The sequence below is a fragment of the Adiantum capillus-veneris genome, chromosome 21, assembly GCF_014529385.1.
Source record: "Adiantum capillus-veneris isolate H3 chromosome 21, ASM1452938v2, whole genome shotgun sequence".
Lineage (NCBI taxonomy): Eukaryota > Viridiplantae > Streptophyta > Polypodiopsida > Polypodiales > Pteridaceae > Adiantum > Adiantum capillus-veneris.
The window spans coordinates 29,739,889-29,811,977 of record NC_140951.1 but is presented as its reverse complement, the minus strand read 5'-3'; the positions used below and the strand labels follow the sequence as shown (position 1 = coordinate 29,811,977).

Genomic DNA, 72,089 nt, shown 5'->3' with positions numbered 1-72,089 from the left:
AAGAGGATAAGAAGAAAAGCATACAGATACTTCTTGAAGGATGGTTACTTATGGAAGAATCCTACACAAAGAAATGGGACACCGTTGTGGGTAGTGTGCGATAAGGCTACTCAACAAGAGATTGTCAAGGAGTTCCATGAAAGTTTATGGATAGGACATCGAGATTTATGGGCAACATTTGCCAATGTAGAAGAAACGTATTGGTGGAAAGAGATGTATAAGGACGTGTCTGAGTTTGTGGATTCTTGTGTGATGTGCCAAATGTATTCAAATGTAGGGCATCGTGATGGACTACATCCTACTTATCCATGGGCCATACATTACAAATGGGTAATTGTCGACTTGGTCACAATGCCTTTGGGACTTTGGCAAATGAGGCATTTGGTGCTTGCAAGAGAAGATTTATCTAATCAAGTTGAAGGGCATGCATTAATGACAAAGAATACACAAGCTGTATGTAAATTCATTATTGAAGATGTGATGTGTCTCTATGGATGTGTGGAGAAGATAACTACATATAGAGGAGAATTGAATGTTGATGAAGCAAGGTAATTCTTCTCTAGGATGGGCATCAAACTGGCTTTAACATGTACTTATAACCCAGAGGAAAATGGAAAAAGTGAACGAGGACATCCTCCAATAATCAAAGCTTTAGCGAAGTCTTGTGAAAGTAAGCTTGGAGAGTGTCCAAGGTTACTGTCATTTGCATTGTGGGTTGACCGTAATCACTAGCTATATGCCTATTGAATTGATGTATGGTCAAAAACTTGTGATGCCAATGGAAGATGTAGTTCTTACATGAATGTGTTGCCAAAGGAAGATGGAATGAGTAGAGAAGGCCTTCTTGCATTGCACATACAAAAATTAGAAAGAAGGCCTGAAGACATTGACCTTGCAAAAGCTCACCTAAAGGATGCAAGGTTGAAAAACAAAGACAGATTTGACAAGAGACACAGGCTCAGACCAAAAGCCATTTAAGAGAGGGCGATTGGGTGTTGGTGTATGACAGTAGCCTTAATAACCAGCACTCTACAATAAGGAAGCTTGCAAAGAGATGGTTTGGTTCTTACATTTTCAAACATGTGGATGGAAATGCGACTTATACCTTGCGTGAATTGGATGGGACAAAAATGAAAATTCCCATTGTAGGAAAAAGATTTAAATTATTCAAAGAAGAGGGGATATTGCTCCATTTGATGCACAACCAAGTGAAGAGGATGATGGATCAGGCTATATGAAAACTGAGGATGAATGTGAAGATATGTTGTTTGACCATAAATTGATGCTTAACAAATGCTATTGTGGCACATACCGGGGGTGTGCAGGTACAAAGGGGGTGGATGTCGTGTTGTCTCAGGTACATAGTGTGAAATAAAAACATCCACCTCACTTTTCACACTTCCAGATGCATGGAATGAAAAGCTATAATGTACATATTGTGATATATGTTGAAGTAGCTGCGATCGCTATCATGTACATACCTATCCGGGGAGTCGTGGTCCTCGATGTGATGCCTTTGTGTGCTTTTCCACTTGACAATATGCTTAATTTGATTTGATAATGTACATACTCCATGCGTTTGATAGTGGCACACTCATCTTGCCTACAAAGGTTGATGCGGGTAAAAAGTGCCGAAAATAGCAGCTCACAAGTGCTGTCATAAAATTGCATTAAAAGTGGCCCAAAATAGAAAAGTGATAAAAAGTGATTCATATCTATTCTTTATATGCGTATGTGAGAAATCCCACAAATTTAAGGATTTGTTTTACACTATTTGGGAATTTTCACATTAAAAATGACCTTTTTTGGGTTAAAAATGAGCTAAAAATGACCTAGTTTTGGTCCAAAGTGAAAAAATGACCCTAAAATTGACACATTAGCTGCAAATTCCATGGTGAGGAGAGAGAGGTTTTTTTTTTCTAAAAAAACCTGCATTTTTCTCCAATTGTGCAATTGCTTCCATGGTTGCTCAATCTATGTGCAGTCCCGCCTCTTCGCAATCTTGTATCTGAGATTGTGAGGGAGTGAATTGGAATTTCCCCTTATATAAATGGTGTGTAGGCTTCAACTTAGAAGATCTTAAATATCTTCAAAATTAGAAAATGTTCTTCGTTAAGGTGGAAGCTCGTGTATTCCTTTCAACTGTTTGAAGTTACGACTATGTAATTGGGGGCGAGGCTACATGTTTCCATGAAAGAGGTTTGGGTTTTGAATGAAAGTTGTGCTTGTATGAGAATTTAAGTTTCATGGCTGAAAGTTTAGTGTTGGTAATTGCTCTTTTTAAGTAAAATTGGATGTGAATTGGTAATCCTTTCATCACGAACTCGTCTACTAAATTAAGCAATTTTCAAGCATAATAGGGGAGAGGGTTTGTGACTGTCTTGTCATGAATGCTCTTAGTTTTTCAGTCATCTTTAGAAAGAGAGTTGATAATTTTCCATAAACTCTTCTTCTTAAAGTGTTTGTGACTCTCATCACGAACTCTCATAGCCAAAGGTTTTGCACCCTTCTAGCTAGACCGCACACATTCCAACAACGTTTTGCACCTTTTTTTAAAAAACTAGCAATGCCAAACAAAGACTAATCAAGATGAGACCCACCAACCTTATAAACATTCTCAAATCTCAAATAATCAAACAACACTGGTTTATGATCATAAAGTAAAATGGATGACTTAATCTTGCACTTTACCAGTCAATGATCCTGGAACAGATTCGTAGACATATACATCATGTCTAGTCTAGCTAGCAAATCTGTAGCATGAACCTACTCGTATATTATTCCAAGTGAAACCAGAATCTTTAGATACATCAATCAATTTTAAGGTTTCAACCGTGGCAGTCCAATGATCTTTTTTATTACCTAGGAGTTTTCTCTGTCTACAATATGTTCAACCATACTGAAGTCTCTTGTTAGAACAATGTTTCTAGGAGGATTGATTAGTTCTTGCCAACAGAAAGCTCCATTTATAATGGAATTAGGAGCTTACAAAGCGACCAGAGAATAGATAATGGGATCTAAGAAGGCGGTCAATACTACCCAAAATCCTTTTTCTAGATTGTTGTATTTTGGTGATCGGGTTAGACCATTTGCAAGCAATCCCAATACAAGTACCTCCTCTTCCTCCATTATAACTAGTGATATACCATTGATAGCCAGAACCAAGCCTTTTGAGATTATTAGCAAGGTCATTACCTTTAACAAATGAAGGAGTAGTGACAATTCATGCATCCACTTTTTGATTATTAGGGGTCTAGAAGGGTCTATGAGGCCCTTACAATTGAAAGATATACTTGACAAATTAGGGAATTTCATTTTTTACTGCTTTTTTGAGGTTTGGCCATAGACACACAAGCTCTGTTAGGGTCAGGATATTTTTCTACCTTATTTTTATACCTTTCTTTTAGCTTTCCGTACTTGCATGTTAGGTAGAGATTCCTCTTTAGCTTAGGTCATTAAAATATCCATTGATGGAGCTGGGGAGGAAGTCAGTGCACCTTTGGTATGTGCATCCTGAGCTTCCAATTCTTGTGTAAACTGCATGATATCTTTATTTAAGCCTTTCTGTTTATTCACCTGGGTACTTTTAATACATTCACTCTCACTATCAAAGTTTGATAGGCCTCGAGCTTTCTCATTGGGGCTCTCTTGAAGGACCTGAGTACCTTATTGATTTGAGTTGGGGGCCATAGTAGGAGCCTTCTCTGTCTCCATAGGCTCTGTGGTGTCAAATTCCAAATTGGCATGGCCTGTGAAAGGGGTAAATTGGGTTCAGGATTAGCTCTAAGGTTAGGATTATTTCTAGGAGAGAGAGACCTATTGGGCACCATAGAGCAGGTGTATTGAGAACCTTTAGAGGTTTGAAAATGTTGGCTAGCTCCATCTTGCACGCTCGAAACATTTTGTTGAAAGACAGAAGGTAGTGTCAGGACAATGGTAGGACCAATCCGGGCCAAGGGCCAGGGCTAAGGGCCAGGACGGACATGCAGTAAAGGGGGTCCCTATATTTAGAAGTCCAAGGGTCTATATAGGGCTGGGTGGTGATGAGCATGTTCAGTTCCCCTGCCCTTTCACTCATATCAGAGCAAGGTGGAGAGGAGGAAGGAGGGTGGAGCCATGGCGGGGAAGATGGATGTCTCAAGGCATGGTTTTCTCTCTCTCTCTCTCTCTCTCTCTCTCTCTCTCTCTCTCTCTCTCTCTCTCTCTCTCTCTCTCTCTCTCTCTCTCTCTCTCTCTCTCTCTCTCTAGATCGACTTCAGCTGAGGCATGGCCTCTCAAGGGCACTCTCTCTCTCTCACGATTATGGAGGGGCGTGGTCCTCAAGATTCGGGAGGCGTTTTGCATGTTGCATGGTGGAGAAGAAGAAGCTCAGGCTTGGCTGTGCGGGCATGACTGCTTAGTAGAGCTGGAAGCACAAGCCGCTAACGGGCCGCGGGCATAGTCCCTAACGAGGGGAGGAGCAACTGGTGCACCCACGCTGATTCAGTGGCTGAGGAGCTTGTTGGGAGCTATGGAAAATCAAGTTCGTCACGAGCTTGCACCGGTACCAAATATTGTACCCATCGTGAGCTTTGTCATCATCTTCTTCGGTGCAGTCGGAAATGGCGGCAACATAGGTTTTTTTTTTTTTTCTTTAACTTACTTTTGCCCTACCCTACTAAGGGTAGGGCCATGGCGGCAACATAGTTTTTTTTTTTTTTTTAAACTTACTTTTGCCCTACCCTAACGAGGGGAGGAGCAACTGGCGCACCCACGCTGATTTGGTGGCTGAGGAGCTTGTTGGGAGCGCTATGGAAAATCAGGTTCGTCACGAGCTTGCACCGGTGCCAAATACTGTACCCATCGTGAGCTCTGTCATCATCTTCTTCGGCGCAGTCAGCCATGGCGGCAACATAGTTTTTTTGTTTTTTAATTTACTTACTTTTGCCCTACCCTACTAAGGGTTCTAGCCCACGGTCCCGTTATCCGGGCACAACCAAACCATGTCACAGGTCATCGACGTCACCATTACACGACATCGACGGGCACCACCATCTCCGAAGTCGAGTAGCGCTCATGCAACATCCCATGGGCAGTCCGCCATCGCCACACCTTTTGAAGTTCCAAGGACATGGGGGTAGTCGGGTACAAAATTTTCAATACGAAAAAGCTTTGAAAACTCAAGTCTTCAATAAAGTTCAAGGTAACCTTTCTATATTTGTTTTTTCTCAGTTGATTACCCTTGTAGCTTATGCAGGGTGGCTTAGTTGCCGAGTCTAGCTGTGATTGGTATTGCAAGCATCTTGTATCCGTACACAAGAACCATTCAACATCATGTGATTGCCAACACTTTGATTCCGGAGCTCAGACAGAGGATCAGCCTCGAGGGGTTCACTATGTGTAAAACTACCATATCACGTGCATTCAAGACATGTTCGTAAAACCCCTTATCTGTGAATTTTTTTCGGAATACTTTTAAAATCTATAAGTTTTTTCTGTATATATATTTTTGTAAGTTTCAAGAACTTTAAATACCCACCTCTACGGGGGGATCAGCACAACGGTTGGGTGGTTTCCATCCCAAACCACAACCTCTAGGGTAACTAACCTTGTGTCAGGCAAGGCCTATGCTTTGTCCACTCAAGGTACTCGGCAAGGAAAGCTTTAGTTATTATTTCACGATGTTGGTTAGCACAACTCGGATCGAAGTTGACGGCAGGATGTCAGCCATCAATGTAATCAACCAGGTTTATGATCCTCCGCAAGCATCTTTAGACGCAACAACTAGATGTGTCGCTTGAATTGGGTCTTCTGCGACATAGGAGCGGCTCTCCTTCGGAAAGGCCCTTAATAGCATGAAGTAGAGTAGTTATTGAGCATGTGCTTGATCAACGCTCTTGTGCAATGGAATGGATAATCACGGCTATCATTCATAGCACCAGGCAGGTCGGAGATGCATCACTTGTGCGTGTTATACTAATTTTCACTTACATTTTTACATTTCAACACGGTCAATTTTTTGTCCATGAACAACAAGGTCATCTCTCTTTGCTATGACAGGTGTCGTCAATAGCATTTGTTGGCAACGAGGCCAAATAGAGTTCTATGAAGCAAGGCTTCAATTTCTACATCTTTTATTGAAGTTGGACACATTTGGCATATGCTATGAGCATACACATTGGGGAAGGAATAGGCAAGGTGTTTGCAGGTGGATTCAATTTTGCAGGTTATGGCCTTATGTACCAGACGGGTGTATAGGACATACGAGGACGTCCGTGCAGATATGGCTATGGGCCGTTTTGGAATGGTTTTTTCTCCCAACTTTCATGACAACTGGTTGCAGCAGCAATGACCAGGTTAGCCAAGTTTAAGTTTTTCCTGTTTCTTCCTGTTTACACTTTACTTGGCAATTACTGTCATTGTGCAAAGCAAAGTGCTTTGGCAATTTTATAGGAATCCCGGCTTCAGGGAATAGGCAAAATAGGGGATATCAGGTCATAGAATCCCTATCAGTCTAAATTGTGCAAGGTACTTACATTTTTGGTTCTCACGGTTGAGGCCATCACTCTACGCAAGGGCTTACGATTCTTTATGCCACGCATGCTAGTGACTTGAATTTAATTCTGTCGCTTCATGCATTACACTTCCGCTAACACACTCGCAACTCTATCAAGGACAGAGTACGGATGGATTGTTAGTTGCTATCGACACTCAACAATACTAAAAAGAGCCTAAAATTCCGACTAGATTCACCGGCAAGGTGCCCCTTTCAAGTCCTCCTCATACAGTCACGAGCCTACACGGTAGATGGTCAAGATTTAACTTGTGTTTTCTGTCCCCTCTCTCGATGAAAGCATTATATAGACCAATTATTGCATGCTTATAGGATAAGCTGCCAGTCAGGCATAACATGTCTAAGAGCACACATTCTGGGCACACACACTAGAAATTTACGAAAAGTTCCTCAGTCTGGCATAAGCTTTTGATACATATTCTGCTCGTGAGTCATCTTGCTCTAACTCACAGCTAGCACGTGGCTATGATGCTACTCAAATTAGTCTTCATCGGTTCGACGATTGAACACTATTTTGCATAAGGGCTATGAGCCAAAAAGGCTAAGAGCCGTTGTCAGGCCAAGGGCAAGGCCCAACTATTGGCATTCTTTCGGTGATTGTTTTCAAGATATACTCACAGCAGCTGATCTCTACAAGAAATTATAGATGCAGCAATGAGTTGCGACAGCATGGCTGTCCATAAGAGCTTGGAAGTTCAATTGTGTGGGTCTCCTGCTCTCTCTATAGCACTATGGAGTGTCTATGGACATATTGGTTTGGGGTAAGACCCGGCGGGTTATTGTTTCATCACCCCATGGCTAAAAGCATGCTTTGGTGGTACAAAAAGGAGTGTCCTTGACAGCACCTTTGACAAATCTTTGAGCTACAATTTCTACATGTCACATGAAAAACTACCTATCATATTATATATCAATGGATAGATCTTCAAAAGAAGAATCTAAAAACACAAGGTCTGAAAAGTTTTGACCTAACCTACAAAAATTTTACCAGTCCCCACCTTTTCATTGGTAGAAGTAAAATAGGTCCTTTTTTTGTACCACCAAACCACGCTTTCACCCCCATAGGTATTAAGGATCACAGTTTGATCAGCATTGAGGATCACAGTTGATCTCTCCCAGTTATACTTTCAAGGAAAGAATTCTGCAAACTACCACACGCGGTAGCGGACGGAGACACTTTTCAAGTTGATTCCAATCATTCTGTACACGGTTGACTATGTTGGTTACCGTTATCTGCTAGTTAAGCAATTTATACAAAGAGTCTTCCCAAGGGGTTTGACTACATAGATTCTAATCCAAGGGCTTGGATTGCACAGGCAACACCCAGTGTTTCCAGTGCAATGTTGTTTGTTTTTTCAGGTAGGGGAGGTGCTCCTCTCCATTCGAATATAGGTAAGTGTACATTACGTTCAAATCTCCAGGTACGCATCTATTGATTTGGTGTTATTCCATTTTTAGTATTCTTTGCTTGGTTTTTCAAGACGTTTAAGTACGCTTGAATGTTACAGATCCATGCACAGGGCAGGTCGGCACAAAGTATTTTGGGCCAAGTGTCCAATCTATCTTTCGGTCTTATGTTGTTACGAACCTCCTTGTAGGGTTCAATTTGGCACATGTTGTCACATGGGATACAACATGGTCTAGGAAATCAAGGAGTTCGGTTTAGCCAGTGTGAAGGAAGATAATGAGGGTCCCTCTCACTCTTGTCGTAGAGTATTTAGCGTTACCTCCACACACAAGTACATCTTGTACTTGAAGGATGTTCTTTTTTACACATCCTTACATGAGACATATTCCACATGTGGAGAATATGAGTCTCTGGACTGACACTAGGGCCATTATTTCAATTATGTGTCACGAAAAAGTCTCTAGGTGCTGGTTATATCTGTTTTCTAGAACATTTTTAGCACGACGTATCAGGAGCAATTTCGTGGCAAAAAATTTTCGGATACTTAGAATGACTTGTTAAGGTACAAGTACTACTAAAAAACATTACAGATGGTTGTTTATACATATAGCAAGGCTATAAGTTGTTAATGAAAAAGTTTCATTGTCTATACCTAGAAGTGATCAATGTTTCACCTTCTATTGTGATTCAGAGGTTTCAGCAAGGCTTGCAAAAGATTGCAACTAAAAGTATTTAGTTTCTTTTCAGAACTATTTACATTCCTTTTAATGTGTGCTAGGCACATCACATTTGCCATAAGTATTGGCAAGGATCATTACGGATATACAGGTTCGGGTTCGTTTTTTCTAAATGCATGCACACTAGGTGTTATGGGCCGTAGTGTTTAGCAAAGGCTGATTTGGAACGGCATGCATATTCCTCAGGTTGTTGCTTATGAAGCATTTTTGCACTCTATGTGCACTATCTATATGAGATTACTTTTGAGTCTACTAATCACCAATAGAGGTCATGGCTCGATTTTGGGTGTCTGTGGATTTCTCAACTTAACCACAATGGTTATTCCGAACATTGTTGATTCCTCAACAATGTTATACGCTATTGTGATTCCCCATTTACCAGTCATCTGGGAAGACTGTCTGTAAACCGTGGGGGAAACACACCTCAGTACTGTCAGTATCCAAGGGGATTGACAGATTACAAAGTGTAATCTTGGGCTACAGGATATGCAAAGTGCGTACATTAGCACCAAGCAATCAAAATCATAAACATTTATTGCTCTATTTTGGAGTTTACTTACTATCAGTTAACGCATGTTGCGACTAGGTAGTCTCTTCATGTATAACTCAGGTTCTCAATCTTGAACACTTGTTAGGGTGAGGTTGTTTACTGATGATGAAAATTGGGACCAAGTCAAGGACTGAAAATTGGCTGATGAGTTATGTCAGCAACTTACTTTCATGGAAAGTGACAAGAGGTACTCTTTTTGGTACACCTGTATTGTGATAAACTCGTTTACCATGCTCATGAGCGTTCTAAATGGAGTCTACACACTATGTTTGGATAGGAACCGGTACCATCAGATGGTTACAAATGGACAACAATGTAGAAAATCAAGATGTTACTCTTCATTTCATTGAACCTCCTTCTGACCCGGGTTCCTCTCAAATGAACCGTTGGATCCATGTGGGATGTTACGGTAGAAAACATTAGTGTTCTTATAAACATACCATCACTTGCGTTTTCACAGACGAAAACGCTTCTCCAAGGGGGGAGTAATGTCAGGAGAATGGTAGGACGAGTCCGGGCCAAGGGCCAGGACGGACATGCAGTCAAGGGGGTCCCTATATATATTTAGAAGGACAAGGGCCTATATAGGGCATGGTTGGGTGGTGATGAGCATGTTCAGTTCCCCTGCCCTTTCAGGTAGAGGACCCATACCTTGTTCCACATGAAGTTGAGGTCTAAAGAGGGGGTTGAGAAATCTGTTAGAGCCACAGATAGCTTCCATGGAGGATAATGGGGGGAAGAAAACTTGATTGACGCTAGGCATCTAAGGGTGCATCTGCATCTTCTTCTGCATGTTGACTTGAGCCATGGGTCGAACAACTTCACCATTGATTGTTCGAAGCTAAGAATGTCCACGGCTATGAAAAAGTTGTGTATGGGACAGGCCACCGCCTACAAGGGGGAAAGCTAGAGGGGAAAATGGAGCACTTTCTGAGGGCATTTGATTTTGGGTGCCCGGAGAAGAAGTACCCTGGTTTTCCTTTGTAGGCGAAGCGGCCAAGGCAGAAAGCCCGTTTAGCTGAGCTTCGTGGAGGACCATTAGCCCCCCCCCCGGGTGCCCCCCTCAAGGGGAAGAGTTGGCATGGTGGTGGTTAGAAGAGGGTACATGGAGATAAGGCACGATGGAAAAGAATGCACACACACATGCATAAACAAAGAATGCACACACACATTGAGAGAGGAAAAGAGAGAGAGAAAGCATGCATAAACCAAAAACACACACACACATGCATAAACAAAGAATGCACACACACATTGAGAGAGAAAAAGAGAGAGAGAGAGAGAGAGAGAGAGAGAGAGAGAGAGAGAGAGAGAGAGAGAGAGAGAGAGAGAGAGAAAGAAAGAAAAAGATATAAAACAAAGAGAGAGAGAGAGAGAGAGAGAGAGAGAGAGAGAGAGAGAAAGAAAAAGATATAAAACAAAGAGAGAGAGAGAGAGAGAGAGAGAGAAGAAGAAGAAGAAGAAGAAGAAGAAGAAGAGAGTCTTAACATCGTAGGAAACTATCCCAAGAGACCTTAAAGATCTAGTCGATAGGAGTTGAACTCAAGACCTGTTATTCATGAGGAAAATGGCATAATTAACCAATCTATCACACTTCGGTGATAGAAAAGTTATACCATTTTTCTCCTTTTTTTTATTGGCGTGCACACACACCCACACCCACACACCCGAGAAGAAGAGAGTTTAATTTAACGTCGTAGGAAACTAATTAAAGAGACCTAAAGATCTAGCCGACGAGGAGTTGAACTCAAGACCAGTTATTCAAGAGGGAAATGGCATAAGGAATCTACCACACTTGGGTGATAGAAAGGTTATACCATTTTCCTCTTTTTATTGGCACACACACACTCCCACACAGACACACACACACACACACACACACACACACACAAGAAGAAGAGATTTTTAATGTTGTAGGAAACTATCCCAAAAGACGTTAAAGATTAGGTTAGAAGTAGACATATGTTAAATAAGATTTAGGTTTATTTAAGTTAAATTAGATTAGATTTAGGTTTATTTTTAGTTAGATTTACGTTTGATTAGATTTAGGTTTATTTACGCTAGATTTAGATTTACGTTATATTAGATTAGATTTAGGTTTATTTACGCTATTTACCTGTTATTGAAGAGGGAAATGGTATAACCAATCTACCACACTTGGGTGATAGAAAGGTTATACCATTTTCTTCCTTCTATCGTTTAAGATAAGGTTAGATTTAGATTTTCATGTACGCGCAACTCCGAGAGCCGACTACACTTGGCAAAAATGGCGAGAAAATTTCTTGCGCTCACAACCTCTATAATCCATGCGGACCAGCAATTCCATCTGCATGTTCGACTGCTGCTACCATACAATAAGCCGTCATGATCAGCTAATGGAAGAGCAAATTGAGCCTACACAGAAATTAGTGATGCAAGATGACAATTCCAAGGGTCACACACACACACCACATCCCGTCAAATCTAGAGTAAGAATTAAGTGCCTTGAGCAGACATCAGCTACATTGCAAGAATGGCGTGCTTGCATGCTACAAACAAAGATCTACTGTGAAAAGATGTTAAGATGCTGTGAAATGCTATAGCTAGAGAAGAGAAAAAGGGGTTTTTCCCACTACATGCAGTATCATGTAGACGTGGGTGTGTAGATTTCTTGTACCCACAAATATAGGCATTGACCAATAAAAACGATATTATAACCCGGTGGTTCTGATCTCCGTGCACCTCTAGACCGAGGTGTGTGGAGATTGGACATGACTAGAGAATGTGAGGTAGTTTACAGTGTGAACAAAGAGAGAGAGAGAGAGAGAGAGAGAGAGAGAGAGAGAGAGAGAGAGAGAGAGAGAGAGAGATAAAAGACGAAGAATGCCAATAGAAGATTAAATTTTTTGTTCAGGTTATAAGATTTTTGCCCTCATTATGAATAGTGACGAGGATGTGGGGCCATCCAACCGAACATCTATCTCTCAATGAGGATCTTATGTCCTTGTAATCAATGCAAGCATGATGTGCGACGAACAAGACGCGTTTCTTTGGAACACGTTCGCGAATTTGGCGAGTTCAATCCATCTATTATAGATCGAGTTGTTGCCAATTATAACTCATCGAACTCTGAGGCTGGCCAACAGGCAGCAATATGACAACCCAATAGACGTGTTCGCTGGTGCTTTGGTCAAGCAGCATATGTGAGGCTACAAGATGTAGCCTCTGCCAGCTCGAGGGATGATCATGCAGACCACATTCCCAACGAGGCAATGCTTGAGCCCGAGATTGATGAAATGATCGAGACGATGATGGATTCAGAAAGGCTTATCTATGATGATATGAAAACTAAAGCCGATACACCATTGTATAATGGAGCACGTGTGTTTAGATTGAAAGCGCTCTTGGTTCTTCTCAACATGCAGGCAAAGTTTGGATGGAGTGACACTAGCGTCATAGCACTTTTCAGGTGATCTATTACAATTAGTTTACTTTAATAAAACTCTAAATGTATAATGATCTGATAGATTTTTACACAATTGTACCGTATTTTTATGTTGTGTAGATTTCTCAAAGAGCACATACTACCAGCTGATAATGTGATGCCAGATTCCCGAGAGGAAGCAAGAAAGATTTTGCGAAACTTGGGGATGGATTACAATTCGATCCACGCTTGTCCTAATGACAGCATTCTTTTCAGAGGGGAATACATAGACATGGAGAAGTGTCCGAAATGTGATTCCGAGAGATATCGAGTAGATCTCCACGGAACGAAAATTCCGCAAAAGGTTTTGCGACATTTTCCTCTACTTCCTCGCATCAAGCATTTCTTCAAATGTAAGTCCATGGCCGCCCTAGCATCATGGCATGAGGAGAATAAATCTTCGGATGGTGTGCTACGGATTCCTGCAAATTGTGCAACCTGGAAACATATAGATGGAACATGGTCGGATTTTTTCGGGAAGCTCGAAATTTGCGCTTAGGCCTGGCTATGGATGGCGTAAATCCATTTGGTCAAAGATCAACATTTTGCAGTGTATGGCCCGTTGTCATCGTCAACTACAACATTCCCCCGTGGTTGACTACGAATAAGGGGCACCTATGGCTAAGCTTGATTGTGCCAGGGTGATATAAATTGAAGAATATGGATGTGTATCTTTGTCCACTATTGGAAGAGCTACAATAATTGTGGACTGGCATAGAAGTGGTCGATATGAGCCGACACACAGGTCAACAGAATGATTTGATCAGAGGCATTCGAATGTGGACCATGCATGACTATGCCGGACTAACAAAATGGTCACATGATCTATTTACACTCCTCACTCAGAAACTGTAAATCTTGGTATACATGCAGGGCTTCAAACAAACGGATACAGAGCATGTGTCACATGTGGACCTAGACTGAATGCACGTAGGGTGCCCTCATTGATGAAGCAAATCTACGAAGGTCATCAAGTGTATCTTCCAGAGAATCATGTGTTATGTGAAGGCTTTTTGGGAAGAGAGCCACTGAGGATGTATGCACAAGCATGGTTAGAGCAGAAGGAAATGGGTGATGATGGATTGCCCCCAGGGATGAAGAGACTATCTCTATGGTACGAGTTACCATACTAGCCCCAACTCATGATCAATCCCTTGCTCAATCCAATGCACATATTCAAGAATGTGGGTAATCTACTATGGGACCATCTGACCGGCAAGAAAGATACTTTGGGAGCCATAGTTGACCTTAGAAATGTGGATCTTATGGAGCAATATTGGCCGCAAATAGCGTTCAATGGATCGATAAAACTCCCTAAAGCACCATGGATTTTCAGAAGAGCCCAAGAACACAAAGTAAAAGAGACCATTCGATCTTTGCCGACCCGCACTGGCGTAATGCACTCGCTCCGAACGTGTTTTACTAGAAAAGGAAAGCTTACCAGTTTGAAGTCACACGACTGGCATAAAATGTGTCAGGTATGTTCATAGTGGGAATTGTGTAAAAAATTCGTGTGTGGACTTTAATATTATTGTTGCACGTGTTTTGCAATTTATTTTACCGGTTGCCACTGAGGAATGTTTGTCTTTTGACGTCCGTAACACAGTCTACAAACTTACGAAGTTGGTGCAATGGATCTCACAAAAGGAGATCAACGTAGACTCCATACCATTCGCCAAACTAAACGCTCCGGAGGTTGTGTGCATGTTTGAGAAACATTTTCCTACTACCATGCTAACCATTCAGGTGCATCTTCTTGTTCACATAGTTGATGAGGTGGAAATAGCTGGCACAAGGGATATGTGTGTCAGAAGGCACGTATGGAGGGTAGCATGGCAGAAGGTTGGCTAGTATCAGAGTCCCTAGTGTACATTGGAGAGTGGCTAGACGGATTCGATAAAGCCCAGGACTCTCTATGGCAAACCATAGATGATGAGCGCATATCTGGGATTGTCATGTGCAATCTCAGTGTTGAGAAGAAGATAACAGAAGATCTAGAGGCTAAAATCAACCCATTTTGCATGCTTCACAATCCAGTCATGCAGAAGTGGATTTCACAATATGAGGATGCAAAGCAAGAGCGACAAAAGGTACGAATCGAGTGGAGACGGGGAAGACGACCACCGATGCACTATCCAACGGGTCTTGAGAGTCTACCAACATTCATGAGCTTAAGATGGTTGCACAACCAATTGAAAAATGCACAACAGTGCGGTGAAGAAGTGACTGAGGAAGAGTGGGAGTACTCTCGGGGTTGCGCGACCAAGGTAAGTCTGCAATGTACGACTAGTTATTTTCTAGATGTTTGAACGGCCACTCATAATCTTTGTTTGTTGTAGTATAAGTCATACACAGCAACATGGTGTAAAGGTCGACATTTTAGGGTGGAACGGATTGACAAAAAGCGGTTAACTCAAGATTGTGGAATCATGGCCAAATTTGAGCAGTCTAGTCACGATGGTCCTTTGATGTAGATCCTGTGGTGGCGGAACTCACTTACTTCGGCACGCTACAAGAGATTTTGAGCATCAATTATAGAGGATTTTTTGTCGACTTGTTCGACGTGCAATGGTTCAAGATAATCATGGAGGGTCGCAACGCCACTGTGCGTAGAGGAGAGTCTGGTTTTCTTGAGGTGGATTCAACTAAGAAATAGACTGACCTAAAAGACACTTTCGTACTACCCGAGCATTGTGAACAAGTATGTATGTAAATAGTTAACATCCCATTTTAGAATGTATGTGCTTAGAAGCTCTCATGTAAGTTATGTGGCTCTGAAAGGTGATATTTCATCCTACAAAGTCTGCATCAAACTGGTGGTATGTCATAGAGGTAGCCCCTCGTAGTGCACGGACGTATGAAGGCTACCATGTGCCAATCACAGCGGCATCAATGGAGGAGATCGGAGAAGATGCAAGGTCAGAAGCCGTGGAGGTGGTGCTAGACGAACATCAAGCTGCTACTCTCTATGGGGTGCATGCAAAGGATCTACAAAATGAAACAGAGAACATCTCTTTAAATGAAGAGCTCTATATAGATATAGGAAGTTATGATGAGCTATGCGAGGATGAGAGAGCTAGAGATCTCTCAAAGCCATAAATATTGTATCTAAATAATTTTGCTCTGTTTTGTAAAAACTCTGGCTCTCTCTCTCTCTCTCTCTCTCTCTCTCTCTCTCTCTCTTTCGATTGAAAATTCCAAGTTATGCACTTGCCTCTTCCATCACTCAAGTTGAATAGAAGAAGAACGCTTTCTGTTGCTGCTAGCCTTTAAACATTCCAAAGCTACAAGCACCTTCAAGTTCTTGTACGATTCTCCATTTTGAACAATTTTCTTGTGTTTTGTAAAAACTCTGGCTCTCTAAGAACCTTCCATGTTGTATAACGCTCTTTTGATTTTGCGCACACATCTTGGGCAATCCATGGCCACATGCAGCTCCACCACTTGGTTTTTTGACTGCAAGATTTGATTGTGTGCGCTCTCTCTCTCTCTCTCTCTCTCTCTCTTTCGATTGAAAATTCTGAGTTATGCACTTGCCTCTTCCATCACTCAAGTTGAATAGAAGAAGAACGCTTTCTGTTGCTGCTAGCCTTTGAACATTCCAAAGCTACAAGCACCTTCAAGTTCTTGTACGATTCTCCGTTTTGAACAATTTTGCTCCGTTTTGTAAAAACTCTGGCTCTCTAAGTATTTGCGTCATTGCGTCATTGTATTTATATGCGTCATTGCATCATTGTATTTAATGGTCTTTGAATCCACTTCGAGTATGTATGCTCTAGGTATGTTCTCACAAGCAGAGACGAATAGCACCTACTCCTCTCTCTCTCTCTCTCTATCTACTTCTCCATGTTTTCTACTCCATTCATTCAATATTAAGTTTAAATGTTCGTGTGTTTAATGCAGGTATGGATGATGAGGAGTTTCTTTCTTCTTTGTCACCCTAGAAGAGACAGTGGTACGTGGAGCGTCATCGCTCTGGTGAACCATCACGCATTCCTACTCCATCCGCATCTCCCTCTGTTTCGGAGCATTCAGCGCACTCCGAAGCTTCGGTGTCGACGAGACGATCTTCACACTCGTCTAGGCGCCGGGGCTCTAGTGGTGGCAGTGGCGGTTGTTGTGGGGATTCCGCCATCGATGCTTCGACACCGCCTCGCGTTGGACAAGGCTCTTTACCCTCCTTTACACCAGCCACGACATCGCCATCGACACCAGGTTTTGCGCGGCTGACTGCCCTTCCCCGCAGCTACACACCAGTAGCTACTCCTCTAGGAGTCACTCCAGTGGACACTCCTTGCTTCGGGGCTCAGACTCCAGTGGAGACACCAGACGTCCGTACCCCCGTTGACAGGCCGCTAGAGACCCCTGTCGGGACACTCACGCTCATGCCTCAGCGGCGAGAGGGCTTGCCTTACTCCGTCGACTTCAGTGACGGCATCATCTTGGATGATGAAGACAAGAAGGTGATTTTGCGCATGCACGGTCTTTGCTCCCATGTGTTTAGACACTACATACTAAACACCTGGAGTGAAGTACAGAATGATTTAAAAGACAGAGTCATTAGCATGCTTCATGACGAGTTTCCCGTTCCAACACGGGAAGACCGCTTCAATGAAGACGTGATGAAGGTTCGAATGCACGAATACTATAAGCACAAGCATTCAGAAGTGCAAAAAGCAATCAAGAATGGGTGGAACATACCAGATTGGCTGGCCAAAGAAGATTGGAAGAATGCGAAGTAAGCAGCGCGTGAGAATCCCGACAAGTGGAAGCAAATAAAGGAGGCAGCCAGAGAGCGCGAGTAGAGGCAGGGATCAGCTCGCACCACTTGGGGAGCGGTGGGGGTGGGCATCATTTGAGGCCGATTTTGTACGTGTTTTCACATTGCTCTCTATGTTTGATAGTTTAGGGTTTATGGGTTTTTAAATTCTAACATAATGGATTCTTTGTATGTTTTGACAGTGGTCATTCACAGGACGTGATCCCACACCGGAGGAATGTGAGTACGCAGGCAGGAAGGGCTTAAATGCCCTTATAGACATCCTGATTTCTCGCAACGGCATGGTTAGTATTAGGGTTTATTGTTTTCTATTTGTTATATTATTTTATACTCGTCGCTATATGTTTATACTTACAAAAATCTATCTTATTGTTTTTTTTACAGAATCCAACAGATATGCCGCTTGGGCACGATGAGACGTCTGATTAGACGACGTTAGTTTAGCCATAGCTAGATAGCATTAGTTTCTTCTTGTCATAGCTTATGTATCATGAGACGACTTTTATACGTCTTTTTGAAAACCATGTATATTTTTTAAATAATGACAATGGTTTGTAACTATTACATTTGCAAAGTTTAACAATCAAGTGATTTTTCCTATGTGTACAATTGTCATTGATTTACTTTCATCAATTCACTCTTGTCAATTTTGTATCTTTATTTTGCAAACAATAAGTACTATGGATGATGGATTTAATGGTTATATTGTCTTGTGGGTGACTAATTTGGGTCTATATTTACCTTTGCACTTTTTTTCAAAAGTGAATCAATTAATGAAACATTCAATATGGTTGATGGGTGAATGCCCTGCCACCAAAACAATTTCCTCTCGGGCGTCGCTATGAATGTCGCTATGTAAGACTCTACAGTGTCGTTATAGATGGCTCTACATCGTGGCTATAATCATCACTATACAGCGTCGCATATAGCGATGCTATATGCGACTAGCATAGCAACGCTATATAGCGACTAGCATAGCGACTCTATATAGCGACTGGCATAGCGATGCTTATAGCGACATCCCCGTAGCGATGCTCTTAGCGACGCCGGAGGTTATAAAAACCCAATGTATTTCCGTCGCTAAAAGCGTCACAACAGCACACAGCCTCTTGTAGGGTTTTGGGTGTTGGCATGAAAATTGTAGAGAGAAAATTGCTTCCGAACAAACAGTTGGTTGTTCCAAGTGGAGGGAAACACCCTCAGAAAGGTGATGTTCAAGAGCTTGCTCATGAGGTCCGCAAGCCTTTGGTCCACACAATCATCATAGAAGTCAAACTCCTTTTGAAGATTCTCAATAAGGAGGGTTTGGGCTTGAATGTAAACATCGGTGCAATCTAATTGATATTGAATGTTAAGGGCTACAAGCTTGGATTGGAGAAAGGCTTGTGTATCATTGTCATCCAACACAAGCCGGGGTGGTTTCATATATAGACTTAATGGAGCTTTTTGATTAGCCCAAAGACTTTGGAGGCGCAAAAGGAGGGATTTGGCTTTGCTAAGATTCAAATTAAGAGTTTTAAACTCTTCTAAAGAGTGGCCAATAATGTTTTCAAACTCGAGTGGTTTCTCTATGGTAGGCATAATAGAGGGAAAGGAAGGAGGGGTAGAAAGGCTTAAGGACAAAGGATCGTACAGGATGGTTGGGGGACAAGGGTAGAGAGTGCTAAAGGAAGATGAAGAGAAGGATCCAAAGGGGGAAGGGAAGGTGAGGGGTGGTTGCAACAAGATTCCTCCTTGAGTAGCAAGCGCCGATGGGCCTTGGTTTTTGAAAGATTTGGCAAGGTTTGTAGGGAATTTAAGGTCTTCCAAGGGAAGATTCACAGTGAGACCTTGTAGATCTTCCAAGATGAAGATGACCACATCTTCATCTTTGTTAGAAGCAAACGCTTAGCAGCTGTGATAGGAAAACCCGGTAAGGTGTAGGTAGAGGCAGAGGGGTTGAAAATCATTGATGCAGAGGAAAAACCATGACGACGGCTACTGGAGGTAGAAGTTGGCACAAATGGTGAGCTGGAAAGAGTGTCAAGCCGACAAGGAGGTCATTGGGCAACCCAAAAGCTAAGGAAGATGGTCTAGCTCCGAGCAGCGGTTCGATACTCAATGCACCTTTGGTATGTGCATCCTGAGCTTCCAATTCTTGTGTAAACTGCATGATATCTTTATTTAAGCCTTTCTGGTTATTCACCTGGGTGCTTTTAATACATTCACTCTCACTATCAAAGTCTGATAGGCCTCGAGCTATCCAATTGGGGCTCTCTGGAAGGACCTCAGTGCCTTATTGATTTGAGTTGGGGGCCATAGTAGGAGCCTTCTCTGTCTCCATAGGCTCTGTGGTGTCAGATTCCAAGTTGCATGGCCTGTGAAAGGGGTAAATTGGGTTCAGGATTAGCTCTAAGGTAAGGATTATTTCTAGGAGAGGGAGACCTATTGGGCACCATAGAGCTAGTGTATTGAGAACCATCTTGCACGCTCCATACATTTTGTTGAAAGACAGAAGGTAGAGAACCCATACCTTGTTCCACATGAAGTTGATGTCTGAAGAGGGGGTTGAGAAATCGCTCAGAGCCACAGATAGCTTCCACGTAGGATAATAGGGGGAAGGAAACTTGATTGAAGCTAGGCATCTAAGGGTGCATCTGCATATTCTGCTGCATGTTGACTTGAGCCATGGGTCGAACGACTTCATCATTGATTGTTCAAAGCTGAGAAAGTCCAGGGCTATGAACAAGTTGTGTATGGGACAGGCCGCGCCTAAAAGGGGGAAAGCTAGAGGGGCAAATGGAGCACTTTGGGAGGGCATTTGATTTTGGGTTCCCGAAGAAGAAGTACCCTGGTTTTCCTTTCTAGGCGAAGCGGCCAAGGCAAAAAGCCCGTTTAGCTGAGCTTCGTGGAGGCCCATTAACCCCCCCCGGTCGCCCCCTCAAGGGGAAGAGTTGGCATGGTGGTGGTTAGAAGAGGGTACATGGACGTAAGGCATGATGGAAAAGGAGGATGTTGCAGAAATCATGGCTAGCTATCATCTCAGAGTAGCTCAAAGCCTAGCCTCGCCCCATGAGTTTCATCACAACGAGAATCCGTCGAATGGGATAAGGCCCTAAGGGGCCGAGCTAATTTTTGGCATCACATTGGGGGGAGAGAGAGAGAGAGAGAGAGAGAGAGAGAGAGAGAGAGAAGCAACATATTAATTAGGCCTTAGCTGTAAAGTCCAAATCTACCTTTCCATTTTCATTTTCCTTTGAACCTCTCTCAGGTGTATAAATGTATGCATTCAGGCTATGGTCACGCGAGGCTTAGTTATCCGTAAGCCTGGCGGACTTCTGACTGCAGCGCAGAATGGAGACCGGGAGCCAACGCAGGCAAGAGAGAGAAACTCAGGCGAGGCTGTGGCGACCGGGCAACGTTTTGCATAGTAAGCCTACAAAGCCAGTGTACGCATGTAAAAAACTGTTGAACGCATGTAAAAAGCTGCCTCACGTCTGACAGCTTACGGAAAACTAAGGTGCGCGCGACCATAGCCTTATACATACGCACATACACTGGGGACTGAAGAGTGTACTAGCTGCCTGAGGATGGATGCTTCCCAACCACGTCCTCACGTTATCCCTGGCAGCCCAGCTTACGTAATTAACCCTTGCAGCCAAGATGCCGGCAACAACATGCAGCTGCTCATTTCACTTATAATGCCGAAGAGGCTCACAGCAGCTGCTCTCATCATCAACCTCGCCTCTATACGCTGCAATCGAGGAGAGAGAAGATGAGAAAGGATGCTTCTGCACCTGCAGATGGTCATGTTGCCATATCAATCAACCCAGCAGGCATTGCCAATCATGATATTACTTTCATTATTCTTCACCCTAGTGCTGCAACTTCCCTCCAATGTTGTAGTACTGATGCTGCTCAAGAGAACCTGCTCAAGGCAGGTGTCTCCGATCACCCACCACCACCTCATCTACACTGCCCATTTGTGCACACACGATGTCTTCCGGATCAAACCCCGCCTCTCCCAATCGTAAAACCCTGCAAGGACTTGTTTCAATTTCCCGTTGCATGCTTTGCAGCTTCAATCGGCGTTATGTTTCAAAAATCAGTCCCCCAGCATACCTTCAATTGTTTGTGGGTCGCATCCATTGCACCCTCCTTCACATAGCACTATCTCTATCTCTAGGACATAATCATCTACCATACGTGGACAGCAGATCGAGAGTGGCTATGCTCTGCACCCTCTTTCCAATCATGGTTTCCACATTATCCATTCTCCTTGCACTATTCTTCCTTTCGTAAGGGTACGTACTTCTCAAACACGCTGCACCCATTTGGTATGGTTTTCATCAGAGTTTGGCTGTATTTCAGATCTGTACCATTAGTCTATACCATAAGTTTATCTTGAATTCATATATATTTTCTTTTAAGGGTGATTCTGGGCTTATCTTGAATTCATCAGTCCAACTGCACCTCAATGGACTGCTCGTCCACGACGTTCATATACATCCATCAGGTACCCCTATGTACCGCTGAATCGCCCAACAAAAGCTCTGAACGGCCACTTATAAACCCCAAGCACTTGTTCCAGGCTGCCCTTGTTCCGGGGATTTGCACACGGGGGGATAGTGTCTGTATTCTTTGGATCACTCGATTTTGAGCTTCTTTAGTGAAGAGCTAATTAAGTTCAGGTAATTAAAGCATGCCCTCCATACCATATGTAACATGTTGTGTCGTTAAAAGTGTTTTCGATTATGAGCGTGGTTTTGGAATCAAACAAAAAGACCGCACACAAAAGATGCACATTAAGTGTTACGCCCATCCGCCAGTTGCTTTCCTGCAAAGATCAAACATTGCTGGCTAGGGGGATACTTTAGTCTTCCCATTATAAATTTTGTAAGAGGTCTCAACCTCCAGGGTCATGGTCTGAGACATTTGTGATCAAGGGGTATACCCTCCTTCTCATGGATCTTGGTGGTTTTAACGCTTACCATTTGTATCAGAGCTTTCTGATCCCAAAGTTATGGTCTTACCAGTAAGAGTTTTCACAAAGGTCTGCATGCCAACACGCAGACACAGCAACCAGCAAGAATGCGGCCATCTTCCGGAGAGGCAAAGATAAGGCTACCAATGTGATGGTTTTGAGTTTACTCTTGAAGAATGTATTTGAAGCACTAGCCTCAGGACTAAGTAACACCTATATTTAATGCGGGGCCAAGTAATGGATCGACGACCTGGAAGTTCATGCACGGAGATTGAAAAGATCGTAACTATAGATGTCTGCTTAAAAACTAAACCTAGACACGCACTAAACTTGCACAGGTGCTAAACCTGGACAACGTGGCCAATGCACACCGAACTCACAATATTACAGCGTCAAAACGGTTTGGGATACACTATGAGTGCGAGGGTGAGGTGGTTAGCCCGTTTGACCCTAATCGCAGATCCCCGAGGTCACGAGTTTAAATTGTGCCGCTCCGCCTCGTTTTTCACGCTGGCCAAGTTTAGCGCCCCCATTTTTCAGCGGCACGCCTCATTTTTTGTGCTGGCCAAGTTTAGTGTGCCTCGAGATCCCGCCCCCAACCCCGACCATCGATCCCATTACTTTGCATAGGTGTTACTTAGTGCTAAGGTTGGTGGGCCTTTCTATATAACATCTATAGAATATACCAGGGTTTGTGCAAATTGAGATTTAGCACTAGCAGTAAAGGAAACAAACCCATGACTAATTTGGCAACGGCGGCACTGCGTGAAAGGAATATATATTTAAAAAATGCTAAGAGTTACGTGTGTTATTAACATGTGCAAAATTTTAGAACAAGCAAGTGATAAAGCGGTAATGAATTGCAACAAGAAATGAAGTGTTTTACTACTTGCAATGTTGTACTAGTGCTTTGCAATTCTAAAATCTACAAGCCGATACTTGAGTCAAGCTACAAAAAAGCAATGTGAATAGTTAAACATTATGTCTTGAAATGAAATGGGATAGACTGAAATTGTAAAGTATACAGTGGACGTCATGCATAAGTGCCATACAAAAGTATTGTGGAGAGTTGGCATTATGGTCTCTCCACTTATAAGAAACGGAAGCCATGCCCTGTCCCGTAGTGTTTATGTGTTGCGCCAAGAAAACGCATAGACATGAGAAATTGGATGCAGAAAATGGACCTTGTAGTGCTGTCGAGCTAGAGTCGCACTCGTACAATCAAAATGTCATGTTGTGAATATATATCTTCCCTGCCATACACAAAAGATGCATTAAGACAAATACATGCATTAGATGTAGGATATTGATTAAGGTTAAAGATAATACTTGTACTTAATTGAAATTTGATTAGAGGAAATAGGGTCTTTTGTTGACTAGCGCTCATGGTGGGTGGAGACATACTCTCTTACGTTCCTTTGTGATGGTCAATATCTAGGGTCTTTTGCCCAACTAAGTCGGATCTGCACGCGGGGCATTTACTACAGCCTTGCGTGCATCATCAATGTTGTCCTCTTGCTCAAGTCTGTCGTTTTTGGCAGAGTTGGTGATTACACCATCTTTAAGAGGAAGAAGACGCGAGGGCACAGGTTTTAAAATCAAGAAAGGACATATTTGCTGACGGGAGCTCCGCCCCTGCCACTACTATGTCCCTGTTATTCTCAAGCTCGAGAAGTTTTTTTTTTAACTTTTTTTGTCTCCCTAGTTATTCCCAAGCTTCACTAAAAAGTTTCTCAATTTGAAGATTTTTGGTTCACTAACAATTTGAAGGTTTTTCGTTCACTAAAAATTTCCTGAACTTGAAGATAAATGTAAAGCAAAAGCGTAAGGCAGAGAGAGAGAGAGAGAGAGAGAGAGAGAGAGAGAGAGAGAGAGAGAGAGAGAGAGAGAGAGAGAGAATGCATCTTCTGCGTTATTATGGACTATGCAGAAGCTAGAAGAAGAAGAGCGAGACATTGGATGTGTTGGTAGACATTGATGCCACCCTGGTGTATCCTGCAAGAGGTGTCCCTCTCGAGTCGAAGGACGAGGCCCTGGGTACAAAGTACACCCTTGTTCATGGCGCCTCGAGTTCTTGGCTACAACACAAAGGCACACAACACGAGGTTGGCCGAAGCCCTCCTGCAGGAGATCCAGTAGAAAGGCTAGCCTTTCAAACAAATCAAGCTGGAGGCATTCTCTGTGCCAGACGGCATGTTCGGCAAGGAGAAGTGCCTCCGAAAGGGGCTTGACCTAGACCGGGTCATCTTCATGGATGACGGTCGTCGCAACATCCTGATACGATCAGTACATGCAAGATCTCTCTTCGTACGGTGCCCTAGATCTCTCTCTCTCATCTGTGACAACATCAAATGTGGCTCTGATTGTCATGCTTCTTTCAAGGAGCTCCATTGTGGTGTTGACTAGCTCTCTATCTCAGAAAGTAGTGGCCTTCAATTACTCCATGAGACGACACTTAGGAGAGTCTTAATGAGGTGATCTTAGTTATTAGGCTTGTCTTTGTGTGAGGGCAACATGGAGCTTAGATGTGGAAGGTGTGTTTGTGGTCATGTTCTCTCTCTCTCTCTCTCTCTCTCTCTCTCTCTCTCTCTCTCTCTCTCTCTCTCTCTCTCTCTCTCTCTCTCTTAATTTGGCACATAAAACATGTAAAAGGTAAGCAGCTGCTACAATAAGTAACCAACCATACATACTTGCAATTTTGCTTTTATCAGGCCAATGAGATTTTACTCACAACACATAGATGCTTCAAGATAGTATATGATCCTACTCAATAAACTCAATCCTTCCATCAAGAAAAATGACTAAGAGCCTGGTCGCCTGCAACGCTACTCTGCTATCATTAGGAAGGGAATGGGGTCTAAGGGGCCTCTTTATTTGCCATGGGATTAAAAAGGAGATTATGGAAGGGGCAAATGGGTGGATGCCATGTGGACTGATGGTGGGTATGGAAGGGCCTAAAAGTAAGTGGTCAAACTTGTACTCTTTTATGAAATACAAAGAGAAAATCTATTATAAATTCAAAAAATGAAATTTTCTCTAAATAGTTGAGTAAAAACCAATCCTTTCTCTCTCTACTGGCTACCAGTCCCCCCCCCCCTCCCCTCCTAAAAGGGATCCCCTCCAAAAACGTGCTGATCATTCCCTCCCTCTCTCTCTCTACTATACTATCTCTCACTTCTCTTCACTTCACCTTGTTTCTCTTTCCTTCCTTTCAGTTTTCCCTCCCAAAAGCTCTACATCAGAAGTTTGAACCTCCTTTCCCTCCTCAAGCTTACTGCATTCTTGAGAGATGCATTCTCCTCAAACTGAGGTTCTCCATTAGTCCATGGGCTTCACTAAACACCTCTAGCTAAAGCTAAAGTATACAGCATATCCTTCTCCTACATCATCCCTCTTTCTTTCCTCAATAGATTTCTTGCTCCTTCTCCATTAAGCTCTCTAGAGAGAATCTACTTAACTCTCAAGCTTTGCAACATTTCTTCCATATTAAGCCAACAAGCAGGTGCAACAGTATAGTAGTAAGTGGCATCCTTCACCTTTGTGTACCATCAAGATTCTTGCTCTTTATACAGCTGAGAACATGGATGTGCAGTCTAATCATAAGTGTTTGTGTGCAGGTTGTGCCACTATTTCCCATGGCATCATCAGGTACTCGATGACCTAGGAGTGTCATTGACTCCATTTCATGCAGCAATGTACAAGACGACAATGGATATTGGGTGATGATGGAGTTAAAATGAATGATGTGGGTGACAATGCTTCCCAGCTCAAGAGGTGCACACAAGGTCTCAAGGAGACACATGCCTTCTCGAGCACACCATTGGAAGCGAAGAATCATGGAGTTCAAGCAAACACAAGATGACAAGATGCTTGCAAAGGTGCAGCATGTGTATGTTGCTTCACAAATGAAGCTAGAGATAGTAGTGGCTCCATCGAGGTTTGCTGCAAATTGTAATTTTTACTCCTCTTGCAAGTTTTTCGGTTATCTATTTAGTATTTTTGCCTTGTGTGTTGCTTTTGATGACTGTAAGATTTCCATTGATTTTTGTTCATGTTTACAGATGTTTTTCCATCCGATTTTGTGGAGTGGGAGCCAATAGAGTCCTTCACTGGAACTTTTGAGGCTATCCACACTGAGCTTGGAAAATTGCTCTATGCTGCTTGTCAGTCCTCTGAGCTTGCCTCATGTGACATCTTTTTGTATGATTATACTTATGTCACACCTAGGTGAAATGGATATGGTAATCTATCTCTGGTTCACTCGCCAACCTTGGAGAGTTTAGAATGGCCTAAGCCAGACAGTGCCTTGATCGCAACAACCATCGAGGTGGATGTGCAAGCAACAATGAAGTGCACCTATGGCTCCCATAAAGCCAAGGTGACATGGTTTTTGTCTCTTCATGTGTTTGTGTTTATATTTCGACTTCAAAGTGTTCACAGGACACCAACAATGTCAACTTGCAAAGGGGGAAGTGTGATCAACGGGTTTCTTGCAGCAATGAAGTGCAACTATGGCTCACATAAAGCCAAGGTGACATGGTTTTTGTCTCTTCATGTGTTTGTGTTTATATTTCGACTTCAAAGTGTTCACAGGACACCAACAATGTCGACTTGCAAAGGGGGAAGTGTTATCAACGGGTTTCTTGCAGCTGGATGGGAAACTAAGGTGGTCAACCACCAGGGAGACAGAATCAAGTGCTCTGTAGTTGCTGACAAGGTGGTGTTCAGATACCATATTGTGAAGCGAAGCTTGTCGATGGTCTTTCCCTATAGAAGATGGAAGCTGACGATGGGAGAATGGGAGGCACTAGACTCTGAGGATTCTGTTAGAGAATCAATTGACCTACAAATACATCTCCACGACGATGCAGTGCACCACATTACAGTGAACAATGACTGGCATCTTAGTCACCTTCGCGAGTATCTTAATCTCAAATTTACCTAGCCCAAGCAATATCTCTTTGTAATCAATGAAAAGATTGTTCGCTCCAAGAAAGAGAAGAGCTTTTTGTGTGAGAACATTTCATTTACGCGATGTATTTTTGTAAAAGCTTGTAGCCGACATGGATTTTGTCCACATTAATACATACGATGTTTTGAATCTCATTTCTGCGCATACTTGTTTATTCTCAGTTTGTTCAAGTTTTCGATTGAAACGTGCAATTTATTTGTTGTGCAGCACAAATGTTTTCAATGTTGGTGTCTTTCAAAGCTTTGTCGCGTGATTTTGTTTAAAATTAAAGTTTTAAGTTATTTTGGTATTTATTTAGGTGCTTTTAAAAAATTGACTTTGGGTATATAAGTGACTTTCTAGTTTTTAAACTTCATTTCTCACATTGACAAAACTCTAGCTCTAAGCTCTCTTCGCATCTTCTTCGCGAACGAACCCATGGCAACATCTACTGATGCACTTGTCACACAAATAGAGAAGGTAGGACTTGCAGATCAAGCACATGAACTACTCAGTGTGTTCGAGGAGACAATTGACGTGCAGGCCAGTGCCAACCTTCATGCAGAGGCATTCAGGAGCTTTCTTGACTACATGGTGGGGCACATGGAGGAATATGCCATAATCTTTGAGCAATCCAACACGGCGTGGTTGCCAATGGATTTCTTGAATCATCTCTATGTGGCTTACAAAAACTTCTGGTTTCTCTTGTTGAGGTTTATTAAAGGCCTCACTGAACGGGAATTCAAGATAGAGGATGAGGATGATCTCATGGATTTGGGCATGGGCTGCATAGGCACCCAATTTATTTCATGGGACATGGTTCTGGTATTACTTGTGCTTGAGGGCATGGACAAGGGAAAATCAAAGAAAAAAGTCAACCAAAGACCTCCTGTGACCATTGTGGAGGAATCAAATGAAGTTATCAAAGAGATAGATGAGCAGGCCGAAGCATCTATGGCACTCGTACTCATGCAAGATCCCAGCGCCACTAAGGAGGAAGGTCCAATGATAGAGGGAGATGAGGTGTTGGAAGAGATCCTGGACCTCCAAATTCTCACTTTGCGTCCAGTGGTGGTGGATGATCGTCAGCTTCTGTTCCTTGACAACATTGCCAAAACGTTAGGACTCAGAGAAGATGAGTCGCTTGAAGTGCTTTTTTCTTTGCAAGCATGAAGGATCCCAGTTGGAAGGAAGAGAAAGTCAATTTTCAAATTGATTTCGAAGACCAATATCTCTCAGCAAGCCTCTCTTTACTCCCCAGTGAAAACGAACAACAGTTGGTGCAAACATTAGCAAGTACACTAGTGGAAATAAAATCATGTGCCTCTTTCTACGTAAGCGTACCAGAGAGCGCTTTTTATCCACACAAACCACTGATTGAAATTGGTAGAGATGATTGATCTAGCATCGATCTTACAAAGAAAAATCTTGAAGAGAGGGATGAAGAAACTGAGGTAAATAAATCTGAAGTTGGTAGAATTTTTAGTATTTCTTACTACAAGTGTTAATATCAATTAAAATGCTTTGCAGACGGCTTATCATGTTGATAAGTTAGCAATGCCTACTGGAGGTTTGCGCAATGTCTCCACGGGTAGAGATAGTTGTCTTTGGCACTAGCCTGAGCCATCTAAGGCCATCGATTCTTAGAGTTTCTCACGCATAGTTCTCCAAGAATGATTCTCCAGAGCTGCTAAAGTGTAAAGCATTAGGTGGCATACTCGCTGAAGAGTCTCTCACCTTAAACGCTCACAAATGTATATTGATGAATTACAGCTCAAGGAAAAGGTCTGCAGAGTTTGAAATCAGGATTTACATAGAGTACAAATGTGGTGTCTCGCTACATGTCCGACCAGGTGGACACCCATTCAGTCAATCCGTTAACACAAATTAAAAGTAAAGAGGATTCTATGTGGTGGAAGGGGGAGAAATAAAATGTCCATAATAAGAGAGTGTGAATCCCTAAGGTGCTGCATTTTGGAAATAAGAATAGGGTAAAGTTGTGAATGAAGCCACTTGGAGGTATTATTCAAAATATAGCCTCTGTAAGATCAAATAGGGAGACCCATAAGATTAGGTTTATACATTATGGAAAGAAGGAAGAAAGACAAGGTTTAGGGTTACCTTTGAGAGGTGCTAAAATGGTTTGTTTCTCCTCGATGGGAAGGGTGGGGAATCAAGAGATGGAAGAAAGGAGGAATTGCACAAAATTGAGGGGTGCCAAGGATATAAGAGCATAGGTAAGGGGGTCCGAGAGGTGGTGAGATGCTTCTTGAAGGTACCAAGATTTAGAAAGGATAATGGGTCCAAGGTTCCTATCTGTAGGTTTAATGATTGTGTCTTTATCTTTCTTAATTGATTGGAGAGTTCTAGCCAAAGATGGTTGAATGCGAAAAGAAGATGGACTAGGAAAGGAAAAGAGTAGGGACTCTAGGATGGAGGAAAGGTATTTAAAACATGCGCCAAGGGCTAGGGAAGGCAAAGGAGAAACCAAGGATGGTTAGGAATGTGAAAGGGATAAAAGAGAGGGTTTAAAAAAAATAAAAAATTGATAAGTTCAATGGGGATAAATTAGGGGAGGTTAGGTAACAGGGGTATTAAGGGAGGGCTCATACATGGGGTAGTTTGAGCAAGGGGAGAAATTGGGGAGAGAGGTGCAAAGAGGATAGGGTCTTTCATGAAACGGAGCCGATTGGGAAGGAGAAGGGTTTTTAACATTGGTATCAAATGAAAAATTACAAGGTTTGGAAGGAACCTTAGAAGTTGGAGGGAGAGAGATTCTAGATTTTTTAAAGGATGATGAGAACTTTTATCCAAATACGTCTTGGCCTTTATATCTAAAGGTGGTGGTTTGGAAATTCTTAAGAAAGGGAGATTCTTTTTATCTTGAGGGAACTTTGATGGGGTGGAAAGAAGCTTGCTCATTTGGATTGTGACCTCATGTTGGACGAGCTCGCCAATCATTTCTTCTTTGGGCATGGCTTCTACTTATTCCAAAAGAGCTTGTTGCAATCACTTCCTAGCCTTGTGCGCTTCAACTTCCAAAGAAGAGGCTAGGTGAGTTTGATCAAATTTCTCTACAAGAGGTACATAATAGTAGTGACACTCGTACTGCGACGCTCAAATGTGAAAAACCACAGCGCCGCTATAGGCGTCACTATGTTACTTATAGCATAGCAATGCTTATAGAGACGCCTATAGCGACGCCGTCAGTGCTTTAAAAAATAACTGAGAGAGTCCGAAAACTCAGATCTCAGATCTGAGTTTTTGGCGCGCGCTCAAGCAAGCAAGGTAACGCGCGCTCTCCCTCTCTCTCTCTCTTTCTTCTCCACACACACACACACACACACGAGGAGTGGAAGGAGAGCCAGGTATGGTCCTTCCCTCTCCTCACTCTCATGTTCCCTTCCCCTCTTTCTCTCTCCCTATCTCTCATACACACACACACATTGTGTTTTTGAAATAGAGAGAGAGAGAGAGAGAGAGAGAGAGAGAGAGAGAGAGAGAGAGAGAGAGAGAGAGCACCAGCATAAACAAAAAAATGCACAAACACACATGAATAAACAAAGAATGCACACACACATTGAGAGAGGAAAAGAGAGAGAGAGCATGCATAAACCAAAAACGCACACACACATGCATAAACAAAGAATGTACACACACATTGAGAGAGAGAGAGAGAGAGAGAGAGAGAGAGAGAGAGAGAGAGAGAGAGAAGAAGAAGAAGAAGAGAGTCCTAACATCGTAGGAAACTATCCCAAGAGACCTTAAAGATCTAGTCGACAGGAGTTGAACACAAGACCTGTTATTCATGAGGAAAATGGCATAACCAATCTATCACACTTTGGTGATAGAAAAGTTATACCATTTTTCTCCTTTTTTTATTGGCATGCACACACACCCACACCCACACCCACACCCACACACCCGAGAAGAAGAGAGTTTAATTTAACGTCGTAGGAAACTAATTAAAGAGACCTAAATATCTAGCCAACGAGGAGTTGCACTCAAGACCTGTTATTCAAGAAGGAAATGGCATAAGGAATCTACCACACTTGGGTGATAGAAAGGTTATACCATTTTTCTGTTTTTATTGGCACACCCCCCCCCCCCCCACACACACACACACACACAATAAGAAGAGAGTTTTAACGTCACTATCCCAAAAGACGTTAAAGATTAAGTTAGATGTAGACGTACGTTAAATAAGATTTAGGTTTATTTAAGTTAAATTAGATTAGATTTAGGTTTATTTTTAGTTAGATTTACGTTTGATTAGATTTAGGTTTATTTACGTTAGATTTAGATTTACGTTATATTAGATTAGATTAGGTTTATTAATTTAGGTTTATTTACGTTAGATTTAGATTTACGTTATATTAGATTAGATTTAGGTTTATTTACGTTATTTACCTATTATTGAAGAGGGAAATGGTATAACCAATCTACCACACTTGGGTGATAGAAAGGTTATACCGTTTTCTTCTTTCTATCGTTTAAGATAAGGTTAGATTTAGATTTTCATGTACGCGCAACTCAGAGAGCCGCCGATGCTTGTCAGAAATGGCGAGAAACTTTCTTGCGCTCACAGCCTCTATAGTCCATGCGGACTAGCAATTCCACCTGCATGTTCGACTGCTGTTACCATACAATAAGCCATCATGATCAGCTAATGGAAGAGCAAATTGAGCCTACACAGAAATTAGTGATGCAAGATGACGATTCCAAGGGTCACACACACACACACACACACAGACACACACACACCACATCCCATCAAATCTAGAGTAAGAATTAAGTGCCTTGAGCATACATCAGCTACATTGCAAGAATGGCGTACGTGCATGCTACAAACAAAGATCTACTGTGAAAATATGTTAAGATGCTGTGAAATGCTACAGCTAGAGAAGAGGCAAAGGGGTTTTTTCCACTACATGCAGTATCATGTAGACGTGGGTGTGTAGATTTCTTGTACCCACAAATATAGGCATTGACCAATAAAGAAAATATTATAACCCGGTGGTTCTGATCTCCGTGCACCTCTAGACCGAGGTGTGTGGAGATTGGACATGACTAGAGAATGTGAGGTAGTTTACAGTGTGAACAAAGAGAGAGAGAGAGAGAGATAAAAGACGAAGAATGCCAATAGATTTTTGCCCTCATTATGAATAGTGACGACGATGTGGGGCCGTCCAACCGAAATACCTATCTTTCAATGAGGATCTTATGTCCTTGTAATCAATGCAAGCATGATGTGCGACGGACAAGACGCGTTTCTTTGCAGCACGTTTGAGAATTTGGCAAGTTCAATCCATCTATTATAGATCGAGTTGTTGCCAGTTATAACTCGTCGGACGCTGACGCTGGTCAACATGCAGCAATATTACAACCCAATAGACCTTTTCGCTAGCGCTTTGTTCAAGCAGCATATGTAAGGCCACAAGATGTAGCCTTTGACAGCTCGGGGGATGATCATAAAGACCACATTCCCAACGAGGCAATGTTTGAGCCCGAGATTGATGAAATGATCGAGACGATCATGGACTCAGAAAGGCTTATCTATGATGATATGAAAACTAAAGCCGATACGCCATTGTATAATGGAGCATGTGTGTTTAGATTGAAAGCGCTCCTGGTTCTTCTCAACATGCAGGCAAAGTTTGGATGGAGTGACACTAGTGTCATAGCACTTTTCAGGTGATCTATTACAATTAGTTTACTTTAAAAAAACTCTAAATGTATAATGATCTGATAGATTTTTACACCATTGTACCGTATTTTTATGGTGTGTAGATTGCTCAAAGAGCACATACTACCAGCTGATAATGTGATGTCAGATTCCCGAGAGGAAGTAAGAAAGATTTTGCGAAACTTGGGGATGGATTACAATTCGATCCACGCTTGTCCTAATGATAGCATTCTTTTCAGAGGGGAATACATAGACATGGAGAAGTGTCCGAAATGTGATTCGGAGAGATATCGAGTAGAAATCCACGGAACAAAAATTCCGCAAAAGGTTTTGCGACATTTTCCTCTACTTCCTCGCATCAAGCATTTCTTCGAATGTAAGTCCATGGCCGCCCTAGCATCATGGTATGAGGAGAATAAATCTTTGGATGGTGTGCTACAGATTCCTGCAAATTGTGCAACCTGGAAACATATAGATAGAACATGGTCGGATTTTTTTGGGAAAGCTCGAAATTTGCGCTTAGGCCTGGCTATGGATGGCGTAAATCCATTTGGTCAAAGATCAACATTTTAGAGTGTATGGCCCGTTGTCATCGTCAACTACAACATTCCCCCGTGGTTGACTACGAAGAAGGGGCACCTATGGCTAAGCTTGATTGTGCCGGGGCGATATAAAGTGAGGAATATGGATGTGTATCTTTGTCCACTATAGGAAGAGCTACAATAATTGTGGACTGGCATAGAAGTGGTCGATATGAGCTGACACACAGGTCGACAGAATGATTTGATGAGAGGCATTCTAATGTGGACCATGCATGACTATGTCGGACTAACAGAATGCTCAGGTGATCTATTTACACTCCTCACTCAGACACTGTAAATCTTGGTTTTTCTCAAGCTGGTCTATTATCATGTGTATACATGCAGGGCTTCAAATAAATGGGTACAGAGCATGTGTCACATGTGGACCTAGACTGAATGCACGTAGGGTGCCCTCATTGAAGAAGCAAATCTATGAAGGTCATCAAGCGTATCTTCCAGAGAATCATGTGTTACGCGACGGCTTTTTGGGAAGAGAGCCACTCAGGATGTATGCACAAGCATGGTTAGAGCAGAAGGAGATGTGTGATGATGGATTGCCCCCAGGGATGAAGAGACTATCTCTATGGTACGAGTTACCATATTGGCCCCGACTCATGATCAATCACTTGCTCGATCCAATGCACATATTCAAGAATGTGGGTGATCTACTATGGGATCATCTGACCGGCAAGAAAGATACTTTGGGAGCCAGAGTTGACCTTAGATATGTGCATCGTATGGAGCAATATTGGCTGAAATAGCGTTCGATGGATCGATAAAACTCCCTAAAGCACCATGGATTTTCACAAGAGACCATTTGATCTTTGTGGACCCCCACTGGCGTAATGCACTCGCTCCGAACGTGTTTTACTAAAGAAGGAAAGCTTACCGGTTTGAAGTGACACGATTGCCATAAAATGTGTCAGGTATGTTCATAGTGGAATATATCATAGTGGGACATTGTGTAACAAATTCGTGTGTGGACTTTAATATCATTGTTGCACGTGTTTTGCAGTTTATTTTATCGGTTGCCATTCAGGGATGTTTGTCTTTTGACGTCCGTAACACAGTCTACAAACTTGCGAAGTTGGTGCAATGGATCTCACAAAAGCAGATCAACGTAGACTCCATACCATTCGCCAAACTAAACGCTGCGGAGGTTGTGTGCATGTTTGAGAAACATTTTCCTACTACCATGCTAACCATTCAGGTGCATCTTCTTGTTCACATAGTTGATGAGGTGGAAATAGCTAGCACAATACATTCCAGATGGATGTTCTTTTTAGAACGTTTCATGAAAACGCTCAAGGGATATGTGCGTTAGAACGCACGTACGGAGGGTAGCATGGCAGAAGGTTGGCTGGTATCAGAGTCCCTAGTGTACATTGGAGAGTGGCTAGACGAATTTGATAAATCCCAGGACTCTCTATGGCAAACCATAGATGATGAGCGCATATCTGGTATTGTCATGTGCAATCTCGGTGTTGAGAAGAAGATAATGGAAGATCTAGAGGCTAAAATCAACCCATTTTGCATGCTTCACAATCCAGTCATGCAGAAGTGGATTTCACAATATGAGGATGCAAAGCAAGAGCAACAAAGGGCACGAATCGAGTGGAGACGGGGAAGACGACCACCGATGCACTATCTGACGGGGTCTTGAGAGTCTACCAGCATTCATGAGCTTAAGATGGTTGCACAACCAATTGAAATGAGAACAACACTGAGGTGAAGAAGTGACTGAGGAAGAGTGGGAGTACTCTCGGGGTTGCGCGGCCAAGGTAAGTCTGCAATGTATGACTAGTTACTTTCTAGATGTTTGAACGGCCACTCATAATATTTGTTGGTTGTAGTATAAGTCATACACAGCAGCATGGTGTAAAGGTCAACATTTTCAGGTGGAGCGGATTGACAAAAAGAGTTTTATTCAAGATTGTGGAATCATGGAAAAATTTGAGCAGTCTAGTCGACGACGGTCCTCTGATGCAGATCCTGTGGTGGCGGAACTCACTTACTTCGGCACGCTACAAGAGATTTTGAGGATCAATTATAGGATTTTTTGTCGACTTGTTCCACGTGCAATGGTTCAAGATAATCATGGAGGATCGCAACGCCACTGTTCGTAGAGAAGAGTCTGGTTTTCTTGAGGTGGATTCAACTAAGAAATAGACTGACCTAAGAGACACTTTCGTACTACCTGTGAGGTCCCCACCTCGCCGTTTCCAATGGCGGATCTGATGGTGAATTCGGTGGCCACTAGATATATTGCAGAAGCAAACAAAATGGTTCAGGGTTCGACTAGTGGACGATCTCTCATCACAAAGTGAGTTGAGTTCGAGCCTACTAGCAGGGAGATCTAGCTCCACCTCGCAGGGGAAGCGTACTTGAACTATGTAGCGATCCTAAGACCCACCTTCCAAGAGGAGAGAAACCCCAAGCGCCTTTTTCCCCATGTTTCAGAGGCACATACACTCGAGATTTCACCGCCCTAGGGGCAATGAGTATTACTAATATCGAAGTAAGCACAATGGGGCAGAGAGTTCCCGACCAATCGGGACCACCCATCTCGTAGGCATTGGCAACCTGAGCCAAGCCCCCACTTTCCACCCCCACACTCACACTTCCTTGTGTGACCTAATTACTACCACAAAGATTGTTCAACATAAAGATTCCTTGTTTAATTCCGAATCACATTGTTCGTTAATACAGCCCTTCAACCAGTATTGCAAACAGCACCAAGACAGAATTCTAGTAAAAATTCTACTCAAACTTATTCATAAAAGTTCCAATGTTCTGAAGGTACAACATCCCCCCTCCAGCGAGAGTTCACTCCTCCCGTTGTTGCCTAGCTTCCCATACAACTAGGTATGTCCACCGCATAGAAAGCACGTCATGGACACTCCCACCGCATAGAAAGCAAGACGTGGGTTCCCACCGCATAGAAATCAAGTCGTGGGTATCCACCGCATAGAAAGCAAGTTGTGGATTCAAGCAAGACTCTGCCCCCTGTGATCAGTAGGGGGGTCAGGACTGATTCAACATTGGAAATAAAATGAACATGTCGAGCTAAATTTTCCCTAGCAGAAATTCTTTCCTAATTGCAACCAGCATACCCATCAATCATCTCCTTCCTACTTTAGAACTTAATGTACAATGAATTCAATGCCGAGGTTTCTGTCGGATTTCTCCAACATGTTTGGGGATATTTTCATTCCTAACTAAACGTGTGCAATGTTAAATTAAACAACTTGAATGAAATTATGATCTACCTCTTCCATTTCTTCGTCGATGGCCCGTGAGATGGCCGGTATTTGTTCCTCCATGGGAGCTTTTCCCTTTCCGTTCACCTTGCTCGTTCCTGCCTCGTGGTCGTGGGCTCCACCAAAGCCAGTCCTTTTAACCGAGGCCATTTTAAACTCACTACTTTAAGTAATTAACTTGGGGAAAAGAGCTAATGTCCGTAAGCGTCATAACAAGCCAAATGATAGATTAGCAACATCAAACAATGCCTGCTACATGAGAGGTTTAGATTTTTCCATATAGCAATCATTATGGATGACACATAATCCTATGGGAACCGGCTCTAAAGATAATTACTCGGCTTACATGATTAAGAATAATAGGATTTCACTAATGGAATTACCAGAGAGATGAATTAAGCACGATTAATCTCTTTCCTAGCAATTAGAGGGTGCAGAATCACCGCATGCATAGGTGTGAGAAAAACCATCTCTTAGAGACTTAATGACAGATTAATCTTACCTTAATTATATCTTAATGCATAACAGAGATGGATCTAAATCAGCTACAATATTAATGCATGATAGAAAGAGTGATTCTCATCAATCTACACAATTACCAGCTTACCGATTAATTTCTATGCTACCTAGAGAGAGAAAATTCTGATAATTATGCTCTAATTATTAATCGAGAGTGATGAATGGCTGATAATTCAGCTATGGAATGATGATTACATAATAGAATATGGTTAAGGAGAATTTAGAGAGTAATTATAGAGAATTACGACTAGGAATAAGCATAATAGACGAGAAATTTAGATGGTAATGAAAAAGGATTTGCAGAAAGCATTAATTAAACCGTGGTTACCGTGATTAAGGGCTGATAAACCTCTCGATTCTCTAATCTAATCGAGCTTCTTGAGGCGAGAATTTTGATTCCACTGGTTGTTGATGTCAATCCTTCCACTCTTGTCGCAACCCAACTTAAAGAGCTTCCCAAATTAATGTTACACACAATGTTCACAATTAGAAAGGAAAACCTAAAGTGCCAGTAGACCTCAATTTCATTTCTCTACATGAGTCTTTCTCTAGAAAGGACTTGCCAAGTGGTTGTCAATATAACTTTTGGTCGTCTTCCACCAATCTCGTGCCATAGGGGTAGTTGAAGTGTCTTCACCACTTTCACCTGTGGTTGCAAATTTGAAGGGTCCACCTTGTTGTGGTTGAATGTGAGACCCATTACCTCAATGGATCTATCACTTCCTTCATTCCCTGTTGACTCCGCCTCTAAAGTGGTTGAAGAGTCACCACTAGAAAACTCATCCATAGAGGTTTCTAGATCCATGTCGCATTGCCGACCTGTCTTCATGTCGTAAAGTATTGACCTCCCTTTTGCATGCTTCATCTGGATTACGCCGGTGTCACAGTCCTGCTTAGCCTCATAGCCATAAGCCAAGGCCTCCCTAGAATGATAGGGTAGCCCTCCCCTTTGTGTGGCATGACAAAGATGTCCACATCTACCTTGGTGTTGAATGCCTTTATCCTAATTGCATTTATAACACCAACACATTGAACTTTTAAATTATTTGCCATTTTGGCTCGGCATGGTGCCAGACGACTCACCTCTAAACCCAAACGGTGCATCATTTTTTCACTCATGACACATATTTGTGCGCTACCACCGATGTAGATATTGGAGATGTGTTGCCCTTTGATGTAAGCATCCATCACTGGTAGTATGTCATCTAGATTCCTCCCAGAGATAGCCCCAGCTATCTTTGGCTTTGGTCGTCTAGTGCTAACCATCTTTGTCCATTGTCTCCTCACCCTAGGTGCTAGGTGGAGTAACTGGGGCCAAGTGATTTTTGGGCCCTGCACAGAAACATCTTGAACCAAATCATATGGTTTAGAACATTCACCCAAAGAGAAATCTACAATGTCAATTTTACGTCGTGACTTGGACAGCTTTTTGCTAGATTCCCCTTTAGTCTTCATCTTTTCTTCCTTTTGGGAAGATTCACCATGCCTAGCGCGTTTTACCCCTATGGAATCTACTCCTTTAACTTTGGTCTTATCCTCCTCCACTTTCTCCTTTCCTTTACCTTCAAGACTGATGACGCTTACTGTTTGATTGCCAACTGGTGGTGGGGGTAAGGGTGGAATGAGAGGTTGTGGTGGTGGTGGTGGTTGTGGTTGAATGGGTGGTTGTAGGATTTGCACGGGTGGTGCTTGTTGTGGTGCCCTCAGTTGTGGTGGTCTTTCTCTCGGTGGTGAAACCTGGTTTTGCCTGGCTCCTTTGTTGAAATCCTGCCTCCTTGGGTGTGGACAGTAGTACATGCCATGACCATCCTCCCCACAATTGTAGCAGTGGTATTCTTGGTTTTGCCTTTGTTGTCCCCTCCCTTGCTCTTGGTTGCGATTGTGTGCATGCCCTTGTTGTATCAAATGGACTGAGAGATTCTCAAGTTGATTGGTGATTCGATTGAGCAGGTCTTGCTGATCGTCAATTGGTTCTTGTGGTTGAATCCTCTGGGCGGCTGTTGTAGGTGGTGCTAGAGGTGGTCGGGTCCTAACGGCTTCCTCTTCATCGATATTCCTGGCTTGTAGGCGCAACTTCTTGTCTTTAAGGCAGGCCACTTAAACTGCTAGGTCATACGTAGGAGGAAACCTTCCCTTCACCTTCTCTTTAAGAGTTGGCCATAACCTAGCCACAAACCGATCTTTCTTTAGGAAATCAGGTTCCCCCTCATCCTCTCTTAGCGATGCAACCCATCGCCCCCATAAATCTACAAACTTTGACTCATATGATGCGTATTCCAGCATACTGCCTTGCTTCAACTCTGTCAACAATTGCCACAGCTTCTCTGATGTTGTGTCCTCTCCATAACGCTTGACAAAGGCTGCTCTTAATAAGTCCCACCGTTCCTTGGTTTCTTGTGCCAAGGCATTGTACCATGATCTTGCCTCCACCTTCATTAGAATTGGGAAGATGCGCAAGAGTGAAGCATCATCATCTCTCGCAGAGATGACACATGCTATTTCCAAGTTGTCTAGAAAGTCTGCAGCATCCTCACCCACCTTACCAGTAAAGGTTGGAAATGCTACACTTGCCATTGTGAGAGTGAGAAAATTAACTCGACTTATTTTTTTTTTTATTTTTTTTTTATAGAGATTCAATACATGGGTGCTCGGTGAATGGAAAACATACTATACAAGGATGAAAATAACTACATCAAAAGACACTTCATGATTAATCATAGGGAGGATAAAGGGTAGAGAAGAGGTGTTTATCTCTTGCAGTCAATCTCTACCAAACATGTTTGTAATGATCTGCTGATAAAACATCTTGCGGTCCAAGATTACTTTGATTGATTGAATTCGTTGTGGTGCATAAGTTTGGTTCCTTGCAAAAGGTTGATGTGCTGGGTCCATCACATGATAATTCGGAAAGGCTCTCTCCTTTGTGGTGGAAGGTTATAGTCAGAGGTGTAGGGCTCTTGGTAGTCGAGGTCAAATTTATAGTACCACACGACAAGGTTGTCTTCGTCTTCTATCTCTAGGACTTCCCCTCTAGCAAGCTCTTGGAAAAGCTTGAACTCTCTCTCTTTCAGCAACTTTACTTTCTTGCAAGATAGAGTGCCATCTAGTGTATACACAGGTGTGATGAGGTAGGTGGTGAGTCTTACCACTTGTATTAATCCAAGTTGGATGGATACATAGCAAGCTGTAAAGTCGTCATCATAGCCTTGATTCACAAGCAACACCCCTTGAAGTTGGAGGGTCTTGTCTTTCCGCCAAGCAAAACCAGTGTCAAAGACCTTGTCGATGACAAGCTCCACCACTTCACTCGGTAGACGATGTAGAATCCATGCTGCTGTTTCTAGTTCCTGGCTCATGAGATGAGAGTGAGGTATTGAAAGACTTTGGGGGATTTACCCTTTTGTTTTGGAGACGGGGTGATTGTCGGCGCTGGAAAACCCTTGAATCTTTTGGTGTAAGGGAAAGGGAGGGACCACGTGTTCGTAGTAGCTTCCTCAAGTTGTGAAGGCTTGTTGTGGGCGTAGGTGGAATAGGTGGCAAAGATGTGGATGTAGATGTAGAGAAGCCTGGTGCTACTTGAAAGCCTACTGATGTGACAACGCCTGTGCGGATGTTGAGGGAGAAAATGATGGCCTTTTCTTCACTTTGGGTTGCACTCATGTCGAAGGTGCAGTTTTTGGCTACAATGTGAGCATGATGCAGCTTGTGCCTTGCTTTTATGCTTGCGGGGATGATGAGAAATGTAAACATTTTGAGTAGGGAAAGAGGGTCTTACCACCTCTTCTATGCTAACAATACAACACCCTGGCAAGAGTGTCTTGATGACTTGAGTCAAACCTTCTTGAAGCTCCTCCTCTTCAGTGGTCCAATTAGAGAATTCAAGAAGCCACTCGCCCATGAAGAGAAGTAAACATCTAAGCCTTGTAAATTGAAGGTTTCAAGAGCCCTCCTCAGTGGGGGCACCAAATGAGAGGCGGAAGTGAAAAAATAGACCCGGTGGCCTCTACACCAAGACTATGCACAATGGCCTCATCATGGGGAATATGCAAAAGGGGCACCACCTAGCAAGATATGCGGCTAGGACGCATACATATACACAATGAAACATGCCATGGAAAACAATTTCAAGATCCACACCCAAATGTGGAATGGGGTGGTCAGAGAATAAGGTGAAAGGAGTGGTGAGTGAGTGAGAATGGGCTCGCTACTCATGCATGTAGTAGGGAAGATAACGAGGTCAGGGATACATGCAAGTATGCTCACTTCTCATACAAAAGGTGGCGAATACGCACACCTCAAGATGGAAGTAGCAAGATGATAGGAATATGAGAGGGAGAGAGAGTGTGTGTGTGTGTATGGTGGCGAATCCGCACACCTTAACATAAGCAGAAAAAAAAATGGCAAGGAACAAGCATATACCATACTTACAATGAGATGTATCCAAATCGACACAAAGTATGGCACCAAGATGGAGTGTGTTGATTACTTGCAAAAGATGAATACAATAGGTAGCGTATGGTAGGAAAATGAGAAGGGAACAAGATCGTAGGAGGCATAATGGAGAGATGGGAGTTGATGGCGAGGAATATCATGAGTGTGTCCACCCTTCTTCTTCTTGAAATTGTGCCTTCAACCCTTAATTACAAGTGGTGTGGAGGTGTGGTGCTCATCTTTTGTGCATGGTGATGGTGATGATGATGGTGTTGTGATTATGTGATTAGGGTTCATGCTACAAGCATGTAGCACAAGAGTGTGTTTGGATAGGTATGTGTGTGTGTGTGTCCCCAAGTGAGCTCTCATGGCCTCCTTATATAGGGAAGGAGGGAAGGTTTTAGCAATATTTCTAATTGAGGTGAGTGTCCCACTTTGGTCACTAGGAAAATGGGGTGCATATGACTGTGGCTCCCATCTTATCTCCTCATTATTTAAACTACCAGAGTCAATAGAGAGAGAAGAAGAGAGAATGTGGGTAGGATGTAGAGGATAGGAGATATTTACAATAGTCTAGATTTGGCTAGACATAAGCTTATTAGGGAGAGAAGAGAGAGTTAAGAAAATTATAAGAGAGGTTGTCGAAGGTGGATAATTGTTGATAAGGATGGATCCTCCAAAAATGGTGATAGAATCACTCTAGACTTGCCAAGACCTCATTAAAAGAGCCTTGTCTCTTGTAATCATTCTTGAAGACTTGTAGAACCATAGCCATTCTAGAGGGAAGAAAACTAGGGATGGCCTGTGTCACCATTACATGAGAAAACTGGGGTCGACTACAAAAATCATAGCTCCGCGTTCATAACTCTAAAAATTTTGAAAAAATTTGAGCTAAAAGTTGAGATCACGAGCTACATCTTTCATGTTGAACGCTCCTTCAGATTCGGGGTTCTTCTTTACTTAAAAAATTCAGCCAAATAATGTATTATTTGTGGCTACAAAAGTCTTTTGGTGGTCGCCTTTGAGTGGACTTCTCTCTTGCCTTCAAGTGTAAGCTCCTTCATGTGTATGAAAACATGACCTAGAGTTTTGAAAAGAGTGGCAATCATCTAGATGGAGGTATTATTGAAATTTGAAAGTGGGGTTGAGGTTTGAAAATGAAAACTAGTGAATAAAATATTTGGTAGGGTGGAATAATATATATACATGAAAAATATATTAGAAAATACTAAATATATATAATGTAATTTAGAATATGTATATTTAATGCTTAAGATCAAAAGAGAGATCAACAAAGAAAGCTTACTTATTTATGCTACATCGTGATTGATTAGCATAAGTCTTATTTATTTAATAAAGGCTAAAACGTTTGTGAAAAAGGGAAGAAAAATCAAAAGTAACTTATATAATAGGAAATATTTTTGGTAAAAGAGAAAAAATATATGGGGGGGTTCCCATGCATGGAAAAGCTTGCCTCAGTAGATTCAGTTTCAAGAACCACGAAAAGAGTTATGGCTCTTTGATACTTTGGTTGCTTCAGCTATGCTTTATGGGGTCCAAGTGTGGGGACCATCTGTGAATCATGATAGTTGGAGGAACATGGAGAGACCCTTGGTATTTATGATATCCCGGATGATTAGAGCCAAGGCCTCCGTACCACATGCGATTATTCGAGCGGAGGTAGCCGCCCCTCCTATAGAGATTGAGGCTCTTACTAGACCAGTGTCCTTTATGTATAGTCTATGGGATACACATAGAGGCAAATATACTAGATTGGCTCTTGAGTCATCTAGACAGTTAGCAATGTAGGGAGATGCATCATGTTGGTATGTGCAGATGACCTCATGGTTTTAGAGGCATGGTGTCAGCATGGATAGATTGCCTCCCTTTCAGTATTCCCTGAATGCACCCTCCCTGCTAGTCACACGGACGGATATCACTAGACTCATACGTCAGGATCTGATACAGCTGGACATCAGGAGGACATGGGTAGAGCCGATGCAGGACTTGGGCATGAAGATGGCTTTCTACAAAGAGCACCTTCTCCAACTTTCGGGAGATGGGTTTGTGACTCGCCTGAGCTACATGGACACTCATTTATCTCATGGTCTGCGATGTGCTATTGGTCAGATTCTCACATCCTTACACCAGCTGGAGATTGAGACGGGTAGATTGAGAGGGATACCATCGGAGTCTAGGATATGTCAACTATGCGGTAAATAACTAGAGACAGAGCTACACTACATATGCCACTGCACTATGTATTATGAGATACGAGGGCACTTCCATTTCTTATTCACGGAGGGTTTTGGACCCCTAGATAGATTCATGAGGTATCAAGACGAGAGATGTGTTGTTTTATATCTACTTGAGCTACACCGACATAGAGATAGTCTGTTGGGGAGACATGGAGTACGACAGTCGCAGAGACAGATCATAGACTTCTTTGGATCAAGGGAGCCAAGAGACCAACCACCAACACAGGGTTGTACCCGTATTCATACTAGAGGCACCCTCATTGACAGGGAGACTGAGCTTGAGAGATCGAGACGACCACGACCGAGACACAGGAGCACACTCCATTGACGCAGACTCCAGCAGAGGATCAGAGGCATTCTAGCACGACACCCAGATTGTCATTGAGGGCCTATTCTACATTTTCACATTACACATATCACATTTCACACTTCATTTTCAGTTTTTCATTTTTGTACTTTCAGTACTTTTTGTACTTGAATTTCAGACATTGTATTAGATTCACCACTTTGTATCTGATGGTCTCATAGCTCATTTTGGCCTTTTGAAGACGCTAATAGATCATTTCATTTCTCTATCTCTCACTCTAAGATTGCTCTCTTTCTATCTCTCTCTCTAACAATCTCTCTTTATCTCCCTCTCTCTCTCTCTCTCTCTCTCTCTCTCTCTCTCTCTCTCTCTCTCTCTCTCTCTCTCACAGAGTGGCATTATGGTGCACGGAACAATTTAGAGACTGATAGAATGATATTCGCGTGCCATTGTGCACACAAGGGATCTAATCTAAAGCACAACATTAAAATTCTTTTCTATCACACATAAGGACACACACACACATCGGGACAAACTGTCAATATGATGCACGTCAGACGTTTTAGCGTAAGATAGGCTTGTCTCAGCGTGCCATTGTGGAAACGCGGCAAATTTTTGGAATGTTGTCATTTTGGCTTGTGTATCAGTCCCAATAACATGCCATTTCTAGTTTAAAATTCACACAAACATCCACAACAGTACTCTCTGTCTCCTCTCTATGTCTCTCTCTCATACTTGTAAGTATATGTGGACATCAATACCCTCTATGTTGTCACCTTATGCGCTTCTCTCTGAGTTGTTGTCCCTCTCTCTCTCTCTCTCTCTCTCTCTCTCTCTCTCTCTCTCTCTCTCTCTCTCTCTCTCCCCCTGTCTCTCGCGATGGATGTTGGCACTATCCTCTTCTCCATCTCTCTCTCTCTCTCTCTCTCTCTCTCTCTCTCTCTCTCTCTCTAAGGTGCTACAATAAGCATGCCAATGAATATTGTGTAGCCCATTAACTGTGAAAGTGACCTCTCAATCAAAATTATATGGTGCAATAAATGTCCACTAGTTAATTTTAGCCGTTTGACATGTGTAAAGCATGTAGTTATTTTTCGTGCATGTTGGCAACGGTACTATGAATAATTTATTTAAGAGAGAGAGAGAGAGAGAGAGAGAGAGAGAGAGAGAGAGAGAAGGTTTTGCACATTTCACTAGGTTGAGAGAGAGATTTCACTTAGGTAGATTTCAAAATTTGTAAATGGAATTACACAAGAACTCGTACACACACACACACACACACATAGAGAGAGAGAGAGAGGCATGCAGAAATAGCATCTTGAAGGTTGCCATGCCAAGCCATGAAAAGGTAACCCCTATGATTTTTCTTTTCTTAAAGGCACAATTTAATGTACATTTTGAGAGAGAGAGAGAGGACAATTTTACTTGTCTTATGGCGCAAGGACGGGTCTTTTTGGTAAGCCAATTGTCGTCCGTGCGCAATAAAGCACTAAATGGTTATGTAGGCTGAAGGGCACTCAAATAAGACTGACACGGAGTGAGAGACAAGCCCCTCCCTCTTTGTCCTATGGCATGCATATACATAGTATTGGTGTGCTGATTTTTCTTCACGCATCGTGGAGCATAGAAGGGGTAGCAAAACAGGGAGAGAGAGGAGTTGGAACTCAAATAAAATGAGATGCTCTAAGTAACATCTGTAAAAAAAAACATAATGATCTATGAGACCAATCGCTCATATAGAGAGAGAGAGAGAGAGAGAGAGAGAGAGAGAGAGAGAGAGAGAGAGAGAGAGAGAGAGAGAGAGAGAGAGAGAGAGAGAGAGAGAGAGAGAGAAACCGAGAGCTTGCAATTTAGGAGAAATGTGTTATCAAATTCAATAAAAAAGTTAAATGCTAATGTGTCCCGATACTTACCTTTTTTGCCTATATTATGTTTTTCTTAGGATTAAGATCCCACAAAATGAAGAGGTAGAGGGTGGATCCAAAAATTGTCTTAGGTGAAGAGGAAGCAGAAGAGAGACCACCTGAGTTGCTGAGAGGCTCATTAAAGAGAGATGTGAACTTTGCTCTAGCTAAAGATACATTTCTTGGAGATGATGTTGTGGGGACAGAGGAACCCCCCAATGACTCAGAACCTTCAGAACAGAAAGAAGTGCCCGTAATCCAAAAGCTTCAAGTGACTAGCACCAAAAAGAGAAACATTGATCTTTCTTTTGCTAGTGAGCCAACTATAAAATGTAAGCAAGGGGTTGAAAATCCTGCATGTGTGGATGAAAGACTTTTTGATTTTGCAGTATCTATAGGAGTTGTTGAAATGTTCAACAATGTCTCTTCCATCTTCAATGCCCCATTCATTTTGGACGACCTTATAGCTCAGCACACCAAGTTTTTCAAGTCTAAAAGAGACAAGTTTGAGCTTGAGGTCCACAGGGGCAGGATTGTTCTTGCTCACATGGTGGTGGTGCAATTAAAAGATTCTGATTTCACAAGACAATCATACAAGAAGTACGATCAATTGTCTATTATCTATAGACCCTCACGGTTTCCAATGCACGAACGAGATTGCAAGCTAATTAAAGAATCCTTTGGGTTCCTTCTACTCTTAAATTCTCTATTTTCTAGTCTATTGAATGATCCTTTAGAGGTAATGGACGAGGACGATCTACCACGCGATGAGGACTTGGAGTCCAATGAGGTTCTTGAGATTGAGGTGGATATTAATCTTGAGGCAAAATCTAAAGAGGTGCAATGAAGCAAAATACTTGCGGTTAAAACATCTGACATCAAACTACCTTTAGATGTCCCTGGCTTTAATGAGAATTAAGCCACATTGATGCTTTCGGGACTACCAAACTTCAAATTTGGTGAGAGATCATACATTTTCCTCCATGACTTTCAAAGTATATTTTCTTTAAGGGAGGACTTTGCACTTGCCACACTCTCCAAATTTCAAGAGGGGAGGAGTGGATTTTTATATTATAACAGTAGTGACAACGAGGTGATGGAAAACTCTAGTAACCCGATGGAGTGCCTCAAACTCTGCTTTGACAAGGCAGAAAAGTATAGAGAGACACTCCCAGATGAAGCCACCTTCCAAGCTATCAGAAACAATCTCAGGCCATCAACCAATGTAGAGGACTGCTTTACGCGTCCCACACAAGGGTCCACGAGGTCGGTGGACCTATGGAAGGATGACTTATATATGCAAGATGAGAGCTACATGGTACCCCCCCCCCAAAAAAAAATAATAATAATAAATTTTAGTTTTCATTGTCTGGCCTTCACGAGCACTGGAGTTGTTGAATGCCTCTACTCAATTTTTTTTTCTTTGTTGCAAATTCCTAATTGCTTGTGCTATTGCCAAACAATATAATACATGTTTTTGCTGCAGTCGATGAAGGATTCTGCAATAAAATCACTGAAACAACTCTTTCAAACTATTTGCCTTATCTCGAGAGCCACCATGACGTGTGTGTCTGAAATATGCATTTCTGGCCATGTATTGAGACTTTTCCAAGCCTTGGGTGTTCCATATGTCTGGGTTTTCATACTTTTGAATAAAGTATGGAAAGTGATTGAGAATGATGTGCTCCAAATAAAACAAGTTGTCAAAAATTTTAAACAACCTTTTAGCCCTTATCATTTAAAAGGGTGCGTTAACAATACCATGTAATGAGTAATCTGAGTTTCAGTCCATGCTGACCTAAATGCTTTCTTTAGTAGTTGAAGGTTCTCCTTAAACTTATTTAGATCATTTTGTGTTCACTCATCTTTGTCACACATCAAAATAGCACATCGATGGAACTCCACACTTCACCTTGGCATTGCAAGTTGTGGAGATTTTTCCATTGTTGAAACTCAATTTTACTGACATAAGTGGACTGATATATCCTTCCACGCTTGGTTAGCTTCTTATATTTGACACATGCTGGCTTTGATAAAACATGACGTGCCTTGATCCCACCAATAGATGGTTTTCAAGGTACATCTTTATCATTGGTTGATCTTTTCTCGTCCCGCTGGATTTTCACGTTGCCCCCATGGAGACTCATCTCTGACAAAACTAGTTCAGGTGCCGCTACCGCAACCTTCTGTTCTTTTGAGTTTTTTATTTTCCAAGAAAACCCAATGTATAGATACACCAACTTCTCCACAATTTTGCAAAGATCATGCATTGTACAAATGTATAAATTGACAAGTGGAATACCCACAAGTAGGTGGAAATTAGGATCCTCATTGTGGTGAGTAGGTGCCTTTCTCCACCATTTTGGATCCATCGTCTTTGCAAGCTCCATACAATACAAGCATGGAGCCTTTACCATAGCACCCATTCCACAATTATACATACACTTCAGTGTTTTAAGGTCATCTGCAAGATGCCATTGGATCTGAAAGTCTCCCCTCCCATTCACAACCAACACCTTTCCTTGATTCATTTGTTTATCAATGATATCAAGGATAGGGATTTGATGGAATACCCAATATAAATTGTTGTGGTCTTATTTCTTTACCTTTAAGATCAAATCTGCATGAGACGTTAAAGTAAATCCAAAATTAAATCTCAAGAGGGCTCATCAAAGCTGAAGAGAAGGTAAAAATGCAATAGTTGAAAAGCACCAAGCCACCATATTTTTGTTTCTGATTGAACATTGAAGTATGAAGGACCATCAGTGGGGCATTTTGAAAGATCCCATGATTCATCAATGTTATTGTGACTCGTTCTAGGTTCTTCTTTTTTAGGATCTCACACTCATCTAGCTTCAAAACAAAATGCAAAACGCCACCTATATCTTCAAATGTTACATCGTAGAACTCAACCATTCTAGTTTGCAACAAAGTGAGTTCCATGAAGATATTGTTGTACTCATTGTAGGTTACACTTGCTCCTTTAGATATATAAATACCATCAATATGAAATGGACATCCAATGAAATCTGTCTCTGCATGGTTGAGTTGAAGTCTCTCTTTTGAAACACTTGATGCTATTGGTAGAAGTTTAGACTTTATTCCATTCTTCACAAAAATGGAGGAGATAGATTGTTGAATAGATGATTACCCTCTCTTACTCACACCAAGGGAAACAAATGTGCCTTGTATTTCACTTGGAGGCACTGCACTCTTTGTAATAAAAGGGTCAGCAATATCTCGTTGTAAAACCTTATACTTTTTGTCATGCATTATATTATTTGTGAGACCACCTGTTGTCAAAGGCTTCAACTGCTTTCCTACATTGGTCTTTGGATCTATTTTCTTTGTCTGGATATATAGCATGTCTACCTAGAAAACATAACACACATAAGAAAAACCAATGTATAACTGAAATAAACTAAAAGGTTCACAATCCTCACCTCAATGCTTGGATTATTTTCTTGAGACCTCTAGAGCCAACCTTCAAGGTTTCAAGATTCCGTAGTCTCTTCTTTTGCACAGGAGCACTTAAGCTTATATCTTTCCTTTGTAAGTTACACGCTTTTTCTTGCAGTACCTATATTTCTTGTGTGCACTGCAAACGGGTTTTTTGGTCCTCACAATGCAAAGTAGAAAGTCGTATAATCTCATTTTCTTTATGATGAACGATGCTTTTTTGAATTTAGGATTTCCCAGTTAGAGCTTTGCAGTAGCCAAGTACACCATTTTGTCCGTCACCTGCAAAGGTCAATAAAGTAATCAGATTTACAAATGCAGGGGAGGCATTGGTCATAGGATTCAAAGGATAGAGGGAGCCATTTGTCCATAAATCTATGTGTTTTACTCCTTCTACTATGAGTCTTGCTTTCTCTGTGTGTGTTACTGTTGTGTTTCTTTTACTTTGCTTGCATAAAGGCTCATATTTAGCACTCAAATCAACGTGTAGATGATATTTATGACGTTTAGTGAGAAGGTTTGAGGGGGTGGATGAAGAAGCCATGACTACACATTCAAGAAAATCAAAAAACGAAAGAGTATAGCGCCATTACTCCCTAGCCTACCTACTGCATACATCATATGAAAAAGAAACTCCCTCCTTTATGATGAGGTGCATTCAATATAACTAAAAAGGAACATACCATCAATCATTACAGCTCATATGACTTTGTCAAAAGAATCCACTTCAAAGTGCACTTTTTGAAAGGTTGATGAGGACACCTTTTCTTTTACCTCACCAATTTTCTAGAGAGAGAAGGCAAAAAATTATACTTTCTTAGAAGGCCCTCCAAATTACCTCCCAAATTTCCTAAACTCTTTCATCTAATCATCCAAAATCTTTGCAGATTCCTCCCCTCCATCTCCTCACACTATCACATAGATGAAGCAAAATTCTCATGCTACTATGGGGATTTGAACTCTCCACCAATTCCGTTAAAAGTGAGACATCTCAACTAGCCAACCCAACATACTCACGCTGTTACTTGATGTTGACACTCCACCATTAAAAAAAAATAATTTTTCATAATTCTCCACCCGCAATTAACAATTACTGCATGTTGGCATCCCCCCCCCCCCCCCCCCCCCCCCCTGGACCCCAATTCGTTCCCCTTCCCCTGGCATCTTCGTAGATTTTCTTAAACACCCCATTTCTCAAAATTGTGCCGACGGAAAAGAAATGGAAAAAATACAAGTTAGATATAATTTTGTTGTCATGAAACACTAATTCCACAAGCTTTAACCAACCTTCCACCATTGCTCTTAAGAATTTCAATCTTTACTCTAAGAACTTACTAAATACAATTACTATTATATTATCTGGATTCACAAAGGAGAACAAAGTATCCATGTTTTGCGCCTTTGAAACTTGTGGATTATCTCCCTCTTTGCCTTGCTTGCTTCTAGCCATTCCTTCAATCTCTCCCCAGTCTTTTTCCAAATGTGAACACCTTATATGCATGCATTTAAGCTGTTGGTAACAGACGGCTAGCATGCCAAACGTGGTTTACTTGTACATAATTGTACTAATCGATATTATCTTCAGTAGTATGGCCGGCCGCCAAAAACGGCGGACTCTCTCTCTTTCTCTCTCTCTCTCTCTCTCTCTCTCTCTCTCTCTCTCTCTCTCTCTCTCTATCTCTCCCTCTTTATCGTGTGCGCATGAGCTTGTCTTATTCTTGGACTGTAGCCTTTAACTCGCAGATGTAGACATGTGTAAAAGGCTCCCACTTTCGCCATATTATGTTAGTATAGATTTATCTTAAATATAAAAATGTACTAAACGTTATCTCTACACGCCTCAGAGCCCCTGCACATGGCATCTTATTTCTTGCATGAAACCCCTCTGCTCCACTACGTGGGACCCCTAATACCACATACCTTTGTTCTCTGTTGTCCCTGGCCTGGTTGATGCCTTGTAGAGCATAAATTTTGATTAGCATAATTCTATCTGATTTTCTTTTTTTATAAATCATTAGGATACATACATACATACTTGTAGGCTTTTTAAAAAAATCATTAGTAAGAAGAACGCGATTCCCCCCCTCTACGGTCATCAGCTGCGCCTTTAGCTGCATCTCTTCTACCCATGCATGAAACTTGCTATTTTTGGCCCAGATCCAATTCTCTAGGCAAAACGAGTGTGCCACTTCGATACATGTTGGACGGGAGCGACTCACACACCCATGAAGTGCATGCAAACACTACCTAGATCAACATAATGTCAATCGAGGACACAGATGACACGATAGGCACACAGAGGAAATCTCTTTAGCTTGTCAGGCTGAGACCATCCTACACACACAACACTCTGGAAGGCCAACTAAACCACAATCAAGAACCTCACTGCTCTCAACTACACCACCTAGCCACATACACACATACTAAAGGTAACTCGCCTAATCATGACAGATTCGTACGAAACTTAAGGAACACCATCCCCTCATTAGGATACACCTGTCCCTAAGCTTCTACACTCAAAACCCTCACTCAAAACCCATCTGCGGAAAACGCGTTGGATGACAGAGTCGAATTTTGAAAGGGCTCGAAACTGAAATTTATGAGTACCTATGCGTAGCTTATGTCGCCACGATTCTATAGACTACTAGCACGCAAAAAACAGACATCGTTTGATACACTTACGGCCACAAATAGCTCGTAGATGCGTCGGCGTGTGCCCTTCATCTCTCATGGAATGCTTGGCATTGTCGCGTAGCTCTCCTCGAGCCTACAGCAATGGTGCAGTTTGTTGAGATGTAGAGAGAAAGAGAGAGAGACGAGACAAGAGACACACCATATACGCTCCCAAAGACTGATTTATATTGAGGACAAGATACAAATATATAGGTGAGACCAAGTTGAGTAGAGTGAGTCATATATAGCTCCAACACCCCCACTCAAACAAAGGTCTCTAGCTTTGGATGAAAAAACCCTTGGGGAGTTCAAGGGAAAAACCCAAGCCCCTATACAATGTGAAAATATGAACCAGCGATGATGATGTGAAAGTGAATTGTGCATCTATGTACAAATATTCAAGTGACTTAGAGATCACAATGTGCACATGTGGAGTGTGCATAGTGCATGGTACCTAAAAGATTACAATGTCATATGTACAAAGCTATTACAATAGCAAAGAAGCTGATCTAGAAAGAGTGAGGTCGAAGCAACTCCAAGCTCCGAGCGCAAGAGGATGAAACGTGACTCGTTGAGGCCTTTGGTCAAAATGTTTGCAATCATCTGGTCACTTGGACAGTGTTCAACCATAATGGTTCCTTTGCGTACTTCATACCTGGCATAATGATAATGGACAGCAATGTGCTTTGACTTATTATGTTGAACATAGTCTTTTGCAAGACTAATAGCACTTTGGTTGTCACACCGCAAGGGTGTGCTAGAAAGAGGAGAGTGACCAATATCAACCAGCATTTGTCGAAGCCAAATCAACTCACGAGCTGCAAGTGATGCCGCAACATATTCTGACTCAGTCGTAGAAACTGCAACACAACGTTGTTTCTTGCATAGATAAATGTGAGCTTGCCCAGTCTGCATCTCTGTAACCCAAAAGAGAAAGAGATTGCATAGAATCCGATGTGAGTTGTCGTCGATAGACTAAACCAAAATCTGTAGTGCCTTTCAACTATTTCAACACACGCTTTGCAGCAGACCAATGCTTAAGAGAAGGACATTCAAGATGTTGTCCAAGATAATTAGCAGCAAACAGAATATCAGGACGAGTGTTCATGCCAACAAACTGAAGACATCCAATCAAGTTAGCATAAGGTTGATTTGTGATAAGTTGACCGCCATTGTCAGAAGTGTTCTTCGTAAAGCTCGCAAGACAAGGTGTGTTGGCTGAATGTGCAGATTCCATACCAAATTTTTGAATAGTATCTGCAATAAACTTTGACTGTCGAAGGAATAAAATACCTTTTGTACGGCTTCGTTGGATTTGAATGCCAAGACACGAGTGAATCTCTCCAAGATCCACCATATCAAATGCAGAAGACAATAACTTTTTCACTTACTGAAGAAATCCCAAATCATTGGAAACAAGGATGGTATCATCCACATAAAGAGCAAGAATCATAAAACTGCTACCTTGGCGTTTTATGTATAAGTTGGGGTCTGACGAGCAAGAGATGAATCCTTTAAAGGTGAGAAAAAGATCAAATTTTTTATACCAGGCTCGCGAAGCTTGTTTGAGACCATATAGTGCCTTATGGAGTTGAGCAACAAGGTCTTCTTTACCTGGAATAACAAACCCTTCTGGTTGTTCCATATAAATTTCCTCTTCCAAGTCACCATTAAGAAAAGTAGTTCGCATATCCATTTGATGAGCTTCTAAATCAAATTGAACAGCAAACTCGAACACTTGTAATGCGAACAACTGGTGAAAAAGTCTCTTGATAATCAACACCAGCTACTTGGGAGTAACCTTTTGCAACTAAACGCGCCTTGAACTTGTCAAAAGATCCATCTGCTTTTACTTTTGTCTTATACACCCACTTACATTTAATAGCTGTACGACCAGGAGGTAATTCACTTAGTATCCATGTACCTTTAGAGATAAGAGAATCGTACTCTGCTTCCATAGCCTCTTGCCATTGATCCTTTTGTGGTGAAGAGATAGCTTCATCATAAGTAATGGGATCTTCGGAAGTAGAAAAAGCATTATCAGCAATATCGTCATCATAAACATGACATGAGCCATGTTCAAAATCAATAGGTAGATCAACAAAAATATCAATATCATCATTGGCAACATTCGGAATGGATGGTTGTGAAGAGGAAAGTTGCTCTATAGGAAGAGTTTCATCTTCTGAAAGAAATGGAAAAGCTTGAAGCAATGATTTAGTATCATCAGAATCATCCATGGACCATGAGCCTCCCATAAGCTGTTCGTTAAAAGTAGCATCACGATTCACAATTACTTTCTTGGAGGAAGGGTCATAGAATTTGTAGCCTTTGGAAGTGTCAGAATATCCAATAAAAATAACTTTAAGACCAGGAGCATTAAGCTTTGTTCGTGTTTCTTTGGGAACATGAATATAAGCAATACATCCAAAGGTTCGAAAATGAGATATAGAAGGAATGTCACCTGTCCATGCTGTGATGGGTATCTTACCAGAGGGTGCAGTAGTAGGAAGATGATTCTAAATAAATACTGTTGTCAAAGTAGCTTTAGCCCAAAAAACACGAGATAAGACAGAATGAATCAGCATACATCTTACAGCATTGAGAATAGTGCGATTCTTTCGTTCAGCAACACCGTTCTGTTGAGGCGAATATGGAATAGTGTGTTCATGATGAATTCCACTGTCAGCACAGTAACTCACAAACTCTCGAGAAACATATTCGCCTCCATTGTCACTACGAAGCTTCTTAAGGCGACGACCAGTTTGAAGTTCCGCAGCCTTGTGGAATTGTTTGAAAACAGATAAGGCTTCACATTTTTGTCTAAGTAGAAATACAGTCGTATACCTTGAGAAATCATCAATGAAAGTAATGAAGTAGCGATATTGTGATCTCGAAGAAGGTAGAGGTCCACATATATCAGTATGAACAAGATCCAATATGTCATGAGAATGAGTTGTATTTGAAAGAGGAAAGGGTTTGCGATTGTGTTTCCCAAGAGCACAAAATTCACAAATTCCCATATGAGGATGGGCTTTAAGATCCATGCCATGAACAAGATCACGACGTTGAAGATCAAGGAGTTTTGAGAAATCAGCATGAACAAAACGGTGATGCCATACTTTGCAATCATGATCACCTGGAGCAGTGACAACATTTTCTACAGCATCGTTGAGAGAGAGTTCAAACAAATTACCATTTTGAGGAGCAATGGCTATAGTCTGTCCATCTTTCTCAATTCGGCATTTGGTATGATCAAATCCAACAAACTGAAAGAAGATTACGTTGAAGATCTGGTACATGTAATACTCCTCGCAAAATTCGAGTGGAAGAAGATAAGGTACCAAGATAAAAGTCTCCAATACCCTTTACTTCATATTGTAACTTCATATTGTAACTTGTTAAGCAACTAAAGGGTATTGGAGACTTACATCTTGGTACCTTATCTTCTTCCACTCGAATTTTGCAAGGAGTATTACATGTACCAGATCTTCAACGTAATCTTCTTTCAGTTGATAGACTTGTTGATCTTGGTCTATTTGTTGGATTTGATCATACCAAATGCCGAATTGAGAAATATGGATAGACTATAGCCACTGCTCCTCGAAACGGTAATTTGTTTTAACTCTCTCTCAACGATGCTGTAGAAAATATTGTCACTGCTCCAAGTGATCATGATTGCAAAGTATGGCATCACCGTTTTGTTCATGCTGATTTCTCAAAACTCCTTGATCTTAAACGTCCTGATCTTGTTCATGGCATGGATCTTAAAGCCCATCCCCATATGGGAATTTGTGAATTTTGTGCTCTTGGGAAAAAAATCGTAAACCCTTTCCTCTTTCAAATACAACTCATTCTCATGACATATTGTATCTTGTTCATACTGATATATGTGGACCTCTACCTTCTTCGAGATCACAATATCGCTACTTCATTACTTTCATTGATGATTTCTCAAGGTATACGACTGTATTTCTACTTAGACAAAAATCTGAAGCCTTATCTGTTTTCCAACAATTCCACAAGGCTGCGAAACTTCAAACTGGTCGTCGCCTTAAGAAGCTTCGTAGTGACAATGGAGGTGAATATGTTTCTCGCGATTTTGTGAGTTACTGTGCTAATAGTGGAATTCATCATGAACACACTATTCCACATTCGCCTCAACAGAACGGTGTTGCTGAACGAAAGAATTGCACTATTCTCAATGCTGTAAGATGTATGCTGATTCATTCTCACGTATCTCGTGTTTTCTGGGTTGAAGCTACTTTGACAGTAGCATTTATTCAGAATCATCTTCCTACTATTGCACCCTCTGGTAAGATACCCATCACAGCATGGACAGGTGACATTCCTTCTGTATCTCATTTTCGAACCTTGGGATGTATTGCTTATATTCATGTTCCCAAAGAAACACAAACAAAGCTTGATGATCCTGTTCTTAAAGTTATTTTTATTGGATATTCTGACACTTCCAAAGGCTAAAAATTCTATGACCCTTCCTCCAAGAAAGTAATTGTGAATCGTGACGCTACTTTTAATGAACAGCTTATGGGAGGCTCATGGTCCATGAATGATTCTGATGATACTAGATCATTGCTTCAGGCTTTTCCATTTCTTTCTGAAGATGAAACTCTTTCTATAGAGCAACTTTTCTCTTCACAACCATCCATTCCAAATGCTGCCAATGATGATATTGATATTTTTGTTGATCTGCCTATTGATTTTGAACATGGCTCATGTCATGTTTATGATGACGATATTGCTGATAATGATTTTTCTACTTCTGAAGATCCCGTTACTTATGATGAAGCTATCTCTTCACCACAAAAGGATCAATGGCAAGAGGCTATGGAAGCAGAGTACGATTCTCTTATCTCTAAAGGTACATGGATACTAACTGAATTACCTCTTGGTCGTACAGCTATTAAATGTAAGTGGGTGTATAAGACAAAAGTAAAAGCAGATGGACCTTTTGAAAAGTTCAAGGCACGTTTAGTTGCAAAATGTTACTCCCAAGTAGCTGGTGTTGATTATCAAGAGACTTTTTCACCAGTTTTTCGCATTATAAGTGTTCGAGTTTTATTGGCATTTGCTGTTCAATTTGATTTAGAAGCTCATCAAATGGATGTGCGAACTGCTTTTCTTAATGGTGACTTGGAAGAGGAAATTTATATGGAACAACCAGAAGGGTTTGTTATTCTAGGTAAAGAAGACCTTGTTGCTCAACTCCATAAGGCACTATATGGTCTCAAACAAGCTTCGCGAGCCTGGTATACAAAATTTGATCTTCTTCTCACCTCTAAAGGATTCATATCTTGCTCGTCAGACCCCAACTTATACATAAAACGCCAAGGTAGCAGTTTTGTGATTCTTACTCTTTATGTGGATGATACGATCCTTGTTTCCAATGATTTGGGATTTCTTTAGCAAGTGAAAAAGTTATTGTCTTCTGCATTTGATATGGTGGATCTTGGAGAGATTCACTCTTGTCTTGGCATTCAAATCCAATGGAGCCGAACAAAAGGTATTTTATTCCTTCGATAGTCAAAGTTTATTGCAGATACTATTCAAAAATTTGGTATGGAATCTGCACATTTAGCCAACACACCTTGTCTTGCGAGCTCTACAAAGAACACTTCTGACAATGGCGGTCAAATTGTCACAAATCAACCTTATGCTAACTTGATTGGATGTATTCAGTTTGTTGGCATGAACACTCGTCCTGATATTCTGTTTGCTACTTATTATCTTGGACAACATCTTGCATGTCCTTGTCTTAAGCATTGGTCTGCTACAAAGCGTGTATTGAAATACTTGAAAGGCACTACAGATTTTGGTTTAGTCTATCGACGACAACTCACATCGGATTCTATGCAATCTCTTTCTCTTTTGGGTTACACAGATGCAGACTGGGCAAGCTCACATCTATCTATGCGATCTACTAGTGGAAATTGCTTCTTTATAAATGGTTGTCTTGTTTCTTGGAACAGCAAGAAACAATGTTGTGTTGCAGTTTCTACGACTGAGTCAGAATATGTTGCGGCATCACTTGCAGCTCGTGAGTTGATTTGGCTTCGACAAATTCTGGTTGATATTGGTCACTCTCCTCTTTCTATCACACCCTTGCGGTATGACAACCAAAGTGTTATTAGTCTTGCTAAAGACTATGTTCAACATAATAAGTCAAAGCACATTGCTGTCCATTATCATTATGTCAGGTATGAAGTACGCAAAGGAACCATTATGGTTGAACACTGTCCAAGTGACCAGATGATTGCAGACATTTTGACCAAAGGCCTCAATGAGTCACGTTTCATCCTCTTGCGCTCGGAGCTTGGAGTTGCTTCGGCCTCACTCTTTCTAGATTAGCATCTTTGCTATTGTAAAAACTTTGTACATATGACATTGTAATCTTTTAGGTATCATGCACTATGCACACTCCACATTTGCACATTGTGATATCTAAGTCACTTGAATATTTGTACATAGGTGCACAATTCACTTTCACATCATCATCGCTGGTTCATATTTTCACATTGTATACGGGCTTGGGTTTTTCCCTTGAACTCCCCAAGGGTTTTTTCATCCAAAGCTAGAGACCTTTGTTTGAGTGGGGGTGTTGGAGCTATATATGGCTCACTCTACTGAACTTGGTCTCACCTATATATTTGTATCTTGTCCTCAATATGAATCAGTCTTTGGGAGCGTATATGGTGTGTCTCTTGTCTCGTCTCTCTCTTTCTCTCTACATCTCAACACTTATAGCGACATCCCCGTATCGACGCTCATAGCGATGCTCTTAGCGACGCCGTGGGTTATAAAAACGCAGTGTATTTTCGTCGCTAAAAGCGTCACAAGAGCACACAACCTCTTGTAGTGTTTTGGGTGTTGGCATGAGAATTGTGGAGAGAAAATTGCTTCCGAACAAACAGTTGGTTGTTCCAAGTGGAGGGAAACACCCGCAGAAAGGTGATGTTCAAGAGCTTGCTCATGAGGTCCGCAAGCCTTTGGTCCACACAATCATCATAGGAGTCAAACTCCTTTTGAAGATTCTCAATAAGGAGGGTTTGGGCTTGAATGTAAACATCGGTGCAATCTAATTGATATTGAATGTTAAGGGCTACAAGCTTGGATTGGAGAAAGGCTTGTGTATCAGTGTCATCCAACACAAGCCGGGGTGGTTTCATATATAGACTTAATGGAGCTTTTTGATTAGCCCAAAGACTTTGAAGGCGCAAAAGGAGGGATTTGGCTTTGCTAAGATTCAAATTAAGAGTTTTAAACTCTTCTAAAGAGTGGCCAATAATGTTTTCAAACTTGAGTGGTTTCTCTATGGTAGGCATAATAGAGGGAAAGGAAGGAGGGGTAGAAAGGCTTAAGGACAAAGGATCGTACAGGATGATTGAGGGACAAGGGTAGAGAGTGCTAAAGGAAGATGAAGAGAAGGATCCAAAGGGGGAAGGGAAGGTGAGGGGTGGTTGCAACAAGATTCCTCCTTGAGTAGCAAGCGCCGATGGGCCTTGGTTTTTGAAGGATTTGGGAAGGTTTGTAGGGAATTTAAGGTCTTCCAAGGGAAGATTCATAGTGAGACCTTGTAGATCTTCCGAGATGAAGATGACCCTCTTAGACTCTGACATTGACAAGGCGGGAGAGTGGAAACGGGATACATCTTTGTTAGAAGCAAATGCTTAGCATCTATGATAGTAAAACCCCGTAAGGTGTAGGTAGAGGCAGAGGGGCTGAAAATCATTGATGCAAATGAAAAACCATGATGACGTCTACTGGAGGTAGCAGTAGCAAATGGTGAGCTGGAAAGAGTGCCAAGCCGACAAAGGAGCTCATTGGGCAACCCAAAAGCTAAGGAAGACGGTCTAGCTCCGAGCAGCGGTTCGATACTCAATGCACCTTTGGTATGTGCATCCTGAGCTTCCAATTCTTGTGTAAATTGCATGATATCTTTATTTAAGCCTTTCTGGTTATTCATCTGGGTGCTTTTAATACATTCACTCTCACTATCAAAGTCTGATAGGCCTCGATCTTTCTCATTGGGGCTCTTTGGAAGGACCTCAGTGCCTTATTGATTTGAGCTGGGGGCCATAGTAGGATCCTTCTCTGTCTCCATAGGCTCTGTGGTGTCAGATTCCAAATTGGCATGGCCTGTGAAAGGGGTAAATTGGGTTCAGGATTAGCTTTAAGGTTAGGATTATTTCTAGGAGAGGGAGACCTATGGGGCACCATAGAGCTAGTGTATTGAGAACCTTGAGAGGTTTGAAACTGTTGGGTAGCTCCATCTTGCACGCTCCATACATTTTGTTGAGAAACAGAAGGTAGAGAACCCATACCTTGTTCCACATGAAGTTGAGGTCTGAAGAGGGGGTTGAGAAATCACTTAACGCCACAGATAGCTTCCACGTAGGATAATGGGGGGAAGGAAACTTGATTGAAGCTAGGCATCTAAGGGTGCATCTGCATATTCTGCTACATGTTAACTTGAGCCATGGGTCGAACGACTTCATCATTCATTGTTCGAAGCTAAGAAAGTCCAGGGCTATGAACAAGTTGTGTATGGGACAGGCCGCGCCTACAAGGGCGACAGCTAGAGGGGCAAATGGAGAACTTTGGGAGGGCATTTGATTTTGCGTGCCCGGAGAAGAAGTGCCTGGTTTTCCTTTCTAGGCGAAGCGGCCAAGGCAAAAATCCCGTTTAGCTGAGCTTCGTGGAGGCCCATTAGCCTCCCCCGGTCCCCCCCTCAAGGGGAAGAGTTGGCATGGTGGCAGTTAGAAGAGGGTACATGGACGTAAGGCATGATGGAAAAGGATGATGTCGCAGAAATCATGGCTAGCTATCATCTCAGAGTAGCTCAGAGCCTAGCCTTGCCCCATGAGTTTCATCACAACGAGAATCGGTCGAATGGGATAAGGCCCTAAGGGGCTGAGCTAATTTTTGGCAAGAGTTTAATTTAACATCGTAGGAAACTAATTAAAGAGACCTAAAGATCTAGCCGACGAGGAGTTGAACTCAAGACTTGTTATTCAAGAGGGAAATGGCATAATGAATCTACCACACTTGGGTGATAGAAAGGTTATACCATTTTTCTCTCTTTATTGGCACACCTCCCCCCCCCCCACACACACACACACAAGAAGAAGAGAGTTTTAATGTCGTAGGAAACTATCCCAAAAGACGTTAAAGATTAGGTTAGATGTAGACATACGTTAAATAAGAATTAGGTTTATTTAAGTTAAATTATATTAGATTTAGGTTTATTTTTACTTAGATTTATGTTTGATTAGATTTAGGTTTATTTAAGTTATATTACATTAGATTTATGTTTATTAATTTAGGTTTATTTACGTTAGATTTAGATTTACGTTATATTGGATTAGATTTAGGTTTATTTACGTTAGATTTAGATTTACATTATATTAGATTAGATTTAGGTTTATTTACGTTAGATTTAGATTTACGTTATATTGGATTAGATTTAGGTTTATTTACGTTAGATTTAGATTTACATTATATTAGATTAGATTTAGGTTTATTTACCTGTTATTGAAGAGGGAAATGGCATAACCAATCTACCACACTTGGGTGATAGAAAGGTTATACCATTTTCTTCTTTCTATCGTTAAAGATAAGGTTAGATTTAGATTTTCGTGTACGCGCAACTCAGAGAGCCGCCGACGCTTGTCAGAAATGGCGAGAAATTTTCTTGCGCTCACAGCCTCTAGAGTTCACGCGGACCAGCAATTCCACCTTCATGTTCGACTGCTACTACCATACAATAAGCCGTCATGATCATCTAATGGAAGAGCAAATTGAGCCTACACAGAAATTAGTGATGCACGATGACGATTCCAAGGGTCACACACATACAATAAGCCATCATGATCAGCTAATGGAAGAGAAAATTGAGCCTACACAGAAATTAGTGATGCAAGATGACGATTCCAAGGGTCACACACACACACACACACACACACACACACACCACATCCCGTCAAATCTAGAGTAAGAATTAAGTGCCTTGAGCAGACATCAACTACATTGCAAGAATGGCGTACCTGCATGCTACAAACAAAGATCTATTGTGAAAAGATGTTAAGATGCTATGAAATGCTACAGCTAGAGAAGAGGCAAAGGGGTTTTTTCCACTACATGCAGTATCATGTAGACATGGGTGTGTAGATTTCTTGTACCCACAAATATAGGCATTGACCAATAAAGACGAGAGTATAACCCGATGATTCTGATCTCCATGCACCTCTAGACCGAGGTGTGTGGAGATGGACATGACTAGAGAATGTGAGGTAGTTTACAGTGTGAACAAAGAGAGAGAGAGAGAGAGAGAGAGAGAGAGAGAGAGAGAGAGAGAGAGATAAAAGACGAAGAATGCCAATAGAAGATTAAATTTGTTGGCCATGTTATAAGATTTTTTCCCTCATTATGAGTAGTGACGAGGATGTGGGGTCGTCCAACCGAAACACATATCTCTCAATGAGGATCTTATGTCCTTGTAATCAATGCAAGCATGATGTGCGTTCGACAAGATGCGTTTCTTTACCGCACGTTCGCAAATTTGGCGAGTTTGATCCATCTATTACAGATCGAGTTGTTGCCAATTATAACTCGTCCAACTCTGACGCTGGCCAACAGGAAGAAATCTTACAACCCAGTAGATGTGTTTGTTGGCGCTTTGGTCAAGTAGCATATGTGAGGCCACAAGATGTAGCCTCTGACAGTTCGGGGGATGATCAAACAGACCACATTCCCAATGAGGCAATGTTTGAGCCCCAGATTGATGAAATGATCGAGATGATCATGGATTCAGAAAGGCTTATCTATGATGATATGAAAAGTAAAGCCAATACACCATTGTATAATGGAGAAATTTAGATTGAAAGCGCTCCTGGTTCTTCTCAACATGCATGCAAAGTTTGGATGGAGTGACACTAGCGTCATAGCGCTTTTCAGGTGATCTGCTACAATTAGTTTACTTTAATAAAACTCTAAATGTATAATGATTTGATAGATTTTTACACAATTGTACCATATTTTTATGTTGTGTAGATTGCTCAAAGAGCACATACTACCAGCTGATAAAGTGATGCCAGATTCTCAGAGGAAGAAAGAAAGATTTTGCGAAACTTGGGGATGGATTACAATTCGATCCACGCTTGTCCTAATGACTGCATTCTTTTCAGAGGGGAATACATAGACATGGAGAAGTGTCCGAAATGTGATTCCGAGAGATATCGAGTAGATCTCCACGGAACGAAAATTCTGCTAAAGGTTTTGCGACATTTTCCTCTACTTCCTCGCATCAAGCATTTCTTCGAATGTAAGTCCATGGCCGCCCTAGCATCATGGCATGAGGAGAATAAATCTTTGGATGGTGTGCTACAGATTCCTGCAGATTGTGCAGCCTGGAAACATATAGATGGAACATGGTCGGATTTTTCCAAGGAAGCTCGAAATTTGCGCTTTGACCTGGCTATGGATGGCGTAAATCCATTTGGTCAAAGATCAACATTTTACACTGTATGGCCCGTTGTCATCTTCAACTACAACATTCCCCCGTGGTTGACTACGAAGAAGGGCACCTATGGCTAAGCTTGATTGTGTCGGGGCAATATAAAGTGAAGAATATGGATGTGTATCTTTGTCCACTATTGGAAGAGCTACAATAATTGTGGACTGGCATAGAAGTGGTCGATATGAGCCTACACACAGGTCGACGGAATGATTTGATCAGAGGAATTCTAATGTGGACCATGCATGACTATCTCGGACTAACAGAATGCTCAGGTGATCTATTTACACTCCTCACTTAGATACTGTAAATCTTGGTTTTTCTCAAGCTGGTCTATTATCATGTGTATACATGCAGGGCTTCAAACAAACGGATACAGAGCATGTGTCACATGTGGACCTAGACTGAATGCACGTAGGGTGCCCTCATTGAAGAATCAATGCTATGAAGGTCATCAAGCGTATCTTCCAGAGAATCATGTGTTACGTGATGGCTTTTGGGAAGAGAGCCACTGAGGATGTATGCACAAGCATGGTTAGAGTAGAAGAAGATGTGTGATGATAGATTGCCCCAAGGGATGAAGAGACTATCTATATGGTACGAGTTACCATACTGGCCCCGACTCATGATCAATCACTTGCTCGATCCAATGCACATATTCAAGAATGTGGATAATCTACTATGGGACCATGTGACTGGCAAGAAAGATACTTTGGGAGCCAGAGTTGACCTTAGAAATGTGGATCGTATGCAGCAATATTGGCCGCAAATAGCGTTCGATGGATCGATAAAACTCCCTAAAGCACCATGGATTTTCACAAGATCCCAAGAACACAAAGTAAAAGAGACCATTCGATCTTTGCGGACCCCCACCGGCGTAATGCACTCGCTCCGAACGTGTTTTACTAAAGAAGGAAAGCTTACCGGTTTGAAGTCACACGACTGGCATAAAATGTGTCAGGTATGTTCATAGTGGAATATATCATAGTGGGAATTGTGTAACAAATTCGTGTGTGGACTTTAATATCATTGTTGCACGTGTTTTGCAGTTTATTTTACCGGTTGCCATTGAGGGATGTTTGTCTTTTGACGTCCGTAACACAATCTACAAACTTGCGAAGTTGGTGCAATGGATCTCACAAAAGGAGATCAACATAGACTCCATACCATTTGCCAAACTAAATGCTGCGGAGGTTGTGTGCATGTTTGAGAAACATTTTCCTACTACCATGCTAACCATTCAGGTGCATCTTCTTGTTCACATAGTTGATGAGGTGGAAATAGCTGACACAATACATTTCAGATGGATGTTCTTTTTAGAACGTTTCATGAAAAATCTCAAGGGATATGTGCGTCAGAAGGCATGTACGGAGGGTAGCATGGCAGAAGGTTGGCTGGTATCAGAGTCCCTAGTGTACATTGGAGAGTGGCTAGACGGATTTGATAAAGTCTGGGACACTCTATGCCGAACCATAGATGATGAGCGCATATGTGGGATTTTCATGTGTAGTCTAGGTGTTGAGAGGAAGATAACGGAAGGTCTAGAGGTTAAAATCAACCCATTTTGCATGCTTCACAATCCAGTCATGCAGAAGTGGATTTCACAATATGAGGATGCAAAGCAAGAGCGACAAAGGGCACGAATCGAGTGGAGACGGGGAAGACGACCACTGATGCACTATCCGACGGGTCTTCAGAGCCTACCAACATTCATGAGCTTAAGATGGTTGCACAACCAATTGAAAAGCGCACAACAGTGCGGTAAGAAGTGACTGAGGAAGAGTGGGAGTACTCTCGGGGTTGCGCGACCAAGGTAAGTCTGCAATGTACGACTAGTTACTTTCTAGATGTTTGAACGGCCACTCATAATCTTTGTTGGTTGGTAGCATGGTGTAAAGGTTGACATTTTAGGGTGGAACGGATTGACAAAAAGCGTTTTACTCAAGATTGTGGAATCATTGCAAAATTTGAGCAGTCTAGTCGTCGACGGTCCTCTGATGCAGATCTTGTGGTGGCGGAACTCACTTACTTCGGCACGCTACAAGAGATTTTGAGGATCAATTATAGAGGATTCTTTGTCGACTTGTTCGACGTGCAATGGTTCAAGATAATCATGGAGGGTCGCAACGCCACTGTGCGTAGAGGAGAGTCTCGTTTTCTTGAGGTGGATTCAACTAATAAATAGAATGACCTAAGAGACACTTTCGTACTACCCGAGCATTGTGAACAAGTACGTATGTAAATAGTTAACATCCCATTTTAGAATGTATGTGCTTGGAAGCTCTCATGTAAGTTATGTGGCTCTGGAAGGTGATATTTCATCCTACAAAGTTTGCATCAAACTGGTGGTATGTCATAGAGGTAGCCCCTCGTAGTGCATGGACGTATGAAAGCTACCATGTGCCAATCACAGCGCCATCAATGGAGGAGATCGGAGAAGTTGCAAGGTCAGAAGCCATGGAGGTGGTGCCAGACAAACATCAAGCTGCTACTCTCTATAGGGTGCATGCAGAGGATCTACAAAATGAAACACAAGACATCTGTTTAAACGGAGAGCTCTATATAGATATAGGAAGTTATGCTGAGCTATGCGAGGATGAGAGAGAGATCTCTTAAATCCATAAATATTGTATCTAAACAATTTTGCTCCGTTTTGTAAAAACTCTCTCTCTCTCTCTCTCTCTCTCTCTCTCTCTCTCTCTCTCTCTCTATTCAAAATTCCGAGTTATGCAATTGCCTCTTCCATCACTCAAGTTGAATAGAAGAAGAACTCTTTCTGTTGCTGCTAGACCTTGAACATTCCAAAGCTACAAGCACCTTCAAGTTCTTGTACGATTCTCCGTTTTGAACAATTTTGCTCCGTTTTGTAAAAACTCTGGCTCTCTAAGAACCTTCCATGTTGTATAACGCTCTTTTGATTTTGCGCTCACATCTTGGGCAATCCATGGCCACATGCAGCTCCACCGCTTGGTTTTTTTACTACAAGATTTGATTGTGCGCTCTCTCTCTCTCTCTCTCTCTCTCTCTCTCTCTCTCTCTCTCTCTCTCTTTTTCGATTGAAAATTCTGAGTTATGCACTTGCCTCTTCCATCACTCAAGTTGAATAGAAGAAGAACGCTTTCTGTTTCTGCTAGCCTTTGAACATTCCAAAGCTACAAGCACCTTCAAGTTCTTGTACGATTCTCCGTTTGGAACAATTTTTCTCTCTAAGTATTCGTGTCATTGCATCATGTATTTATATGCGTCATTGCATCATTGTATTTAATGGTCTTTGTGTCCACTCCCAGTACATATGCTTTAGGTATGTTCTCACAAGAAGAGACGAAGAGCACCTCCTCCTCTCTCTCTCTATCTACTGTCCATGTTTTCTACTCCATTCATTCAATATTAAGTTTAAATGTTCGTGTGTTTCATGCAGGTATGGATGATGAGGAGTTTCTTTCTTCTTTGTCACCCCAGAAGAGACAGTGGTACGTGGAGTGTCATCGCTCTGGCGCACCATCACGCATTCCTACTCCATCCGTATCTCCCTCTGTTTCAGAGAATTCAACGCGCTCCGAAGCTTTGGTGTCGACGAGACGATCTTCACACTCGTCTAGGCGCCGGGGCTCTAGTGGTGGCGATGGCGGTTGTTATGGGGATGCCGCCACCGATGCTTCGACACCGCCTCGTGTTCGACGACGCTCTTTACCCTTCCCTTCTTTGCCCGTCCTGACACCAGCCATGACATCGCCATCGACACTAGGTTTTGCACGGCTGACTGCCATTCCCCGCAGCTACACACCACTAGCTACTCCTCCAGGAGTCAGTCCAGTGGACACTCCTCGCTTCGGGGCTCAGACTCCAGTGGAGACACCTAACGTCCGTACCCCCGTTGACACGCAGCTAGAGACCCTTGCCGGGACACCCAGGTTCATGCCTCAGTGGCAAGAGGTCTTGCCTTACTCCGTCGACCTCAGCGGCGGCATCATATTGGATGATGAAGGCAAGAAGGTGATTTTGCGCATGCGCGGTCTTTGCTGCTCAGGTGTTTAGACACTATATACTAAACACCTGGAGTGATGTACCGAATGATTTAAAAGACAGAGTCATCAGCATGCTTCATGATGAGTTTCCCGTTCCGACACGGGAAGACCGCTTCAATGAAGTCTTGAAGGTTCAAATGCGCGAATACTGTAAGCACAAGCATTCTAAAGTGCAAAAAGAAATCAAGCATGGGTGTAACAGACCAGATTGGCTGGCCAAAGAAGATTGGAAGAATGCAAAGAAAGCAGCGCGTGAGAATCGCAACAAGTAGAAGCAACAAAAGGAGGCATCCAAAGCGCGAGTAGAGGCAGGGAGCTCGCACGACTTGGGGAGCGGTGTGGGTGGGCATCATTTGAGGCCGATTTTGTAAGTGTTTTCACATTTCTCTCTACGTTTGATATTTTAGGGTTTATGGGTTTTTAAATTCTAACATAATGGATTCTTTGTATGTTTTGACGGTGTTTGTTTACAGGACGTGATGCCACACCATACGAGCGTGAGTACGCAGGGAGGAAGGGCTTAAATGTCCTTATAGACATCCTGAGTTCTCACGGCGCATTGGTTAGTATTAGGGTTTATTTTTTTCTATTTGTTATATTTTTTTTGTTCGCAGAATCCAACAGATATGCCGCTTGGTCGCAATGAGACGTCTGATTAGACGACGTCAGTTTAGCCATAGCTAGTGAGGGCGAGCTTTTTGAAATGGGGCCTCTAAACCCAAACCAATGGGCCTACCCTCACAAAATGTTCGTAAAGAGGTGCGCACACTACTTGGGCACCACCTTCTTTTGGGAGTGGAGAAGGAAACCAATCAAAATAACACTTGCACTCACCCACTCAGGCAACACACTTTGAAAACCCCCTTACTCTATATACACTTTGGACACTTGAACAACATCAACGATTATGCAACCCAATGCCGTGCATCAAATGAAATATGCAATTTGTGGAATAGCATTCACCTTCTCCCCATAAGAATACCCATAATACATCCAAACTCTTCCTCTCTCAAGCACTCATCAAAAAATCATGCGCACAAGACTTGCCTCTCAAACACACAAGAGAATCACTTACATCAAACTAACACACTTTGCATAGAGAGCTCATCTCCATCTATGCAATGCCGTGACACAAATAAAATCACCATGAGAGGTAGCCACATGCATATGTAATGAAGCAAAAGAGAGTTGGAGTGAGAAATTTCTTTAGACCAACTGAATAAGTGTGGAGAAACAAACCAATGGTAAATTGAGAATAGAACACTTACTTGATTTCTCGCACACCTTTTAAGGGGAGGACAGACGCTAGCTAACCATCACGAATTGTGACACTTGAAAGTTTTGAAGATGATTTAATGATCATTAACATAACCATGAGAGAGATCATGATGTATTTACAAGTTATTGAGGTGCTACAAATGATTTATTGGGTTAATGGAGTAAGAGATTGTAGAATAGAAAGAGTGGAGGATAGAGTTTTCTCTACTATTGATCAAGAAACAACATGAAGTTGAAAATATAGGTGTGTGTCCTTGAGTCTCTCCAAGGGGGGCTATTTATAGTTGTGTAGGAGTGGGATTATGCTACACTTAATTAGGGTAGGTGATTAGCCCTAATTAAGTGTCCTTTGACCACTCATTGAATATTGGACATAAAAGGGACTATTTATTCACCAAAAATATCATTTTAGACCGTGAAGGCTCCATAGGGGTGCATAATGTAGGTGGGCCCCACCATGAGGCCCTACGGGTGGCTCCTATGGGGTATCTCAACTTGTCTATCTTGGCATTTAGAAAGCATCTTTAGGTTGGTCCCATCACACGCAAGTGACCTTGAATACTCATTGCTCTTCTAGAAGATGAGTAGGGGAAAAATAAGATCTCACCCTCTTTATTTACTTGAATCTGACAAATTTACACTATTTTGACCATAACTTTTTACCTGTAGCTCGGAATGACATGCTTCAAAAGGCAAATTTGACCTTCTCGACACGATTGATATGAATTTGGACTATTCTTCACGCCCATGCACCCAGGAATTCGGTTTGGAAGGTCCACACTAGGCTAGGGAACCTTTTGCTTCCAAGTCTTCTTGTATGGGCCCTTTGCTTGCATGCATCCAAGGGGAATCATGCTTTTTCAAAAGTCTATGATGCTTAAACAAATAGAGGAGGACCCAATATTATTTTCTTGTGAAAAGAATATACAATTGGAGTCTTTTTGAAAGGAGAAAAACTATATGTATATTCTTAAGAGATATTGGGCCACCTATGTAGGGGGCATAGAAGACTTGTAGAGATGGACCATAATCTTTGGTAAAGACAAGTGGAGAGCTGATTTCCATGGTAATTTATCTATATGGGATGGAAGATGGATATATAATTTTTCTACTACTAATTCACAAGAGGTAAGAAAGTTTGGAGGTAGATAGTTGGTTATTGTATGCTTACTTTTATTTACAAAGCAAAAAAGAAAAGGATGGTAATATAAATATATGACTAAGGTGACATTTTTGGGAAGAGTAGAATGTATGTGTCGCCACAAAGGTTAAATGAAGAGGGGGAATTTACTCTAGATAACTTAATAGCGTAGAAAAATATATACACATATGAGGAAGAGGACGTTGAAATGTTGCAAAAAGATGGTTACCATTTTATGCCACTCATATTAGCCCTCCCCCAAGCCTAGAGATATTCATATCTTTAGGAGGACGGTGTTGCTTCTTTTTCTTTCTTTCTTTTTTTCTCTTTTTTTTGTCATTTTTTCTTTTCTACTTTTTTTTTTTCAATAGGAGGAGTGTCATGCACTCTTTTACTCCATTAGACCTGCTTTTCATTACCTCAATCCCATAAATCGGAGATGGGAGGGTTGCCTTGGGTATGTTCAGATTCCAAGGCTGGTTCTTCTTTGCACATCAAAGCTTTAAAAATAGGTGGAGCATTTGCCAAGCCAAAGGGAGCCATGCCAATTTGGAGCTTAGACGATGTAGGCAGATGACTACCTATCAACGGATTGATACGTTGAAAGTAGGGCTTTAATCTCCATCCATTGACTCTGGTCTTGTGGAGTTTTCTTGATAAATCTGCTAGTCTGTAACTAGCATTCCCAAACTTTGTTTTTATCATGAAAGGTCCCTCCCATCTTTGCAAAAACTTTTTGTCAAGTTGAGTATCAAGTCAGTTATCATAGTGAAGAACCAACATACCTTCCTTCAATCCTTTCCCCTTAAGCTTCTTGTTGATTTTGTCCCTTTGGCTTGTCGCTTTGGTGATGCAGTGATCAATGGACTCTTCTCTATCTAGCTCAAGTCGTTGGAGATCTAAGATCCTTTCATGTAGAACCTCTTTTGGTTTTTTTGCCACTCTTGCAAGAACGCGCAAGCTTGAGAGCTCTACCTCAATGGGGAGAAGTGCCTCCTGTCCATAAACTAGATGAAAAGGGGTGAATTGGGTAGATACCTTGAAAGATGTCCTATACGCCCAAAGAGCAGCCGTCAAATGGCAATCCCAATCATTAGGCCGGTCCACAACCTGCTTAGAAATGATCTTACATATCATTCCATTCACTTTTTCCACCAATCCATTGCATTGAGGATAGTAGGGTGTGGAATGCAGGTGATTCACTTTTAACCTCCTCAAGAGATCATTCAAAAGGTTAGCCCTAAAACCCGGGCCTCGATCTGATAATATTTCTAGGGGTGTTCCAAACCTACTACAAATATGATCAAAAATAAACTTTGATACCTCTTCAACTGTGATTCGGGTTGTGCTTGTTGCTTCCGCCCATCGTGTCATGTAGTCAACACCCATGATGATGAAAACCTTCCCTGAAGAAGTACGAGGTAGGGGACCTATTGCATCCACACCCCACTTTTTAAAAGGGCCATAAGATATTATTGGGACTGGAGGCTCATATGTTAGTCGTCTATCCCCAGCAATTTGGCATGGCTTACATGCCTTACACCAATATTGGACATCAAGATGTAAGCTCGGCCAAATAAACCCTGCTTGTAAAATCTTCCTACTTGTAATATCTTGAGAAAAGTGACC

The 72,089-nt window shown here is 41.9% G+C and overlaps 2 pseudogenes; both read left to right on the top strand.

Annotated features, from left to right (window-relative positions):
• The first annotated feature begins 21,245 nt into the window (after nucleotides 1–21,245).
• LOC147430714 (uncharacterized) lies at nucleotides 21,246–21,772 on the top strand (annotated as a pseudogene).
• A 12,229-nt stretch (nucleotides 21,773–34,001) lies between these two features.
• LOC147430713 (uncharacterized) lies at nucleotides 34,002–35,335 on the top strand (annotated as a pseudogene).
• The last annotated feature ends 36,754 nt before the right edge of the window (nucleotides 35,336–72,089 follow it).